The sequence below is a fragment of the Salvia miltiorrhiza genome, chromosome 7 (genome assembly GCF_028751815.1).
Source record: "Salvia miltiorrhiza cultivar Shanhuang (shh) chromosome 7, IMPLAD_Smil_shh, whole genome shotgun sequence".
In the NCBI taxonomy this organism is placed as follows: Eukaryota; Viridiplantae; Streptophyta; class Magnoliopsida; order Lamiales; family Lamiaceae; genus Salvia; species Salvia miltiorrhiza.
The window spans coordinates 54,781,826-54,853,914 of NC_080393.1; the positions used below are offsets into that span (position 1 = coordinate 54,781,826).

The 72,089-nt window shown below is 39.0% G+C and overlaps 2 protein-coding genes, 3 long non-coding RNA genes and 1 pseudogene across 6 annotated transcripts; 4 read left to right on the forward strand and 2 right to left on the reverse strand.

The window, feature by feature from the left end:
• Window positions 1-16,989: 16,989 nt before the first annotated feature.
• On the reverse strand, window positions 16,990-17,418 carry LOC130994426 (CRS2-associated factor 2, chloroplastic-like). Its single transcript, XM_057919470.1, has one exon. It carries the CDS (start codon window positions 17,416-17,418, stop codon window positions 16,990-16,992), a length of 429 nt encoding a protein of 142 aa, XP_057775453.1.
• Window positions 17,419-20,209: 2,791 nt separating this feature from the next.
• Window positions 20,210-23,888, reverse strand: LOC130994947 (molybdenum cofactor sulfurase-like). Of its 2 annotated transcripts, XM_057920147.1 has the most exons (11): window positions 23,557-23,888; window positions 23,230-23,302; window positions 22,959-23,130; window positions 22,504-22,566; window positions 22,233-22,342; window positions 21,736-22,005; window positions 21,428-21,554; window positions 21,001-21,103; window positions 20,835-20,880; window positions 20,693-20,731; window positions 20,210-20,617 (listed from the first exon to the last, which is right to left on the reverse strand). In XM_057920147.1, exons 6-11 carry the CDS (start codon window positions 21,854-21,856, stop codon window positions 20,424-20,426), a joined length of 630 nt encoding a protein of 209 aa, XP_057776130.1. In that variant the 5' UTR covers window positions 21,857-22,005; window positions 22,233-22,342; window positions 22,504-22,566; window positions 22,959-23,130; window positions 23,230-23,302; window positions 23,557-23,888; the 3' UTR covers window positions 20,210-20,423. The 2 variants fall into 2 exon arrangements, with proteins under 2 accessions (XP_057776130.1, XP_057776131.1); XM_057920148.1 differs by lacking the exons at window positions 22,959-23,130; window positions 23,230-23,302; window positions 23,557-23,888 and having other exon boundaries at window positions 22,504-22,950.
• A 4,186-nt stretch (window positions 23,889-28,074) lies between these two features.
• Window positions 28,075-33,945, forward strand: LOC130995029 (uncharacterized). Its single transcript, XR_009092013.1, has 3 exons — window positions 28,075-28,549; window positions 29,919-30,483; window positions 30,572-33,945. It is a non-coding gene; the product is annotated as an uncharacterized LOC130995029 (long non-coding RNA).
• Window positions 33,946-47,999: 14,054 nt separating this feature from the next.
• LOC130995025 (uncharacterized) lies at window positions 48,000-50,989 on the forward strand. Its single transcript, XR_009092010.1, has 3 exons — window positions 48,000-48,126; window positions 49,978-50,044; window positions 50,647-50,989. It is a non-coding gene; the product is annotated as an uncharacterized LOC130995025 (long non-coding RNA).
• Window positions 50,990-57,743: 6,754 nt separating this feature from the next.
• Window positions 57,744-60,590, forward strand: LOC130995024 (uncharacterized). The gene is made up of 3 exons (XR_009092009.1): window positions 57,744-57,870; window positions 59,722-59,788; window positions 60,391-60,590. It is a non-coding gene; the product is annotated as an uncharacterized LOC130995024 (long non-coding RNA).
• Window positions 60,591-68,718: 8,128 nt separating this feature from the next.
• LOC130994427 (NADP-dependent malic enzyme-like) lies at window positions 68,719-70,781 on the forward strand (annotated as a pseudogene).
• Window positions 70,782-72,089: the final 1,308 nt, after the last annotated feature.

Below are 72,089 nucleotides of genomic sequence, written 5' to 3' on the forward strand. Positions count from 1 at the left end.
TTGGAATCGGTATAAAATGAGCGCTCTTCGTGAGACGGTCTACTATTACCCAAATAGCTGTGTTGCCCCTATTTGTCTTGGGTAAACCCGTCACGAAATCCATCGCTATGTGCTCCCACTTCCATTCTGGGATTTCCAATGGCTGTAATTTCCCATATGGTCGTTGATGTAAAGCTTTCACTTGTTGGCATGCAAGGCAACGCTCTACAAACGAGGCTATATCTCGTTTCATCCCGTCCCCCCAAAACTTCTGTTTTAGATCTTGGTACATTTTGGTACTTCCGGGATGAGCGGTATAGGGCGTGTCATGAGCTTCACTCATGATCTCGTTTCTGAGTTCCTCGTTATGGGGAACACACAATCTTCCTTCAAAAAGAACTGCGTTATCCGTTGCCTCTTGGTAGCCTCCTGGCGTGCCTGTTCGGATCTTGAGACGAACTTTTTCCAAGCTTTCATCCGCTCTCTGGGCACTGACGATCCTTTCTCTGAGGTCTGGGACGGCTACTAGAGTTGCAATAATTGCTCTTGTCGTTGCCGGTGGCTGAACCACTTCTATCTTCAATTTGTCAAAATCCCTTACAAGCGTGTCCTCTTGAGTGAGAAGAAGTCCTAACTCGGATTGAGTTTTACGACTTAGAGCATCAGCTACTACATTGGTAGTTGATACCGCAATCGTAATCCTTCACGAGCTCGAGCCATCTTCTCTGTCTCATGTTCAAGTCTTTCTGCTCGAAAAAATACTTAAGACTTTTGTGATCAGTGAAGATTTCACATCTAACTCCGTATAGATGGTGTCTCCAAATTTTCAAAGCGTGCACAATTGCTGCCAGTTCCAGATCATGAGTGGGGTAGTTCAATTCATGTGGCCTTAGTTGTCGCGAGGCGTAGGCGATGACCTTCCCTTCTTGCATCAACACACAACCTAGCCCATTTTTGGACGCGTCTGTGAAGATCACATATTCTTTATCGGCTGCTGGAACTGCTAACACTGGTGCAGTTGTCAATTTCTTCTTCAGCTCTTGGAAGCTGGCTTCACACTCTTCGTTCCACTTATACTTGATTCCTTTGCGAAGTAATTGCGTCATTGGTCTTGCTATTTTAGAGAATCCTTCGATGAATCTCCGGTAGTATCCTGCCAAACCTAAGAAACTTCGGATTTCATTAGGTGTAGTTGGTGATTTCCACTCGCGCACTGCTTGCACCTTGGCGGGGTCCACCTTGATTCCATCTGCTGATACGATGTGCCCTAGAAACATTACTTCTTTCAACCAAAATTCGCACTTGCTGAATTTGGCGAACAACTTCTCCGTCTTTAATGTCTCCAGGATGATTCTTAAATGATTTTCATGTTCTTGGTCATTCTTAGAATAGATGAGGATATCATCTATAAATACTAAGACAAATTTGTCTAAGTATGGATGGAAAACTCGATTCATGAGGTCCATGAATACTGCCGGTGCATTGGTTAGACCAAATGGCATGACAACGAATTCATAGTGACCATATCTTGTGCGGAAAGCGGTCTTAGATATATCCTCTGGTCTGATCTTCAGTTGATGATACCCAGACCTTAAATCTATTTTTGAGAATACACTGGCTCCTTTGAGTTGATCGAACAAATCATCTATCCTTGGAAGAGGATATTTGTTTTTAAGCGTCAGTTTGTTCAACTCTCGATAATCAATGCACATTCTCATGGTTCCATCTTTCTTTTTGACAAAGAGTACAGGCGCTCCCCAAGGCGAGACACTGGGTCTGATGAAACCCAAGTCCAAGAGTTCCTGTAGTTGCACCTTCAATTCTTGTAGTTCCTTTGGGGCCATCCTGTACGGTGCCTTTGATACTGGGGCAGATCCAGGTTCTAGATCAATGGTGAAATCTAGTTGCCTGTTTGGAGGTAGTCCTGGCAATATTTCAGGAAAAACTTCTGGAAAGTCTCGTACTATTGCCACATCTTCCACCTTCTTGTCTTCACTAGCTTCCCCGTTTAGGTAGACGAGATAAGCTGTGCTTCCTTCCTTCATCATCTCTTTTCTGGCTTGTAATGCGGATATCACTGGTACTCTTTTCTTCATACCTATGCCGTGAAATTCCGTCGGTTCCTTTCCAGGTGATCGAATAGAAATTTTTCGTTCACTACAAAGGATGGTGGCGTGATTCTCAGCTAGCCAGTCCATTCCTAAGATCATATCTACGTCCCACATGAGCAGAATATTAAGATTGTTCGCTACCATCTTAAGTTCTCCTATTTCAAATTCTACGTTCGAGCAAACATGTGTGGTGGTAGATCTTCCTCCTGAGGGTGTAGTGATTCTTAAGGCACACTTAGCTCGTTCTGATTCGATTTCTAAGGTATCTACGCAAGGGGCAGATATAAAAGAATGAGAGGCACCAGTATCGAACAGAATCATTATGGAAAAACCTTTAAGCTTGCCCATACCTGCCAGGTTTCCCTGGTTTTTCTCGGGCTGGTTTTGGGTGAGAGCAAAGGCTCTTGCCTGCTGCGGCAATGGTTGCTGCCGCCTCTGTTGCTGTTGGCGCTGTTGGTGCTTGTGTTGGTATTGCTGCTGGTATGGCTGTTGTTGGCGGGGCTGGTATTGGTATTGCTGCTGGTATGGCTGTTGTTGGCGGGGCTGGTGTTGTCCTTGAACTGCTTGCAGGGGCTGGGCATAAGTGGCCCTGATTGCCGCGCCCTGCTGTTTGTTGGGGCATTGTGAGGAGTAGTGGCCCTTCTGGCCACACGTGTAGCAACTGTCAGTTCCAGCCTTACAGACACCACGATGTGGTTTATGGCATTTTGGACAAAGGGGAACTTCATTTTGTCTTTGGCTGCCTCCAGCCGGGGCAGGACCCTGTTGCTTCCCTTGTCCTTGTTGCTGATATTGTCCAAACGGCGCATTTCCTTGCCATGGCCTCTTGTTAGTCTGGTTTTCATTTCCTCTATGGTCGTTCCAGTTGCGCTTCCCTTTAAAGTTCTGAGGGCGTGCAGGTGGGTTGGCTGGCGCTGAGGTCTGTGGCGGAGCCAACCTTTCTACTGGCATCGCAGCTTCGATGTCCAGTGCCCTGTTCAAAGACTCAGTGTATGAGAGTCCACCATGACTAGCTAGAGTCATCCGAATCTCGTGCCTCAGACCGGCACAAAATTTCTCCGCCATTTTCTCATCAGTATCCACCTGTTGTGGAGCATAACGCGATAGATCGCAGAACTCTCTGTCATACTCTGTCACCGTCTTCTTCCCTTGTTTCAGGCTATAGAACTCAGCCTCCTTCTTCTTTCTGTAGCTTTTGGGAATATACTTATCATATAATCCCGTCTTAAAGTCTTCCCAAGTGTATGCTGCCCATTGTTCGGGAGTCAGAGTCTTTCGGCGGGCTTCCCACCAAAAGTCAGCCGATCCGGCTAGTTGGAAAGACATACACGAGAGTCGCTCTTCTTCTGTGCAGTGTAGGAAGGTGAAGATACGCTCCAAGGCGCGTACCCAAGCTTCGGCCTCGGCTGGGTCGCCTGTCCCAGTGAATGTGGGCGGATTCTGTCGAAGAAACAGTTCTTCAGTCCTTCTAGCAGGGGGTGGAGGGGGTGGGGTAGGTTCCCTATCGTTTCGCCGCCCTTCAGGTATTTCATCGCGATTTCCATCATTGTTAACGTTTCTCCTAGGGGGGCGACCTCGTTTAGGCGGCATTCTGCAAATTACAAACACCCTTTTTAATACATTCCATACAGGAATCTCTAAGGCAATTAATAAAGAACTGTTTGTTAAATTTAACTTATCATTACTCCAAAACTAATATATTAACAGGAACCGTTGCATACACAAGTCACATTATTCAAAGTTACTACATTCTTAACTGACTTGTGAAGAATAAAACCCGTAGAGAAACATAAAACATACACGAGATCGTCGTAGAAAGCCCATGCTAGGGTCATATATATATATGGAATATTGCCTCATCGAGGGCTTTTACATCGTCAACCCAAAATGTAAGTAAAGTCTATCTAGTACTCCCTATGATGTATTGGCTTACTAGTTAAGCAATCACAAAAGGGTTTTTATTCACGGAACGTCCTAGAGACCAACATTTCCGTACTAATGCTAGCTAGAAACAACATAAATAAAATCATAGTCATTGGAACGAATTATTGTTTCCGGAGTACATTCACAAGCTAAAACTATCAAATCTATGAACTCTGAGTCGCGGTACGACTGTTCCTCGGTGACGCCAGGGGGTCCTTTTCTGGATCCTCCTCGGGGTCCTCCTCCTCATCCTCCTCGGGGTCCTCCTCCTCATCCTCGCCCGGCTCCCAGCTGGGCAACGGAGTCTCTCCCTGGCCCTCGCCTGTCTCCTGCATGATCTGGGCTGAGCGGAAGATATCGTCCACAATCTCACGGATCGGATCGTCTCTGGTGCTGATCCTGGCCGTGGCACGAGGCTTGATCGGAGCTGGAGGTGGCACGGGTTCAGGACGAGTAATCCTTATCGTACCATACTGCGCTGTATCGTCATCCTCCTGCATAGGGTATTTACCCCTATCTAGAAACTCCCTCATGTTGGCCATGACCCTGTCGACATCTGCCATGGCAGCCTCAAACCTTGCGTCTATCGTAGGTATCAGTGGTGGTGGAGTAGCAGTAGCTCGGATCACTGAGTCAGGGGGCGATGGGAAATCCCTGCGAGCCCGTGGACGAGAAGGGCCTGTCTCGTCATCGTGCCTACCACGGCGCCCTAGAACTGAGGCTCGTGGTGGAGAATCTCGTGGCAAGGCCATCGGAGACTCAGGGGCAGTAGCGGGTGTCTCCGCTGGCAAAGGCGTCCCCACCTGTACGTAGTCTCCCGGAAGGATGTAGGGCCCTAGAGGAGCACGGCCCCACAAAGTGAAACAGATCTGAAGCTCCGCAATAAAGCTAGGGAAGTCTCCCATGAGGTCGTGGTAATCTTCTCGGCGAAATATGTAGTGGGCAGAAATCTGTCTAGCCCATCCCTGCCACTCGGAAGGTAACAGTAAGATCAACCTCTGGATACCGTCATATCCTGATACTCCATGTGCACTCGCCTCGACCCAGTGTCTGTGAAAACCTGCGAGGAACTGTCCGAGGTTATCCCCGTGACATGGAGCATAGGTGCGGTAGGACCGCTCGACCTCCTCTGGACTAGCCCATGGGGGCAGTGGTCGTCGTCGGGTGAAAACAGTTCTCGCCATCTAACAAAGGAAATTCTATCGTCAAAAGTAGCACACGACAAGTAACTTAAGGCGATAAGGTTCTAAATATTTAAAATCGGAAAACAAGTTTGGTTCAATAACCATAACGTGCAAAAATACCTCATCATCTAAATCTAGCATTTACACAAGTCATACAGGTTCTTAATACTTAATCACAGATTACCTAATTCGACTATCATATAGTTCTAGTGTCGTTGTTTACCGAACTTTGTTATGTGATGATGATATTTTCTTAAACCTAGCAACGAGCACTAAAAATTTCAACAAAATAAGTTCAAAAGGCCAAGCTAATTCGAGATCTCATCGTAGAAAAACACTCGAATATTTGAGCTATGCCCATGCCATCAACATACTATTGGCGTTCGTTACGCTGCTCAATCTTCATGCTCGTGGTTTCATCATGTGACCCTTCGTGTGATTCTTCTTTCTCTATTTCGACCGTCATTGTCGATGTCATCGTAACATGAAGAAAAAGTTAAGGCATCTCCCTAAGTTCTCTTCTATGTTCCGTCGTGAGAGTGAGCATATATAACTTAACAGTTCTAAGTTCTTGTGATTCATACCGTAGTCATACTTATTCATGCTTCATACATTTCAAGAAATTAACTTAATTAAAACTTGAAAGTACTTACCATAACCTCCGTTGAGCGTGACGAGATGTAGTGCCAAGCTTTTGTCAACTAGTTCAAAGTGTATTTACTTACTTAATCTAGACTCAACTTAGAAGGAATGAGTAGTACTCAGAGCAAAAGAAATGCTCTGATACCATTCTGTCACGACCGCACTTGCTAAGGATAGCAAATTCGGGGAAACCGCGACTAAGGGAGGGAATTTAGGAGCGGGAGTAAGAAAGGGGGCATATTCGGTTTCTTGATGACTCGACTTGTATAAGGAAATCAATCGAAATATCTAGATATCAATGAAGGCCACAAGGGGACCGTACATAATATTATTCAAAGGGGTACTCAACGAGGTTGAGTACATTATTAAATAGTACATATTGTTTTGACAGATAACATAATGTCTTAGTATAATCAGTGTTTGCAGCGGAATAATAATTTGAATATATGTATGAAGACATATACTCTACTCTGAGGTACTCGTCCTAGATTGACAGAAGCTCCGCTTGCACACTACATCCTCGATCACCGCTCAACCTGCACATTTAAAAATACATGCAGGGCTAAGTACAAAAGTACTTAGTGGACACTTGCCGAAATTTACATACATGCATAATATTTTATTGTCAAGCCTTTCAACAGTAGTAAGATACGAGGGTTTTCCTTTAAAGACTCGTATTTACCAAACATAATATCATTTCTTTCATCAATAACCCGCGCAGGTATTTTATATCATTAATTACCATATCAGTAACTCGTGCCGAGAGGGAGGCCTCCCTCTACGGACACTATGATCGGCCAACCCGCTAGATGACTCACGATCACAAGGTGTACACTAATTCCGAAGGGATTTGCGGTCCCATCCAGAATCCGAATTCGATTAACATCAGATAGGCAATTAATAATAAAACATAAAGCATTTAGGCATTGACAATATCATTTAAATTCATAAGCATAAAGTCTTAACAATTCTAATATATAATTTTAGTTTATACGTAGAAAGCCTACCTGAATAGCAGACTCACGGTTTAGCTCTAACTCTGGTGCTTGACCTTTAATTCGAGAAAATAAAATAAGATTCTAATTCTCGAAAAATCTCAATAAATGAGGATGCGTGAAATGATTATGCATGACTCATATTCCTTTAATTAAATTATGAGATGCTAATCCTTTTTAAGGAATTAAAGCTCGTCTTATGAGGTCGGATTATTAATCTTTAATAATCTACTCATCTTAAAATAATCTGATTCACTTACTAATTAATAATTAGTAAGTCTTAAAATTTATCACTAATTAAAAAAATAATTAGGATTAAATAATGGGCCTAAATTAATAAATCTCATTGGTCTTAACTAATAAACTTCATTGAACTTAATCAATTAAAATAGTAGGAGTTCAATTAATAAAAATAATAAATTTATTATTAATAATTAATAGAAGCCCAATCAAAATAAATAATAAGAGCCCATTTATAAAAATAATAGAGTCCAAACAATATATATATTAGCCCAATGGAAATAAAATAAGCAAAGCCCAATTGAATTAATCTCCGGCCCAATAAAATAAACTAGGCCCAAAAGGAATTTAATTCGAGCCCAAATGAACAAATTCGAAGCCCAGTGCATTAATAATATTAGGCCCAACATCAATTAAATTCTAGAGCCCAACAAATGAGGCCCAAGATAATAAAATCATGAAGCCCAATAAGTGAGCCCATCATCATCCTTAAAATAATTAGTAAATTTTAATATTAATCTTATCTCGTCAAAACCTTAGACTCAAAACATTATCACATACTATCATTTAGGTTCGAAACTATTTATTCGAACATCAACATGCGCATTAATCATAACTCGTTCTATTTATGTCATCAAGTCAAATATTCCGTTATTTAAAAATAAATCCTATAATATTACATAGATAAATCATATCATCATAGATCATGCTTTCTTATTTTTAAAATCATTTAATCATTTTCAAATAATCCATATTAATAAGTCATTTGAAAAGAATTAATTTAAATGAGAGTTTAACTCAAAATATTTTATTTATAAACCATTTATAAATACTTGAAATAAAGAACTCCATTTAAATAATTAATTTAAAGGTCAATATATAATTAAATTAATCAAGCTCAATTTAAATTAATAATTAAGAGCTCAAATAATTTAAATAGATATAAGCCCAAATTAATTAGATAAATTAAGTCTATCATGTTTTTCTTTGAATAAGCCCCAAACAATTAAATTAAAATAGGTCCAAATCCTTTAATTAAAAGAAGCCCATCAGATTTTATTTGTAAAGGGCCGAGCCCAAACATTTAAATCGAAGCCCATCTGTTAATTAAATAAGGGCCCAAACAATTTAATTAAAATCGACCCAAGTCTCGGCCCAAACAATTAATAAAATCGGCCCAAGAGGGAGCCCAATATTTTCGGCCCAAACCCGGCTCAAACCCGGCCCAAACCTGGCTGAAACCCGGCCCAAACCCGGCTCCCTTTTCTAACCTAAATATACACACACAAACACCTCCCAACACACACACAAGTTTCTCTCTCTCTCTATCTCTCGGACCTCTCTCTCTATCTCTCGGACCTCTCTCTCTCCCGACCCTCTCTCTGCTCGGCTGAGGGCGGCGCCGCCTCCGGCGCGCCGCCTCGCCGTCGCCTTCGCCTTCGCCGTCGCCTTCTCCTCTATCTCTCTCGCTCAATCTCGGCCGCTGGAAAGGCGCAGCAAGCGCAGCCACGCCGCCACTCCGTCGCCTCCGCTCCTCCTCCATGGCAGATCCGCCGCCGCCGTTCAACGCCACGGCCACCGCTTGGGTCGACGGGAGCCGCTGGAGCTGCTGCTGCTTCGCCGGGAGTCGACGGATCTGGCCTTCAGCCGTTCGTCTCGCTCGGAGCTCCCGCCGCCGTTGGCTTGCACGGAGTTGCCGCCGACTGCAGCTGCTTCGCCGAGAGTCGACGGATCTGGAGTTGCTGCAGGCTCGTCCGGTGGTCAGTGGCTCGCTGGAGGAGCGCCGCCGCCGGCCGCTGCTGTTGGCAGCAAGAGCCCGGCAGCCGCCTCTCCCGGAGCCGCCGTCGCCGTGAGTCGCAGGGCTCCGACAATCCACCATCCTTTCTCTCTCGTTTTATCACTCACGATAGGTTCGTAAATTTGAATTAAAAACTGAAACTCCTCTTTCCCTTTCTTGGCAGATCGGAGACAACCGCGGCTCCGTCGCCGTCCGTCAACCGCCGGCGACGACGAGCCACCGAGGCTGCCCTCCCCCTGACCTCGACTCACACACGCAAACAGCCAACACAAAGGGTTTTTGTGCGAGAATCATATACTGTAATTGCTCAAATAAAAGTTTTAACTCTTTCCTTGTAACTTCAGTTCACAAGTACATATTTAGTAACTGTAAATCTATGAATTTGCTACTCATTTTCTTCATTTATCAAAGCATATGTAAATCTGAGTTAATGAGCATGTGTTGGTATTCTGGAATTGATGTATACAATTGAAGGATAATATATAAATTAGAAATATAAACCTTGAATGATGAAAGATGTGGTGTCGTTTCTTGGCTGCGAGAGAGATGGTAGATGAATGTGAGAGGTGGGAATTGGCTGAAAAATGGTGTAGGTTATAAAGAAAAAAAATGGGTTGGCTTGGATGGAAATTCTTCAACTCACAGGTATGAATACCTTCAGCCTGCATGTATGACTGAAGAATTTCTTCAGCATGCGTAGCAAGAATTTCTTCAGCATGCTTTAGGATTCAGCATGCTTGCCATTATTCTAATAAAAAAAATCTAAGAGATTATTATATAATTATAAGGTTCCAAACTCATTTAAATACATTAAGACATATAAGCCTAATTCTTATTGAAGCATAAAATCCATTTGAGCTTGCTTCTAACATAAAATAAATTACTCATGGGCTTAAGTAAACAATCGATAAAAGATTCATATTTAACACTTCAGTGTTAAATTCTCCACAATAAATTAATGGACTCAAAATATATTTTGAGTGCATCATCTATTGAAAATAAAAAAAATAAATCATCACATATATAAATTATCAATTTCATATAAGTTCGTATTTTATAAATGGATGCTGAACTCTAATTACCATAATCAATCCTTAAATCAGTAATTAAAAGTATATAATCCTTAATAAAAAAGTCGGGTCATTACACAATGGATCCACTAGATTATCTATTGACTTCACGTACTCAATAGAAATAATCCCACTTGTGATCAAAAGTCTCACGGTATTGTGTCTACGGCGGATATGCCTAGACTCACCATTATATAGACCACTTTTGGCTCTCCCAATAGCAGCTTGGCTATCACAGTGTATCACCACCGGTGGCACCGGCTTATTCCAACATGGAATATCTTCTAAGAAATTCTTTAGCCACTCGGCTTCTTCACCAGCTTTATCCAAAGCTATAAACTCTGATTCCATGGTGGAACGAGCAATACACGTCTGCTTCGTGGACCGCCATGATACAGCTCCACCCCCAATAGTAAACACATACCCACTAGTCGAAAGTGAGTCCTTGGTGTCGGATATCCAATTCGCATCACAGTACCCTTCAAGTACTGGGAGTATCTCGAGAAGTGTATCCCAAAGTTCAAAGTGTATTTTAAATACCTCAGAACCCTTATTAGAGCCTTCCAATGTTCCTTGCTTGGATTGCTTGTATAACGGCTTAACCTGTTCACCGGACAAGCTAAGTCAGGGCGAGTGCAGTTTGTGATATACATCAAACATCTAATCGCTTTAGCATATTCTTCTTGTGCAACAGGCTCGCCTGTGTTCTTCTTCAAGTGAACATCAAGTTCTATAGGGGTCTTAGCTGGACGACTATCATGAGCATTGAACCTCTTGAGCACTTTCTCAACATAGTGAGCTTGTGACAAGACAATTCCCTCAGAAGTTCTTACAATTTTCATTCCAAGAATCACATCAGCTATCCCCATGTCCTTCATGTCAAAATTCTTTTTCAACATGCTCTTGGTATCATTGATTACTTGGGTGTTGTTCCCCATAATTAACATGTCGTCTACATAAAGACACACAATGACATAGCCATTATTAGTGCCCTTGACATAGACACACTTATCACACTCGTTGATCTTGAATCCATTTGATAACATCACATTATCAAATTTCAAATGCCATTGTAATGGTGCTTGTTTCAATCCATACAGGGACTTCACAAGTTTACACACCTTCTTCTCTTGACCAGGTACAACAAACCCTTCGGGTTGCTCCATATAGATTTCATCTTCTAAATCTCCGTTTAGAAATGCAGTCTTAACGTCCATTTGGTGAATCTCTAGATTGTGCAAGGCAGCAATTGCGAGAAGCACGCGAATAGACGTGATTCGTGTAACTGGTGAAAAGGTATCGAAATAATCGTACCCTTCCCTTTGATTGAACCCTTTGACTACCAACCGGGCTTTGTACTTGTCAATCGACCCATCCACTTTATACTTCCTTTTAAGGATCCATTTGCATCCTAAGGGCTTGCAACCTTCAGGCAAATCCACCAACACCCAAGTGTGATTTGCTAGAATGGAGTCAATCTCACTTTGAACAGCCTCTCTCCAAAAAGGAGCATCTGGACGAGAGAATGCTACCTTTATTGACTCTGGTTCTTCGTCTAACATGTAGACTATGTAATCAGGGCCAAATGTTTTTGCCGTCCTGGCTCTCTTACCACGTCTTGGTTCAAAGTCCTCGGGTTCAGAACTAGGACGCTTGCGCGACTTTGGTTCTTCCTCCGGCGGACTAGAACTAGTGGTCTCTTTACTAGCACTAGTACTGGGACTAGCTTCACTCTTGTCCTTGTTCTTACAAGGATATATGTTTTCAAAGTAAACCGCATTCCTTGACTCAATCGTCGTGCCCACATGCATGTCAGGAACATCAGACTTAATGATCAAGAATCGGTGAGCGTTGCTATTCAAAGCATACCCAATAAAGACACAATCAACTGTTTTGGGTCCAATTGTGACTTGCTTGGGAGTAGGAACTTCCACCTTCGCCAAACACCCCCACACTTTAAGATATTTGTACGAAGGCTTCCTTTCCTTCCATAGCTCATAGGGAGTTGCGTCCCTACCCCTTGGAGGAATCTTGTTCAAAATGTAATTGGCTGTCAAGACAGCTTCCCCCCACATGTTCTGGGGCAACCCAGAACTTATCAATAATGCATTCATCATTTCCTTAAGCGTTCGATTCTTTCGTTCAGCAACGCCGTTAGACTGAGGCGAATATGGAGCCGTAGTTTGATGAATTATAACGCTTGCGCTGCATAACTCCTCAAACGGGGCTACATATTCTCCCCCTCTATCACTTCGAACTTGCTTAATTTGACAGCCTAGCTGATTCTCTGCTTCAGTTTTGAATTTCTTGAAAGCTTCAATGGCCTTCTTTACTTCTTAAAAGATAAACATAGCAGTATCTTGTGCAATCGTCGATAAAAGTAATGAAATACTTCTTACCACCTCTTGTTTGCACAAATTTCAAATCACATACATCAGTATGAATCAACTCTAAAGGTTTTGTGCTCCTCTCAACAGTGTGGAATGGTTGCTTGGCCATTTTTGCTTTAACACAAACTTCACATTTGTTTGAAGTGTTAAAGTCTTTTACTTTTAGCAAATCCATATTTACTAATCTTTTTATAGCATTTAGATTCACATGTCCTAATCTAGAATGCCATAAATCAGAGCACTCAACCAAGTAAGAGGAAGTAGTAGGGTTTTCATTCATAGCATTTTTAGGTGCACGGCGCACATTGATTACATTGAGTTTGAAAAGTCCATCGGTAAGAAAACCTTTCCCAAGGAACTTCCCAAACTTAGACAATATCATCTTATCAGACTCAAAAACTAGTCTAAACCCTTTGCTAACTAGCAGGGAGCCTGAAACCAAATTCTTGCGGATGTCTGGGACATGCAGCACATCCTTCAAAGTTAGCTTATGACCAGATGTCAGCTTGAGCACCACAACACCAACACCAGCAACTTCTGACGAGGCTTTGTTCCCCATGTTGAGCTTCCTCCCCTCAACCGGTGTATAGCTTGAGAACCTTTTCTTGTCGGAGCACACATGCACTGTCGCTCTGGTATTTATGAACCAACCACCATGGTTCTCAACCACGTTGACCTCGTCTGTGACCACAGCTGCTAGATCATCCTCGTCCCACTTGTCAAAGTCTTTCTCAACAACGTGGGCCTCCTTTGCCTTCTTCTTCTTTGGCTTGCGGCAGTCCTTCGCCATGTGGCCCGCCTTGCCACAATTGTAGCAATCCCCATTGAATTTTGGGGCATTTACCTTCGCTTTGCCCTTGTCTTTGGCATTTGGGCGAGCACGCTTGTTGTTAGAGGGACCGCCTTTCTCCAACAAATTGGCTTTGGCGTCAAATGGGCTGTTGGACTTGTTATCACGTTCCCTCACGTCAGATTTAATGCGCAGCTTGACAATGAGATCTTCAAGAGTCATTTTCTTTCGCTTGTGCTTGAGATAGCTCTTGAAGTCAGCCCAACTTGGCGGGAGCTTCTCGATGACTGACCCAGCGGTGAAAGCTTCGGGCAAGTTCATTCCTTCGGACGCCAGCTCGTGCAAGATGAGTTGGAACTCTTGCACTTGGTCCATGATCGATCGACAATCGACCATCTTGAAGTCTAAGTACTTCGCTATTACAAATTTCTTTGTTCCCGCATCATCACTACGGTACTTCTTTTCTAGTGCCTCCCAAATTTGCTTGGAGGTCTTTACATTGGCATATACATTATATAAGCTATTCTCTAAGCCCCCCAAAAGGAAATTCTTACAAATGTAGTCGCCATTGCACCAATTGTCATACCCGGCACGCACCACGAAGCTGGTCTTGTTCTCCACCGGCACAGGAGACTCGTCTTCCCTCAAGAAATTGACAAAGCCCAACGTCGTGATGTAGAACAGCATCTTTTGTTGCCACATCTTGAAGTGTGACCCACCAAATTTAGGTGGCTTTTCGGCTGGCGGCAACATCCTTGAAGACTATAGCGGCGCCGAAACAGTTCCACTCCCGGAACCACCAGTTTGGAATGAACCAAACGTGAACCCCGACATAGTCGGTCCAACAGAACTAGTTCCATTCCCGGAACTACCATCTCCTCCAAGGCTTGTTTGGAATGAACCAAAATTGAATGGCAATGGAGTAGGTCCTTCATAACTCATACCAGCAGACCCGCCAGAAATAGCGGAAGCAGTTGCATTGGTGGAAGCAGCAACAGTCGAGTTGACAGCGGCGGCATCAGTGCCAGAGGTAGCAGCAGCAGCAGCAGATGCAGCGGCAGATGCAGCGGCGGCGGCGGCGGAAGCAGCGGAGTCGGAGGTGTTGGCAGGAGTAGTCGACATTTCCAGTTAGAACAGCAGCAGGTACTATCTCGTCTTGCGATTGTTGGATAGTACACCCGTGAAGCACAATACAACTTAAAACAAAAGAAAGATTACAACGGAAAAACTGGAAATGCACTTAAAAACAAACTAGAATAAACTCAAAGCCGAGTCGAGGAGTCCTCTCTCCGCAAGACGAGATACGCCCCGGTAGTGCTCACGGTAAGGCGTGTCGTCCCCAAAGATGAAACAGCTTCGTCCTTCAAAGTAGCAGCACCGCAAACTAAGAAGGCTCCGGCGAACTAGATGAGACGAGAACTGAGCTTTATGCTCCTACGAATGCAGCTAGGATGATGATATGAGATGGAGAGAAGAGAGAACTTGTGTGTTGGTGTGTTCTACTCCATCAACAAATGAGGCAATATATAGCCACACCATGGGAGGTGAAAGGTCTTAGCTTTCATGATGCCATCATGGCTCATCATGGCTAGCCATTAACCATTGGTGGTTACAGCAGCTGAAAGGCCAAAGGTCTTGGCAGTTACGACAGCTCAAAGGTCTCACGTGTAGTACACAATTTTAGTATATCATTTCCCACTCACCAGAAATTGGTTTTCAGACAATGAAAATACTGCGATTTATCTATATAAAAAATATAGAATAACCATATTATATTTAATCCTTTAAGAATTAAATAAACAACCACCACACATTAGTTAAGTATAAAAATATACAAAACTAATTTCCAACAGTGAATTTGCGGGCAATTTTTAAATTTTTATATGCAATGATAAAATGGTAAGTGTGGTATTTTTTTAATTTTTTTTATCATAGTGGGTATTTTTTAAATTTACTATTCCAAAGTAGTTATTTTCAAAATCCACTCCCTATACATCCACCCTCGATCTTAACTCATTTTTTAAACGTCCTGAAATAGAATTGTAATTAGTGTACTCAATTGATTATGTTTTATTGTAATTGAGGGTTGAATGTTTGTTATTATATTTTTATTCTTAATTAGAATTAATTTTTTAGTTCTTAAGTATTAGTCACAACAGTTATTGAAAATCAGGGCGGCAGCTACCGCCTCCGCCTTTCCCACACCGGCGGCCCAACCTCCAAAATACCAAATTGCCTCTCTCCCACCGATTACACAAGAATGCTAATATTAGAATTAAATCATGCTCAACACAAATAATCATTGCTTATACAAATTTAATCAAATATGCTATTCGCCTCTCCTTCACCAGCGACCCAATTAACATAAAATGATAATTTAAAATACAATAATTTTAAACATAATCGAAGCTCAATTAATCTAATTTAAATTATATAACCTAACACACCTAATTCAATTAATATAGTCTAATCAATCTAAATAATCTAATCTAATCTAAAATGCCATAACTTGTGTGAGTCAACGTTCAATCTAATCAAAATTATGTAACTTAACACACATAATTCAACTAATATATAGAGCCTAATCAATATATCTAATCTAATATTCAATAATCATGTTCTTCAAAAATAATAATCCTAAAATCTAACTCATAAATTAAGTAAATAAATTACAAATGACTAATTAAAATATAAATTAAGCACGTATTCATATAATCATCCTAGAATCTGTCCAATAAATTAAATAATTTTGTAAATAAGTTGCAAAAGTAATTAATTTAGATATCTTCAAATGTGTTTGACATGGAAAAATAAATAGCTACCAGGTAGCATCAAATTTGTCCTTTTCATGCGATGTGGAAAGTTTAACAATCCAAAGTTTTATAATAATAATCTTTTCACGTGAAACAGTACTCATTTCTAAATTAATATCTCATTAAGAGTCAAGTTTTTTGCATTATTAAGATTTTTTTTCCAAACTCGAGACATGCACGCAAGTACAACTTTCACGACAATATTTATACGAATGGCCAACAAATTTTTAATTAGGTTGGTCAACTTAAGATTTAAAAAGTTAATAAAAAAATAATAATAAATAATGAGTGAATTTTGAAAATAGTCTATTTCTTTTAGTAAACTTAAAAATTATCCATTAAAATAAAAACTTAAAAAAATACTCACATTTACCATTTTGTCCTCAACTTTAAAATTTAAAAAATACCCACATAAATATTCACAACCAAAAAACACGCACCAATTCACAATTTTCTCTCAACAAATCAATTTTTCTTCTCTCTAGAATTCATAACCAAACTCTCGCACACAATCTCTGGCACATTCTCACTTCAAGTTATCCGAAAATCACTTTTTATTCTATATTCAAATAAGGGAGAAAGACATATGTAACCAAAAGCATATAGTTTGAGACTTATATAGCCACTACTTTTAAACAATGACTTTGGGGGTCAAAATGAAATGAAAAGACAAGCATGCCCTTACTAATTAGTGAATAAAAATAAAACAAAATTTAAATCAAATTTTGACTTGAAAAATTTGTAATAAAACAAAATAAAAAATTGAAAGTTGACCTTAATAATTAAAAAAACATAATGAAAAATTGGAACTGCTTATTTTTCTCCCCACCGCGACCTCACTTTCTCCCGAACGAACGGCGAACAACGACCTCTCACCCGAACCGAGACATCTTCTCCTTCCCCGTTGAACGTGCGGCGGCACTCGGATGCCCGAACAGAGACTTCTTCTCCTTCCCCGTTGAGAGTACCGGAGAAGCAGCAGCAGCGTCGATCCTGAGAAACGGAGGCTTTGGTTTAGTCGGGAGATCCGATGCCGATGGCGACTCTCGCCGATTCACGGAACAGCGGCAGACGGAGCCAAGTGGCGCGGAAATTCCGCCTGAGTCGGCAGGAACGCGGGCTCCCGCATCGCCAGGGGCTGAGCTTTAGGCGTCTCGGAATAGCTGTACATGAATTCGAAGGGGGCGCCGGGCAAGTGGTAGGAGATTCCGGAATGCCCGACGATGACGGCGCGATCGTCGTTGGCGGGTTGGATTTTCTGGCCGGGCTCGACGGGCTTGTAGTATTTGGAGCTGCGGTGGTGGGCGGTGAAGGCGGGGTTGGTGGAAGGGTCTGGATTTTGGCGGCGCTGGGATTTTAAAGGCGGAGGGTATTTGGGGGGTGGAATTGGGGGTTTGGGGGGCGGGGAGGGGGCGGAGGGTGGTGGGGTGGTGGGGAGGGATGAGAAGAGGTTTGGATTTGGGAGTGATGCGAGAATCGCCATGGAAATGTATGATTTTGTGTTTTCTGCTGAGAAAATGTGAAGAAGATAAGTTGCAGAGATAATTTTGAGGATTTTTTGAGGAAGAAAGCATAGAAGAAACTATGGTGTTTCCCACTGAAATTATTTTTTTTAAGGTTTATTTGATTTACTCCCATTTTTCGTTTCTCACTTATGGAGTAATATAATTCATTTAGCTTTACATTTCTATTGCAATTTCACACATGTTGCTTTGGAATATAGTTATTATTTTTGTTGATAAAAAACAACTCCTGATGATTGCAAACTTTGATGAATGTGTATTCCTGCCATATAAATGATTATTTAGGATTCCAATCATATGATATGGTTGTAGATTGACTGGATTTTTATCAAGAGTGATAATCTAGCAATTGTGATTTATTTTTATTAGTAATAAAAGTATAAAATTATATCTACACAGAATTTTATTTGTTTAGCAATTATGATTTATTTATTTAATACTTTAAGACTCGTGAACATAATCGAGCTTATACGAACTTTCTAAATTTATATTTATATTAAAAATAGTGTTCAATTCCATTACCCCCTCAAACACATTGGACATATATCGCATGAGAGTTAACTACACTAAGAGTACGTGTTAGAGTACATATGATAGCATCGTAGTAATTGAGACGTGTTTGATAAAAAACAAGTATTCCATTTGATGTGTTATTACTTGAATTTGACGTAGGAGATACAAAATCCAAATTTCTGATGCCCCATGTCCTTCAAATCGGGAAAATAGCAAGAGTTCTACGGTGCACATCGACAGTGCACAACTACGTACACAGTTAATCGGGGAATACACAGTCAACCACAAACGGGGCATGTTTTAGTAATTCATATGCAATTAAGTGAAATTAAGTATGCAATTTCAATTAATAGACATTATATTCAATAAAAATGAGTCAATAATGTTCAATTCCATTACCCTCTCAAACATATTGGGCATATATCGCATGAGAGTTAAGTATACTAAGAGTACGTGTTAGAGTACATATGATACCATCGTAGTAATTGAGACGTGTTTGATAAAAAACAAGTATTCCATTTGATGTGTTATTACTTGAATTTGACGTAGGAGATACAAAATCCAAATTTCCGATGCCCCATGTCCTTCAAATCGGGAAAATAGCAAGAGTTCTACGGTGCACGGTGACAGTGCACAACTACGTGCACAGTTTAACAACTACGTACACATTTTGCCCCAAACGGGGCATGTTTTAATAATTCCGATGCAATTAAGTGAAATTAAGTATGCAATTTCAATCAATAGGCATTATATTCAATAAAAACGAGACAATAGTGTTCAATTCCATTACCCCCTCAAACATATTGGGCATATATCGCATGAGAGTTAAGTATACTAAGAGTACGTGTTAGAGTACATATGATAGCATCGTAGTAATTGAGACGTGTTTGATAAAAAATAAGTATTCCATTTGATGTGTTATTACTTGAATTTGACGTAGGAGATACAAAATCCAAATTTCCGATGCCCCATGTCCTTCAAATCGGGAAAATAGCAAGAGTTCTACGGTGCACGGTGACAGTGCACAACTACGTGCACAGTTTAACAACTACGTACACATTTTGCCCCAAACGGGGCATGTTTTAGTAATTCCGATGCAATTAAGTGAAATTAAGTATGCAATTTCAATCAATAGGCATTATATTCAATAAAAACGAGACAATAGTGTTCAATTCCATTACCCCCTCAAACATATTGGGCATATATCGCATGAGAGTTAAGTATACTAAGAGTACGTGTTAGAGTACATATGATAGCAACGTAGTAATTGAGACGTGTTTGATAAAAAACAAGTATTCCATTTGATGTGTTATTACTTGAATTTGACGTACACTACTAGAAAAACGCTCATAGATAACGGATTTTATCCGTTATCTATGAGCAAAAAAACCGTTGTGTATAGTGGTGTTATCTATGATACGTATCATAGACAACGGTTAAAAAACCGTTATGTATGTGAGAATAGATAACGGTACGAGACGCTCATACATAACGGTATGAAACCGTTATGTATAATGATTATACATAACGGTTATCTATGAGCGTCTCGTACCGTTATCTATTCTCACATACATAACGGTTTTTTAACCGTTGTCTATGATACGTATCATAGATAACACCACTATACACAACGGTTTTTTTGCTCATAGATAACGGATAAAATCCGTTATGTATTAGAATTTTTTTTATTTTTTTTAATCATAGTTAACAGTTTTTTGCACTTTTTATAACGGTTTTAACCGTTATCTTTAATAGAATAGATAACGGTTTTTCACCGTTATGTATTAAGATTTTTTCGTTATGTATTAATTTTTTTTTTTTTTTTTGTCATAGTTAACAGTTTTTTGCACTTTTTATAACGGTTTTAACCGTTATCTTTGATAGAATACATAACGGTTTTTTGCACTTTTTATAACGGTTTTAACCGTTATCTTTGATAGAATACATAACGGTTTTTTGCACTTTTTATAACGATTTTTTGTACTTTTTATAACGATTTTTGCAGTTTTTATAACGATTTTAACCGTTATCTTTAATTAGACTACATAACGATTTTTTGCACCTTTTATAACAGTTTTTTGCACTTTATATAACGATTTTTGCAGTTTTTATAACGATTTTAACCGTTATCTTTAATTAGAATACATAACGATTTTTTGCACCTTTTATAACAGTTTTTTGCACTTTATATAATTGTAGTATATTTTTAAATTTTGCAATTTTTATAAAACGACAAAATGATAAAATCAACGATAACAATATTATATATCATCCAAAAAATTCATACATTATTATACAAATGAACCAAATATCAAGTATACATCATCATTGCATATTCCGATTCAAAATTGAAAATACCAACTACCTTATAGCTAATGATTGGCCTGGGAGCTTGAACTTTAATATCAAGTATGCAAATGATTCACAAATTCTTGCCTCCTTTCAAGACCCTCTACTGGTGTTGGTGATAAGAAGAAGTTCCATGGCACCAGGCAATAGCAGGCATGGTTAATGTGTTAAGAACTTTGAATCCATGATGAAGAGATGCGATGCTCAGAAAAGATACGGTGCCATCCTCAAAGTATTCTTCAACACCATCTCTTCTTTGGTAGAAGTCTATATCTGCGACAGATGCAGCCACTGTGCCTGAAGCAATGAAAAGTTAAGACTGGCATCTACCAGATGTGGTAATAACTTGGAGAAAAATGAAAAAATATGTACCTCCGCTGAAATAGGTCTTCTTCAATAACTTCATTGACTCTGAAACATTTTTTTTTGGGGGGGGGGGGGAGGTTTTCTGTTAGATTGGTGCACTTCAATAAGAATTTCATGTACTAATATCAGAGAAGAAACACAAGTCTACCGTTTCGAGCAATAAGAGCTCCAATTCCAGTTGGGTAGCCAAATAGCTGGGGGAACAAAATAATAATGAGATAAGCAACAGCCCTCATGAAAACATGCAAAGCTATCAACAGCCCTCATGAAAACATGCAAAGCTATCAATCAATGAATCCGCCTTGTATAAATACCTTATAAAATGAGACCACAACAAAGTCTGCCTTGTATTTTGACAAATCAGGGGGGCATGTTGAACTTCCTTTTGCTGCATCAATCAGGACCATCCAGTGACCACTGTTCACAGATATCAAGCAATGAATCTCCAGCTATGAAATCGTTACATTCCAAACAGCATGCATAAATAACACATAGAATTGATACTAGGTGATGATTAATAGAATGTATCCAAATAAAATAAAACAGATGACATGTTTCTCCATTTCATAGATCTCGATCACTCAAGTGTTCAGCAGCAGAAATACAAAGATCTCAATAATAGTAAAGTTGGTAGTCAATATTGCTAGCATACACCATCTCCAGGTTTTTGCTTCATAAATATCAAAACAAGAGCCTGCCTCAAGTAAAAAGTCAATGTCTATTCTTAAAATGTTTAAATACCTCTGAGTTGGAGAAGTTCCGGGCATTTGATAAGAACCTTCCTTTATGGAATTAACCAGGTCAAGGTTGAATCTAAGACCTGAGAAGTTACACTCCGATGGAAATGCAAATAAATTGTACGTCTCACCTGTAAAACGCAAATTTTGCAGTTGCAAGATAAAACAAAATAACAAATTAGAAGCCTCAAAATCGACTGAAGATGGAAAAACACCAATCTGTTGTCCAGCTACAACTACTATAATTCTACAATCTGTCCATTTTCACATACACGGAGAGAGAGAGAGAGAGAGAGAGAGAGAGAGACGCACCTAGCAAGTTTGCATCACATAATACAAAATTCCCACAACCCTTTCTCCAGCAACAAGTTGTTGACTTTCGACATCTCTTTACTCTTAAATTATACATACCATATCTGTAGAGCAAGATCATGGGGCAGGTCGACGCACTCCGATAGCATGGGTATTAAACAAACAGGCACCTGCACATATTCAAGAAATACAACCTGCATTCACACACCAATATAGCTCCAATGGTCGGGCACGCCTTCGCCGGAGAGGCGCCGCGGCAGCAGCAATAGTCTGCAGTGAAGAAGAAACTTAGGGCTCGGTTTCTTATTTCATTTTGAAGCAAAATTTAAATCTACAACAAAACAACCAGCTCACAGATCCAAATTACGTGAAGTGTTTTCCAGCTCCCTCATTAAACCTTCAAATTCTCAACAAATAATATATCCCACTCCCCACCACAAAATTCACTTTGGGAGAAAAGAGATAAATATGACTGATATTTTCTACTTATTACTTACAAGGAGTCGAGCATATATAAGAAGTTCTCAGAGTATGAAAGATTGTTGGATGGAAGAACTGGTGGCCGGCCTGCCATCCTCAAATAAGCAGCTGCAACAATTGTTGGAGCCTGCAGTCAAAAGTAGTAGGCCTTTATTTCTGTTATAACAGAACTCGTGATAAGATAAACTACTACAAAGGTGAATTTGCAATAACATATGGTAAGAATTGGAAAACATTAATCTGGAGTAGGCGAAAGACACATCAGCAGAATGGAGAAAGGGATATCACCTTTCCAAGAATGCGAACAATTTGTTTGTCTCTCACTTGTTTAGACTTGTATAGATCTTGCCCCTATATGCAAAGTGATAAATGAACAGAAATACAATGTGTCAACTAATGTAACAAAGAAATAAGATATTGCAGCAACATGAAGATGATCTGCTATAGTGGGGACCAAGTATCAGTTCTTCTGAGTTTACACCACAACCAGCATGAAAGATGCCATAAAGACTATCAACACAAATTGCAAAAATATGCATACAACAGATATAGAACAAGCAGTTTATTTCAAAGATCTGTATGCACCAAAGGTTGCATCTTCCTAGTATTTGAATCAAAAGGTCAATAAATGGGAAGTATGATTAACCCCTCATGATCGACCCACAAGCAAAAGCAGGTATGAAAAAAAGACTTAATCAAAAGCAAAAGCACATAAGTTCCGAGAACTATCATGATAGACTTACTCTTAAAGCTGGATTAGCATCTGGAAGGAAGACAGAAAGAGCACTCATTATGCTAACAAGAACACCCATCGGGTGAGCATCATGTGGCATTGCCGTGTGAATCACGGAGAATCACGCCGATCTGCGACGGAGTGAGACCCTTCTTTGCAAACTTACAGATATTCTCCTCAACCTTGAAAACAACAACAAATAATTGTACAAACATCAGAAAAATTGAAAAAGGTTCGTGAATATGAAATATTTGGTGTTAGAGTGGGTGGAAAAAAATCACATCTTCAGAGGAGATTTTGAGCCAGCTGGGCGGGGTTCTCTTGTATGGGAGGGCTGAAGCGGAAATACCCTTTCTGAAACACAACGCGAAGAATTCAAATTGATGCTCAGATAATAATAATAGGGAAAAGCGAAACTAAAAATAGAATGATGCTAGAGGAAGAGAAGAGAAAAATGAGCACCCGCGGCGAGAGAGATCGAGAGGGAAATTAGCTTCCGCCGCCACCCTCACACAGCACACACACACAAACCGAGAACAGGAGAGAGAGAGAGAGAGAGAGAGATCGAGAGGGAGAGCAGAGAGAGAGAGAGAGAATAAAGGTGTTACCTGAGGCAGGGGGCGGCGGTGCGACGGCGGCGAAAGTGGCGGGACTCGCCGGAGGGGCGAAATTGAGAGAGGAGAGGGAGGCTGAAAACCCTAGGCGTCGATTCTGGGCAGCTGGTCGACGGGAGTGGCAATCCGCAGGCAGGAGACGACCGCGTCGTCCGACGCCTTCTTCAAAATCCTGCTCGGCGGAACCCTAGCCCTGAGGTCGGAAACCAATTTAGGGGAAATGATGGTGGAATCCGGCCGAGCAGACGGCCGGCGTGGCAGCGACGCTGGTCGTGGCGGCGAGTCGCGACGGCGGTGGCAGGGCGCGACGATGGTGAAGAGAGAAAGAGGCAGGTCTGATTTGGGGAAATTTGGTGGGGGAGGCTAGGGTTTTAATTTTTTATAATATTATTAAATTTTAAAATAAATATAAAAAATAATACATAACAGTTTTGAGGCGCTCATATATAACGGTTAAAATAACCGTTATAAAAAGATGTTCATAGATAACGGTCGACATAACGGTTTTGTAGTACCGTTATGTATGTAACTAATAGATAACGCAAAAACATAACGCATTTGTTCAAACCGTTATCTATGCATTTAGACAACACTACATAGATAACGGATTTTCGCAAAACCGTTATCTATTCCTAAAAGTGCGCTCATACATAACGGTTTTTGAAAAAAACCGTTATCTATGCACTGTTATGTATGTAAACTTTTGTAGTAGTGGTAGGAGATACAAAATCCAAATTTTCGATGCCCCATGTCCTTCAAATCGGGAAAATAGCAAGAGTTCTACGGTGCACGGTGACAGTGCACAACTACGTGCACAGTTTAACAACTACGTACACATTTTGCCCCAAACGGGTCATGTTTTAGTAATTCCGATGCAATTAAGTGAAATTAAGTGTGCAATTTCAATCAATAGGCATTATATTCAATAAAAACGAGACAATAGTGTTCAATTCCATTACCCCCTCAAACACATTGGACATATATCGCATGAGAGTTAAGTACACTAAGAGTACGTGTTAGAGTGCATATGATAGCATCGTAGTAATTGAGACGTGTTTGATAAAAAAACAAGTATTCCATTTGATGTGTTATTACTTGAATTTGACGTAGGAGATACAAAATCCAAATTTCCGATGCCCCATGTCCTTCAAATCGGGAAAATAGCAAGAGTTCTACGGTGCACGGTGACAGTGCACAACTACGTGCACAGTTTAACAACTACGTACACATTTTTCCCCAAACGGGGCATGTTTTAATAATTCCGATGCAATTAAGTGAAATTAAATATGCAATTTCAATCAATAGGCATTATATTCAATAAAAACGAGACAATAGTGTTCAATTCCATTACCCCCTCAAACATATTGGGCATATATCGCATGAGAGTTAAGTATACTAAGAGTACGTGTTAGAGTACATATGATAGCATCGTAGTAATTGAGACGTGTTTGATAAAAAACAAGTATTCCATTTGATGTGTTATTACTTGAATTTGACGTAGGAGATACAAAATCCAAATTTCCGATGCCCCATGTCCTTCAAATCGGGAAAATAGCAAGAGTTCTACGGTGCACGGTGACAGTGCACAACTACATGCAATGTTTAACAACTACGTACACATTTTGCCCCAAACGGGTCATGTTTTAGTAATTCCGATGCAATTAAGTGAAATTAAGTGTGCAATTTCAATCAATAGGCATTATATTCAATAAAAACGAGACAATAGTGTTCAATTCTATTACCCCCTCAAACACATTGGACATATATCGCATGAGAGTTAAGTACACTAAGAGTACGTGTTAGAGTGCATATAATAGCATCGTAGTAATTGAGACGTGTTTGATTAAAAACAAGTATTCGATTTGATGTATTAACCCTTGAATTTAACATAGGAGATTAAAAATCCAAATTTCCGATTCCCGAAGTCCTTCAAAACGGGAAAATAGTAAGAGTTCTACGGTGCACAATGACAGTGCACAACTACGTACACAGTGAATCGAGGAATACACAGTCAACCACAAACGGGGCATGTTTTAGTAATTCATATGCAATTAAGTGAAATTAAGGGTTCAATTCAAAATGAGTCAATAGTGTTCAATTCCATTACCCCCTCAAACATATTGGACATATATCGCATGAGAGTTAAGTATACTAAGAGTACGTGTTAGAGTACATATGATAGCATCGTAGTAATTGAGACGTGTTTGATAAAAAACAAGTATTCCATTTGATGTGTTAACCCTTGAATTTGACATAGGAGATTAAAAATCCAAATTTCAGATGCCCCATGCCCTTCAAATTGGGAAAATAGCAAGAGTTCTACGGTGCACGATGACAGTGCACAACTACGTACACAGTTTAACAACTACGTACACAGTGGACCACAAACGGGACATGTTTTAGTAATTCCTATGCAATTAAGTGAAATTAAGTATGCAATTTCAATTAATAGGCATTATATTCAATCAAAATGAGTCAATAGTGTTCAATTCCATTACCCCCTCAAACATATTGGACATATATCGCATGAGAGTAAAGTATACTAAGAGTACGTGTTAGAGTACATATGATAGCATCGTAGTAATTGAGACGTGTTTGATAAAAAAACAAGTATTCCATTTGATGTGTTAACCCTTGAATTTGACATAGGAGATTAAAAATCCAAATTTCAGATGCCCCATGCCCTTCAAATCGGGAAAATAGCAAGAGTTCTACGGTGCACGATGACAGTGCACAATTACGTACACAGTTTAACAACTACGTACACAGTGGACCACAAACGGGGCATGTTTTAGTAATTCCTATGCAATTAAGTGAAATTAAGTATGCAATTTCAATTAATAGACATTATATTCAATCAAAATGAGTCAACTCATACATTAAAAGAGAGTTCATTAAAAAAATAATTAATATACCTAATTAGTCACTTAATTAACTAGCTAATTTAACAAAATTAAATATTTATTAATTTTTAATAATAAATTATTAAGATTTTTACGAGTATCCAATCATTGGACATATATCGCATGAGACATTAAGATTTTTAAAAACAAGTATCCAATTTGATGTGGTAAACATTGAAATGAACTTAGGAAGTTTAATTTCTTAATTTCTATTGCCCAAATATCTTAAAATCGTGCTAAAGTAATAGTTCTACGGTGCACAATGATAGTACACAACTAGAGTACACAGTTGAGCATACACAATTAATTGTGAACAAACTACCATTTATTCGGCATAACTAATTAAGATCTTTATGAGCTTGAGCTTCAACTCATTAGTTAATAAATATATTAATAAATTCAATAATAATTAATTAAATTAGTATATAAATGATAATTAAGCTAATTCATAAATATTTAAAAATAATAAATAATATGTAACTTAATTAATTAAAAATAACTAATATACTTAATTAGAAATTTAATTAACTAGCTAATTTATAAAACATAAATATTTATTAAATTTTAGTAATAACTAATTAAGATTTTTTGAGCGAGCTCCAACTCATTAGTTAATAAATATATTAATACATTCAATAATAATAATTTGTTTATTTATTTAATTAAATTAGTATTAAATGATAATTAAACTAATTTATTTATTTATACAAAACAAAATACTAAATTCCCCACATTCAAGAGAACCACAAAAGCTCCAAACTTTACGAACCAAACAAATATAAAAGTCAAAATCTAGACTGCAGCATCCAAGGATTAAAACAAAAAAATCAAAATATAATGCTAGGATGTTAAAGTTAAAGATTTAAATCAAAATTCAGTGCTCTTCTTCACCCGAACTCCTGCATCAACGCCTTCTTCTTCGACCCAAGGACAAATAGACACAAGAAAGAGGTTTGCATTTCTTTGCGATTTCAACTCAGCGTGGCCCGGAAACCCGACCCAGAATCGGTAGTTGGTGCAGAGCACGCAGCAGATCTGCTTGATGCAGAATTTGGAGACGGCCTCGGAGACTCCGAAGCGGGCGGAGATCTCGCAGTGATCGGAGCCGGTGGTAAGGCGGAACAGGCCGATTCCGAGGCGGGTCTCGGCGGGCAGATCTAGCGGGGGGGGCGACGGGGTCGCGGCAATCAAGGAGCAGCTCGAGGAGGCCGCAGAGCCACTCGAAGGTGGCGGTTTTCATGTTGAAGAACCACTTGAAGGAATCGGATTTCTGGGGGACGGCGACGCCGTTGTCTGCGTCGGAGAGTGAGTGCTTGCGTTTTATGGAGAGAGAGAGAAACCGATTTTAGAGAAAAATTTTGATTCAAATCTGATCTATTTTTCTTTTAATTAACCTTTCTTATTTTTCTTTTATTTTTTATTCTTTAAGTCAAATAATTTTCTTTTCAATTTTGCTTTATTTTTATTTAGTAATTAGTAAGGGCATATTTGTCTTTTCAATGCATTTTGACCCCCAAAGTCATTCTTTAAAAGTGGTGGCTATCAAAGTCATAAACTATATGCTTTTGGCTAAAGATGTCTATTGTCACTTCAAATAATTACAGCTATCACTTTATCTCTCCACATTTCGCACCAAAATTTAAGGTGAAAAGACTGCTCTCTACCACATCTCCATCAATACTCCTCACCGCCTCACCTCTGCAACAACGCCGAACAATCGCCGGTATTCGCAGTGCCACAACGAACAACCGCAGCGCCACACCGAATAAAAGATGGATTCTAGTGCAACCGGTCAAGAAATAGAAAATCAAAACGAAGAGAACATGCAAATCATAAAGTATAATGCAACAGAACCAGAAATCGGAAATCCAACTCCGATCGACGAAAATCAAACAACGGTAGAAGATTCTACCACCGGAGGACAAAACTTTGAAAAAATCGCTCAAACAACCGATCCAGAAAAAGCACCAGAAATTGAAGAGGAACAAAGACAAATCGCGCCCGAAGAAGAAGCGACGGAGATAGGTAGATCAAATCGAGTGGAGGAACACCGCGAAGAAGAACAACAACATATTGAAAACACGGTAATTTTTCTAGATCTGGTTTAAATTCTGAAAAATTGAGTTTGTTGATGTTATGCATGTCGAAGTATGATGATATTTCCACAAATATTTGAATTATTGTGTGCTGAATAAGTTTTGGTTGTTGTAGATATAGTTATTTGTAGATTAGTTGAATATACTATGATATTATAATTGTCACCGCGAATTTCTGTGATTATTGTTGAAGATATGTTGTGATGAACTGTTCTAAAATTCACAAACAGCAGGTAGGGCTTTTGGTTGTGTATTGAAGATTTGGTTGTGAATTGGTCGTGAGATCAAGCTTAATAATTGTTTCAGCAAATTTATGTGATTATTGTTGAAGATATGTTGTGATGAACTGTTCTAAAATTCACAAGCAATATATAGGGTCTTTCGGTTGTAAATTGGAGCAATATCTAGGGCACCAAAAGCCCCAGATATTGCTTGAGAAAGCATAAACAAAACCATTCTTAGTTGAAATCTGTATTACTGTCTCTAAATTCCAGATTGAAAAATATAATTCAAAAGCAGTAACTACATATTGGTTTGTGAATTGAAACTTGAAAAAAATAATTCACAACCAATACTTGGGCTTGGTTGTGAATTCGACCCTTAAATCTCCAATTCACAACCAAGCCCAAGTATTGGTTGTGAAATCACAAAAACACCATTCTTAGTTGAAAATTATAAAACATATTTCAAGCATGAATGTGTATAACACTACTATTGTTTGTCAAATTCATATTGAAAAATTGAATTCACAACCAATAACTAGAGATTGGTTGTGAATTGGAGCTTTAAATCTCCAATTCACAACCAACGGACCTAGATATTGGTCGTGAAATCAACCTTAATACCTTTAATATTATTTTCTTGGTTGTGAAATCCAGCTTCAGAAATAGAATTCACAACCAATACATGGGCTTGGTTGTGAATTCAGAACTGGATATTGGCAGTGAATTAAAGTTTCTAAGCATAAATTCACAATAAATAGTATATTTTGGTTGTGAATTTGAATTCACAAATAAAAATACGGTACTGTTGATTGTGAATTAACGTATTAAAACTTAAATTCAAAACCACTAAAACATAATTGATTACTTCAGTTTATAAGTCATAAACTTAGTGTATTTTACTACTAGTGAGTTATTACAATCTACATTGATAAAAAATTGTACTGATTTTTTATTAAATATGATATTCAAAGATTGAATGGGTTTACAAAAGGCCAAACATGAGGGATGTGAAACTTAAGATCAACTACTACTGCAAAGAAGCAATATTAAAGACAATCGATTCAGTGTTAAAGCTAAGATGATTTGCAGCACATAAGAAGATGACAAATTCATGCTTTGGTCATTTACTGAAGCTGCCAGATGTGATTAACAAGTGTGGGAGCGTTGTCATTACGTCCTGACAAGGGAGATAAAACTTCGGCATGGATGAGGATGAACTAAGCTTCATGATAAATGACAAGAGGCTAAGATTCAGGAGGTTTGAGTATGCACTGATAACATGGCTCATATTTGGACCATCGACATTCAACAATGATGACGAAGCGATCATTCCAGCACAGTCGCAGTTCACGAGGCGATTCCACAACAAGCCTATGAGCGTTGAAACACTGAAGGATCTATTCATTAATGGGAAGATTACAAATAACAAAATGGATGATGTGAATGTTGCCAAGCTACTGCTAGTCTACAACGTACTTTCTTCTTGGAATGGAACCCAAGAAAATGATGACGGAGCCTTGGTTATGGGCAATAGTTGAAGATGACGACCAATGGAAAAAATTTCCATGGGAAAGCTACAACTACCAGCACCTGCTGCAATACATGATGAGCATAAAGTCGGAACCGACAGTGAGGATAGAAGAAAACAAGGATAAGCTAGAGGGAATTCATTTCTTTAGATTCTCGATTGCTTTCTTGGTAAACTTCTATTCATTAACATTGGTTGAATTACAAAATTTTATTTGTTTATTTATCAAATTCTGATAAGTTATTTTTCATTGAACAGACATGGATATATATTGCAATTCCACAGTTGGGGAAAACTTGTGGCCATCCAAGAGAGGACTAGGAAATGCCGAGAATATTGAGGTTCAAATATCCGAGGACTAATTCTGTTGTAATGGAGGTCACGGAAAATGTAAGTCACATTTAAATAGTTAAATAACATTGCATCAATATATATTCGTTTTAGCATGTTTAGAATTAATAAATTACTTCAAATACTAGTATAAAATCAAGGGTTAAGGTGCAGATAGGCCTCTGAAGTGTGAGCCCTTAGAGCGATTTGCTCCCTTTACTAACTGTGTGTGCAACTTACCCCCTAAACTACCAAAAATCGCACATTTAACCCCTTCTTGACTAACACCGTTAGTCAACGTTAGTAATTTTTTCTTTTATTCAAATTATGGGGCCCACTTGTAGTTTTCTTCAATTTTTTTATTACAATTCGTATCCCCCTCTACTGCTACTGCCCGGCCATGGTCAAAGAGAGAAATGGACTGGCCTAGGCTGATCTGGGCTTTGCTAAGGGCGTGACGGGAGAGAACGACGGTGGCCTGGCGGTCATTGTCCATCGGAGTCCGAGAAAGGCGGGGATCTGTGATGTGAGAGGCGAGAGAGAGACCGAGGGAGGCGGCGGCGCTTCGTCGTCACCAAGGGGGAGATCTAGGGAAGCGACAGAGGCCACGGCGACTGTCGTTGCCAAGGAGGAGGGTTGCTGGGGTATCCAGTCTAAGAAGCGAGCCGAGATGGAGATGAGAGATGAGGCGGCGGTGACCGACTTTTGATGCTGCTGCCGTCAATTGCTAAATCAAGACGAGAGGGAGAGCCGCTGTTCGCCGGAGGTAGAAGGAGATTGGGCCACTTTTGGGCCAATGTTATTTAACAAATCTATCCCTCACTCATGGCCACCGTCCGCAAATCATATCCTTTGTTATTGTTTCTTTTATTGGAGTTTGATTTCATTTTCATTGGAGTTTGGTTTCATTAGCTTTCTTGTCAGCATGAACTAATGTTGGTGTGTAAGATCCTATTTTTAGCTACTGTAGATCTAAGCTTTTTGAATCTGAGTTTCCCATCGTTATTTATTTTGTGGTGATTTTGCCTTCTGCCGAGCGTTACTTGTCCGAGTTTCAGGAATTGAGATTTTCTATTTTTCTTGCCCTGGAGATTTACTTGTTATGGGTATTTGATTTACTTGTCGCCGGGAGGGAGGCACCGCCGCTGACGGTTTGGTGAGAGTGAGAAAGAGAGATGCAAAGTGAGGAGGAAGAAGAAGCGTAGAAGAAGAAGAAAGGAAGGTGGGCCCCACAATTAGAATTTAAAAAATAAAAGAAAAAATCACTAACTAACGTTGACTAACGGTGTTAGTCAAGAAGGGGTTAAATGTGCGATTTTTGGTAGTTTAGGGGGTAAGTTGCACACACAGTTAGTAAAGGGAGCAAATCGCTCTAAGGGCTCACACTTCAGGGGCTTATCTGCACCTTAACCCTAAAATCAAACTGATCTATAATTCACAACCATCACAACCATTAGAAATATTGGTTGTGAATTACCAATTAGAAATTAGATTTCACAACCAATATTTATGTGACAATTGCGACGGAAGACTTATTTGAATTACAAAAGTGGGTAAAGTACAAAAGTGAAGAAGAGACGCCGGAGTCAAGTTCACAAAATGAACTTCAGATTGCGACGGAAGACTTATTTGAATTGTCGCAGTTTGTCATTGGAGATCAACCATCGTGGGGCCATATTAAACTATGGCAAGATTATGATAAGGTAAAAATCACTAACTCTGTATTAAAATATTAAACTATTATGTTTCAAAAAAAATATTAAACTATTAGAAATTTTACAACCAAAGAAAATGTTAGTTGGGAATTCAAGCTTGAAAGCTTGAATTCACAACCCACGACTACTTTTGGTTGTGAATTAGTGTTTTTGAGCAAAAATTGGAAACTGCAAGTATTTTTGTTGTGATTAAAGATTTAAATTTTCAATTCACAACCAAAAAATAGGTAGTCAGTGTAATGTGTTTAAATTAATATGAATATAAATACTCCTCCGTCTCACAAAAACATGAACACTTTTCAATTTTGGGGTGTCTCACAAAAACATGAACATTTTCTTTTTTGTACATTGCCTCCTTACTTTTTATCCCTCCTTTTTATACTTATTCACAAAAAAATCATCATGGTCCACCACTATTTTTCCTTAATTAATTCATTAGTCTCACAACACTTTATAAAGTGGGACCCATTTTCCACTCACAATAATTTTCAACTAACATTTCTTAAGACCCGCGCCACTTCCAATTGTTCATATTTTTGTGAGACAGAGGGAGTATGAAATATGTTAATGATTTCTGTTTCCAATTGTGATTCAACATTTGAAAATTAAAGGATAAATCCACACTAGTAATTTGGATTAGAACTGTTATTTAAGTTGTGATTCAAGCTCTGAATTAACAAATTGAATTCACAACTGTGACAAACATGGTTTTCGTACCTCAATATTGCATGAATTGTTGTCTTTTTCCCCCTAGAATTGAATATTAATATGTGTTTGTTTCCCCATTTTGAGTTTTGTTGAATTTTGATGCTTGGTGTAGCTTTTGGAGTGATTTCAGGGAAAATCAACGATAAATTAGAGAGTTTTGAAAACATGAGGTTGAAGTTCATCTCGAGAGAAATCTGTGAGCGCAAATGGCGACCAAATCGGAGTTCGGACGAGGGAGAACGAAGCCGAAAAAGCGGACTGTGCATAAAGCCCAGGACCCCGCGGTCCGGGCCGCGGCCACCGGCCCGACCGCGGGCCTCTGCTCCAAAATTGCCCAGTAAGCCGCGGTTCGGGCCGCAGCCGTGGGCCCGACCGCGGGCCTCTACTCCAAGGCAGTCCAGAACATTTTTGGCAAGCACCCGCGGTCCGAGCCGCGGCCGCGGCCTCCCCTCCTTCCATGCAGCCGCGTTCTCAACCACGGTTCATGCCGTGGTCGCGGGGAAAAGGCGGGATTGCTCCCTTTGGTGGGCCCAAACGCGATTTTTGCCCCAAAAACCCCTTTCCCCCCTCTTTTCTCACATCATTCACCATACACACCCAATTCCATCTTCCCCAATCCTCCACACAAAAACCCTAACCTCCATTAATGCTCACACCTACCTTTTGAAGAAGCGTTGAAGGGGAGAGAAGATTCAAGAAAGCCCATTAATAGGATTTGTCACTCATTACTCTCTCTTTCATATATGTTCTTCTTTGATTTAAGTATGTTGTTTGTGAACATGGTAGGCTAAAACCCCCATTGGTTTGGGGGTTAGGCTAGTAGATTATGTAATGGATTGATTATTATGCTTAATATATGTCTTGTTTACTTCCTTGTCATTATCTTTTCAAGCCCTAGTATTCTTTCTTGTATGGATTGTTGGCCACTTTCTATACATTTCTCATTTGTGATTTGAATCGGGAGAGGATAATCATAATAGATTAGGAGCTTGAAACATATTGACTCAATAGACCGGGAGGTTGAGAGTTGGGTGAGAGTTTATCGATCTTATTGTGCTTTTGGAAGTTATAGGTTAGAAGTTGATCGGGGACGGCAACTATGACCCGTAATCTATCGTTTTAGTCGTCCGGGAGGGGCTAGAACTAGTTGAGAGATCACTCTAGATAAATAGGAATATTAAGACTAATATTGAGCTAAATTGAAGTCCATTGCTAATACATCGATGCCTAATCCCTAAACCATCTTCATCACTTGCTTAATTCTCTTTGTTTGTTTGATCTTATTTGTCTTTGAATTTGCTAGATAATTGGTTAGATAACCAAACCACTCACCTCATTGTTTAGTCTAAATAGCTCTAGCATAATGACTTAAGGTAATCACTAGAATTTGACTACTAATCCTTGTGGAATACGACCTTGCTTCCCTATGTTGCAACTACACCGTATACTTGCGGCGTAGTGAAAATAATAGCGAACATGTTTTTGGCGCCGTTACCGGGGATTAGTTTAGTTTTATTACTTGTGATATTTTGAATCATTGTGCTTAACTACTTTGGACATTTTACTTGCTTTATTTTTGTTTTCAATTTTAAGATTGTGTCTTGACTCTTTGTTTCTTTTTGGTTGGTAGGTAGTGTATGAACACAAGGTCTAAGGGTGCACCTCTTATACCCATTGACCTTGAGGTTGAAGTATTTTGCCGACACAACAAAGCAAGAGCAAGAAGAGAGAAAGAAATGGAGGGAAACATGACGGAAAATCAAGAATTGATCCTCCAACTCCAAAGACAATTGGAGGCTATGCAAGGGCGAATCAATGAGCAAGAGGCTCAAAGGAATGCACCACCACCCATTAGCAAGATGTTCCAACCCGTGGCCCAACAAGGAGGAGTGCATGCTTCAAGGATCAATGCCAATAATTTTGAGCTCAAGCCGGCCCTCATAAATATGGTGCAACAAAACCAATTCGCCGGTCTTTCTCAAGATGACCCGAATGGACATCTTGGAAACTTCTTGGAGATATGCGGCACCATCAAGATAAATGGAGTCCCGGAGGATGCCGTTCGACTTCGACTCTTCCCCTTCTCACTAAGGGGCATGGCCAAGACATGGTATCAATCTTTAGAGGGTGGTTCTATCACTACATGGGAGAAAATGGCTCAAAAAATCCTCAACAAGTTCTACCCTCCGGGTAAAACCATGAAGATGAAGAAGGACATAGTCCAATTTCACCAATTTGATGGGGAATCATTCCATGAAGCTTGGGAAAGATTCAAAGAGATGCTAAGGAAGTGCCCTAACTATGGCTTAGATCAAAACACAATCATTTGTGTATTCTACACTGGGTGTAGTGGTGAGATGCAAAGAGACATGAATGCATCGGCCAATGGAGCATTGTTGGAGAAAAGCCACGAGGAGACCGCCCACATCATAGAGAACTTGGCCGCCAATTGCTATCAATTTCCGACGGAGAGGATCATCTTGACGAAAGTGGCGGCTACTACAAGCTCGGATCCTATAGCCCTTTTGACGGCTCAAATGACCGCCATGAATAGCAAGATTGATGCTATGTCAATATCAAGGGTAGAGCCCGTGGTTAAAGAACAAACTAGCTTCGAAGATGTGAACTACATCAACAACAACAACAACCGAGGCTATGGGAACTTCCGGCCCCAACAACAAGGTGGCTACCACGGGCAAGTGCAATACAATCAAGGATTTCAAACAAATCGCCATCCAAATCTTGCTTATGGAAATCCAAACAACTTTTTGCAACCACCACCCGGATTTGCGGTGAATAATGGAGAGATCAAGGAATAGAAGAAGCTCAACCTTGATGAAATCTTAATGAAATTCATGATGGCCACACAAGCTCACATGACGAAAACCGATTAGAGGTTGGAGGCTCTAGCAACTCAATTGAAAATGCTTGAGATGAAAGTTGGGCAAATTGTCGAATCATTAAGCAACCAACATCAATAAGAGCAATTTCCAAGCAATACAATTGTGAACCCAAAAGAGCATTGCAAAGCTATTAGTATACTAGGTGAGACAACCTTTGAAGAGTTCAAGATGTGCTTGGGAGAGGAGGACATGGTTGAAATAGAGAAGAGCAATGATGGAGGCAATTCTTCAAAAATGCAAAATGATAAGGAAAAGAAGAAGAAAGTGTACAAAGCTCCACCTCCTTATTGCCCACCAATTCCATTTCCTCAAAGGCTTCCCAAGAAGCATATGGAGAGTGAGTTCTCCAAATTCCTTGAAATATTTCGGAAGGTGAATATCAACATTCCCCTTGTTGAAGCTTTGCAACAAATACCCAAATATGTAAGATTTCTCAAGGAGGTTCTATCCAAGAAGAAGAAATTGGAAGAATTTGAAATGGTCAACCTCACCGAAGAATGTTGTGCCGTTCTTCAAAAGAAGCTACCTATCAAGATCAAGGATCCTGGGAGCTTTACTATCCCATGTGATGTTAGAAATGGTCATTTTGGAAATGCCTTGTGTGATTTGGGAGCAAGCATAAATTTGATGCCTCTCTCCATCTTCAACAAGCTTGAAATAGGAACCATTAAGCCAACCACGATTGCTTTGCAAATGGCAGACCGTTCCGTTTCATATCCAAAAGGGATAGTGGAGGATGTCTTGGTGAGGGTTGACAAATTCATTTTTCCGGTGGATTTTGTGGTGTTGGATATGGTTGAGGACAAGGATGTACCTTTGATCCTTGGACGTCCATTCTTGGCGACGGGGAGGGCCCTAATTGATGTTGCAAAGGGCAAGATCACATTGAGAGTGAATGATGAGAGTGTTACCTTCTCAATCCACAAAGCTCCCAAGCACAAAGATGGGGATGAAAGAATGAAAATAGAGGAATGCAAAATGATGCAAGTGATCGAACCTTACATCAACTTGAAGGAAAAATTGAAGAAAGAAAAGGGAGAGGAGGAAGCTCCAAGCTTGGAGTTGAAGCTTCTCCCCACACACTTGAAGTATACATTCTTTGATGAGAATGAGATACATCCAACGGGGCAAGACCGTGTACTCCAACTCAATGAGTTAGATGTGTATCACGCATTTGAGAAGTCAAGCCTCTACAATGAGAGGACAACAAGTGCTAATGATGAGATGATGCACAAACGGGAGTTTGCACCCTATGATGAGGTCCTTCTCCTCACTTTCCGTCACTCACTACCTCCGGATAATCCAAGATCAAAATGGTCAGGTCCTTTCAAAATCAACAAGGTTTTCAATAATGGAGCAATTGAATTGAGAAAGAATGATGGGAGAATCTTTGTGGTTGAGAAGGAAAGAATCAAGGCGTATTTGCCCTTGAAATTAAAAGTTGAAGTGTTCGTTGGCACCATCCCCGAGCCATGACACCATCATGAAGACATCGAGCTCACGACGTTAAACTAAGCGCTAGTTGGGAGGCACCCCAACAAGGTACCCTTTAAAATTTGCAAGTTCAATAAACACACACATGCATAGATATTTATATATTAATCTATGTATATATTTATATATGTGTGTGGTTTATCTTTTTTTTTTTGTCCGAGACAACTTCTCCTTCTCTTTTCCTCCAAACTCATTTCCACTTTGTGTGAAATAAGTTTGGGGGGGAGGACAAAGATGGATTAGTTGTCTCATCTATCTTTTGCTTTACTTATTTTTGTTTGGATTAGTTGTTACTTGGGATAATTGTAACAAATTTTGTGATGATGAATTGTTTGTTGTTGGGCTTATGATATGATTGTTGTTTTTGAAAAGAAATTATTGTGTGTCACTTGTGACAATGAGCTAAATGTTGTACCTCCAAGAACTTGAAAAAGAAAATGAGCTTGTGAGAATTGAGCCTTTGATTGTCATACATTTACAATCTCATTTTGTTCTTAAGTGTAAATCATTTGAGCATGTGTGTTGATCTCTAGAACTTGCCATGAGTCATCTCTTGAAAATAAAAGTAGATGTGTTGTTAGTATTGAAGTGATTTAAGGCCATCTTTGTTAGCCACTTAACTCAAATTGTGTCCAAATTCTCATATGATCCTAGTTTACCTCATTTGTACCTTGTAGCCTTTCTTTGAATGAACTAATGATAAAGGGGTAGAACTTAGAGTGTTAGTGGTTGCTTTGATGAAAAGGTTTGGGAAATGATTGAAATTGCCTATCAAGCTTTGATTGAGTGAAAATCACTAGTCTCCTATAAACTCAAAAAGAAAAAGAAAGAAAAATGAAGAGAAATGTTGAATAAAAGAGTAGCTGCTGAAATAAGATTTTATTAAAAAGAAAAGAAACAACAACGGAAAACAAAAACCCTTGAAAGCACAAAGCTGCAGACTAAGGGTCGAGCCTCGTTAAAACCTCATAACAGCTGAGGAAAAAGAGTACTCGTCAAGGACCAAGGTTGACAGAGCTGAGTTAGGAGGTCTCAAGGATTCCGGCCGAACCATTACCCTTAGGCCTCCCGGCTCACAACCGATCCAGAACGAAGAGAAAAAAAACCAAAAAATCAAGCGAAACGAGTAAAATAGAGAATAGAAACATCCTCCTTGACAAAATCATTTAAACCAGTAATGGCATGAGGCCAAAAACCCTCCTCCCTAGCTTGAGAAGCCAAAAAATCCGCCGATCTGTTGCCCTCACGAAAAATGTGAGAAATGCGCCATGTGAAAGTATGGAGTTTGGAGAGAGCAAGCTGCCACCGAGGTTTGAATCTCCAAGGAACCGTTTCAGAGAGCGACTAAAGAAGCTGAACCACGTAAGAAGAATCCGACTCAAACCAAACTCTCTCCCATTTGGCACGATGCACAGATTCAATCGCAATAATAATAGCTAAAAGCTCAGCTTCGAACGCAACCCCCTGGCCGCCTGAGAAATGATAACAACCAAGAACGTCATTGAAGGCATTCCTAAAGACGCCCCCCGCATGAATCCTCCCTTCACGAACCGAACCATCAGTATTAACTTTAATCCAAGACGGCGGTGGAAGGTGCCAAGCAACGTAAATATAGGAGAAAGGCTTCCTGGGTTGTCCAGCGATGGAAATATTGTTAAGAATGAGAAGATCAGAAACCGAGTTGGCCATAGTACCAAGGACAAAATTGTTGGCAGCTTCACAAAGAAAAACCCGGACCTGCTTAAGAATCAAGTGGCGCGAAGGTGCTAAATTTTTGTGTATGACGTTGTTGCGATGAGACCAAAGACTCCAGAGGAGAGAGACCACCCCAGTTTTCCACAAATTGCCAACTTGTTTGCTGTTTTTCTGGTGGATAGAGAAGCGAATCATGCTACCCACGTCCAACGGCAAAGGTTGGTCAATCAAAAACCAATGAAAGACATCCGCCCAAATCGAAGACGAGAATGGACAGTTCAATAGAACGTGATCCATTGTCTCTTCTGCTGCCGAGCATAAAGGGCAGCGGTTAGGCCCCTGAATACCAAGGAGGCGATTCATATCAAAGGTAGGGAGCTTGCCAACAATAGTGCGCCAGACAAAGAGAGATCGCCGAGCGGGGATAAAAGGGGCCCAAATCCAGGAGCCCCAGTCGACCTTAGGGAACTGAGGTCGTATGTGAGCAAAGGCCGAAGCAGCAGTAATGTTCCCGAAACCCGAGCGAATCCAGGATCTGTCGTCCGCCAATCCAGGAATGGGGGTAGATATGATGTCGAGAGAAATGCGCGGGAAAGACTGCATAAAACTAGAAGTGAGGTGCCACTTATTATCAAAGTAGTAGTCTGAAATCTTCTGAGAGAAATAGGGTGTCATGAACTCCGGAATTTGAAGTTTGTCGATCAGCCGATACCCGAGCCAATTATCTCTCCAAAAATAAATCGTATCTCCAGTGCCAATCGTGCAGAAGGTATCCGAAACAATCTCTCGAATTGTCCTTCTAACACCAGTCCAAATCGACGAACTCGCCCATTGGGAAGCCCAATCCATGGTCTGAGTGAGATATTTCTGACGAAGCAGCCGATAGCCGAAGCTGTTCATGTTCATAATATACCAACCCAGCCGAAACATGAAACTATTATTGATGTCAGAGAAAGATTTGACTCCAATGCTGCCATGTTCCTTCAGAGCACGAGCTCTGTTCCAACTCACAGAAAAAGAAGGTTTCTTCAGAGTACTCCCAGTCCAGATGAACGATCTACAAGCTCTGTCAAGAGCATGCAGAAGTTTCGCCGGCCATTTATAAACAAGCATGCTATGAACCGCAGCACTGTTGATAACGGAAGAAACTAAGCAGAGCCTGCCCGCCATAGAGAGTTGACCACCTTGCCACCTAGGGAAATGGGCAAGAATCCGATCATAGATAGGTCGAAGCTTAGCAGAAGAAGGTCGACCCGAGAAAATAGGCACTCCCAAGTATGTGAAAGGCATGGAGCCAATGTTGAAGTCCAAAACCATTTGAAGCCGAGAACGTCGCCCAGGAGACACCCCTTTCCCGAAGTAAAGAGTAGACTTATGCTTGTTGCAATATTGCCCAGAGACCGTGGCATAGAGCTGAAGAATCGAGTCTATGATAATGCAATTACGCTTGGAGGCCTGACAGAACAGGTTGACATCGTCAGCGTAAAGCAGATGAGAAGGGAAACTCAAAGATCTCGAGAAACGCATGCCGGCGATTAAACCCCGATTAGCAGCATCCAGAAAAATACGGCTAAGAACATCTTCCGCCAAGGCAAAAAGAATTAGAGACAAAGGATCTCCTTGTCTTACCCCCCGACCGCATTCGAAATAGCCATAGAGAGCACCATTGAACCGAATAGAGATGCGAGCTGAGCTGAGAATAGTTTTGATCTAAGAGCAGAAAATATTGGGGAAGCCAAACTCTTGAAGCACGAACAGAAGAAAATCCCATCTAAGCGTATCAAAGGCCTTATGAATGTCGACATTAAGAGCCATGTTTTTGCCGTGTAAAGACCTCTCCATGCAGTTTGCTCCTTCCGAGGCAAGAGTGATACACTCATGAATAGAACGTCCCAAAATAAAGCCAAATTGATTGTTGGAGACGATGGTGGCAGCAGCAGCATTTAGCCGGATCGCCAGAATCTTGGCAATAACTTTGAAAAAGAAATTGCCAAGAACGATTGGCCGATAATCAGAGATAACCTTGGCATCAACTTTTTTGGGAAGAAGGGTCAGAGTATTGGAATTGAGACCCGAAGGGAGATAATGATGAGTGAAGAATCTTCTGATGGCGGAAGTGAAATCATGCTCAATAATGTCCCAAGCTGAACGATAGAAAGTACCTCCAAAGCCATCCGGGCCGGGAGCGCTATCTTTGTCCATAGCAAAGACCACCGCTTTGATCTCTGTCGCAGTCGGACAAGTAACCAAAGCCGACTTCTGGTTCAAAGTAAGGCTACTGGTGATATAATTAGTAATCCACGAAAGATCGCCCCCAGGATTGGAATCCGCTGCAAAAAGAGATTTATAAAAGTTTTCCACATGAGACGCCAAAGTGTTATGATCTTCAACCAGGACGTCGTTAATCTCAAGATGCTTGATGGTATGGCTAGCGCGCTTCATTCTCACCATGTTATGATAAAACTGAGTATTTCGATCTCCATCCTGGAGCCATCGAATTCTACTTTTCTGGCGAAGCAGGTTCTCTTGCCGAGAGAGCATGACCGAGATAGAGGCTTCAAGCTCAACTTCTTGATCAAAGAGCACCTCAGAATAGCCAACATTATCAATATGTGCCTGAAGAGAAGAGAGCTTATTATAGAGCTCCTCAAGCGAAGTGTTGAAGTTTCCAAAAGTGGATTTATTCCAAATTTTGAGCTCCTTCCTCAAACGTTTCAACTTGTGCATCATACGCACCATGGGGCAGTTCGAATCAACAACAGGAGTCCAAGAACGCTGAACCATTGGAATAAAATCAGAGTGAGAACTCCACATGTTTAGGAAACGAAAAGGACGAGCACTAGAGGTATTATGAGGAGTGGAACATTTAAGCAAAATCGGAGCATGGTCAGAGCCAAGACGAGGCAAAACCAAGCTCTCAGTAGAGTGCCATTGCGCAGCAAAATCCTCGGAGAAAAGAGTGCGGTCCAGCACAGACTCAGTAGTCATAGGAAATTTTCGCCTGTCCGTCCAAGTAAAAAAAGGCCCAGAGGTGGGAGCTTGAATGAGAGTATGACGATCAATGAAAGCTTGAAAATCTCTACTGGAAACACGACTGGGAAACCGGCGTCCCCGCCGCTCATGAGCTCCAAGCACAGCGTTAAAGTCTCCAAGAATCACCATTTGAGGGACCATACAAGAAGAGATATCATCCCAAAGAATCCTGCGAGTGATATAATTACAACTCCCGTGAACAATAGCCACTCTGAAAGAATAGCTAGAAAACAAGATGTCAAAAATAACCATCTGCTCCGTGGACATAATCAACGAGCAGGTAACCCCGGTGGCGATGAGAATCCAGATGTTGGAAGCATGAGGGGTGCGATCATTTTGATGGAAAGGAGTCAAATTGATAGAGTTCCAGAAGGATGCCGGAATATGAAGAAAGTTAGTCTTAGGCTCAATAATGCCCAGAATAATAGGATGATGAACATGACAGTAACTGTGAAGCAAATTACGAGCCGTTTCCGTCATACCACGAATATTCCAAGAGAGGATCTTCATTGAGAAAGGTGGATATTTTCGTCCTCCTCCTGAGGATCATAATCATCATCCACCAAATCACCCCATTTCCGTGAAGAAGCGGTGTCCATACTTTTACCGGCAGCAGAAGAAGTTTGAGAGATAAGGAATTCTGAAATTTGGATGCCTTTATCTACGGCTTCCTTAACCAAAGAGTTAAATTCCGTCGTGGTCCCCTGAAGTTGTCCTACCTGATCCCCAATAGGAGCGGCCTGATTATGTCGTAGACGATCTTTGATAGTCGGAGTAGCCGTGCGCACCAACTGTTCGACAGTTTGCTTAGGCGGCCTACCCCGCCCCCGTTTGATTGGCACGTCTTCAATCATCTCATTTGTAGTACGAGTAATGGCACCATCTGTTCGACAGTTTGTCTTTTGTTCTGGGCTTTCACTAGCACTATCTTCCTTTTGATTTTGAGTTAATGTTGTTTCTAAAATCTGCACTTTCATCATGTTTCCCAAGGCCACGTCCTTATCAGCAAAAGTACCCGTCTCAGTTCTCTTGTTATTAATTTCATCTTCGGGTATTATATGTGGTATGGTGTTCGAATCAGGAACGGGTCTGCACGCAGCTGCAAGCAAATCAAGTTCGGACAAACCTTCTTTACGCTGGGGCAAATTCTGTGCCCCATCTGTCTGAAGAAACTCCTCAGCGGTAGTGTGATTAATATGTTCCGAAGCGCTGATAATGGAAGTCCTCTCCTTCTGAATAAGAGGCTCCTGGTTGACGTCCTCATCTCCGGAAGGCTCTTGAGATAAAGCATCGAAAGAATTACCGATAGGAATCTCTTTATTTTTCTGCCATTTTTTCCCCATAGTTTTGTTGTGAATGGTTTTGAGTGAAGGTTGATCCGAGCTTGGAGGATTCGTGATGTCAGTGTTGTTGTCCTGCTGTTTCTTGCGGCGGCATTGAGCAATGTTGTGACCTGCAAGTTTGCAAAAGCCACAAAAATGCGGCAAATTTTCATATACGAATTCAACCTCGAACGAGCGCGTCCCCTTATCCACCGTGAGAGTTTCGGGAATAGGCTTAGAGACATCCATGTCGACAAGAACACGAGCAAAGTGACCCACTTGTCCAGAAAACGCAAAACCATCAAGTTTAATAGGAAGACCGACATATCTGGCGATGCCAATTATCACTTCCGGATGCCAGTATTCGTGAGGAAGATAATAGATTCTCAACCAGACTTGGGAGAGAGCAGATGATTCTTTGTATGGGTCAAAATCCGGAACCCATTCCCTGATTCGAATAATACCTTTGCTCAATTTCTAAGTAGCCCTAGATTTTGCAGTAGCAAGCTCAGATTCATTCGCGAAAATTATCGAAAAGAAACCTTTCCCTAGTGGCACCACACGGATCGCATCCGAAGTTTTCCATAAAGCCATGAGTTCTTGTTTAATGTCAGAAGCAAATCTGGGGGCATCTCCCTTATTCAGCAAAAACCTGGCGTGAACAGCGAACTCAAACTCCTTGAGTTTACTTTGATACAGGGCTTCTGGAATCCGAAGAATAGATTTGTTGCCAATGTTTACCGGGTGAAGAGCATTGAAGTCCTGGGCGAAAACATCTGCTGGTTTGGGAACTGATCGCTGGACCGTTCGCGTAAAAGAGAGTTTGTTCCTTTTCGCCTCAGCGCTAGGGCTAGATATTCCATGCAGCGTCGAGTTGACAAGAGCCTCGGAATGACTATTGTTGTTCTCAGAAGCGGGTTTGAGAGTGGAACTCGAGGGAACATCCGAGGGCCGAGTTTGGTTCTTACCGGAAGAAGCAGGCATAGGCCTGACAAAGTTGTTGGAGATCGGAGGAAAATCGGAAGCCATGGAAGCCGACGGGTAGATCACACGGTTATCTACACAGTGGAACCATTCGCTCCTAAACCGGCCCCAATCCGGATTATATGCTGTTTTTTCTTTGGTAAATGATTTTGGTGTTGACGATATTAGCAATTCACGGAAATTCAAAGATAACAAATTCGAATGAAAAGATGATATACAATCACCGGGCAAAAATCTGCATCTCTAAAGTTTTCGTACGCATTTCGAATAAATGGTGATCTAATTTCACTCTTTCGTGAACGGAGAATCAGATTCACTAACCTCTCAGCAAGAGCTAAATGGCCGAGATAGTCGGTGAAGGCGGCAGTGCTGCGGTTCTGATGAAAGGAGGGGTTGGCCATCGTTCTCCGTGGCAGATGGATCTCAGCGCGGACGTCGTCTCCGGGTACCGGAATGACGCGAAGATTTCTTCACCGACACGTCGGCGGTCAGCTGAACGTGATGGTGGAAGTTCACGGATCGGTTGGTGGCGCAGCCAGATCTCAGGTCGGATATTCCTGACGCTAGGCTGCCGGCAATAGAGGACGGCCGAAGGTGGAGACGCCGAGCAAGCGGCGTGTTTTTTCAACGGAGAAAGCAGCGTGCTTTTTCAACGTCCGCGCTGAGATCCATCTTTGAATAAAAGAGTAGAAAGGGGAGTGATTTGCCTTTTGAATCATGGTCTTGATAAGAACTCATATGGTGAAAAAGAAGAAATGTGGGGATATTGGTTTTTGATTGATTAGAAAAGAGAAATGGTGAATTTGACTTATTCAATTTGAGAATTGTATGGTATATGAGTCACTTTACTTAAAAACACATCACCTCACCATAGAGCTCTCATTACAACCTAATAGAAGCCCTTTTTGATCTTTATTTATAACACATTGAAGTATAGAGAGTTAGGATAAATGGCAAGCCTATGGTAGATTGCATACATGATTCAATTTGAGTGCAAACACGTCCAATCTAAACACTTGAGAGTTGAGTGCATCATTGAAACATCCACCATTGTGAGGATTCAAGCTTGGAAGGCACTAATGTTGAACTCATTGACACTTGTGATTTCTTGAAATGCACATCTACTTGTGATACTCATTTGAAAAAATTTGAAGCCCTTGAAATGACACCAATTCATTCTCACATGTTTGTTATCTTTTATTTCTCTTCTCTTTGTTGTTTGGGGACAAACAACGCTTTAAGTTTTGGGGATTGACAAACATGGTTTTCGTACCTCAATATTACATGAATTGTTGTCTTTTTTTCCCTAGAATTGAATATTAATGTGTTTGTTTCCCCATTTTGAGTTTTATTGAGTTTTGATGCTTGGTGTAGCGTTTGGAGTGATTTCAGGGAAAATCAAAGATAAAATAGAGAGTTTTGAAAACATAAGGTTGAAGATCATCTCGAGAGGAATCCGTGAGGGCAAACGGCGACCAAATCGGAGTTAAAACGAGGGAGAACGGAGCTGAACAAGCAGACTGCGCATAAAGCCCAAGACCCCGCGGTCCGGCGGCGGCCACGGGCTCGACCGCGGGCCTCTGCTCCAAAATTGCCCAGTAAGCCGTGGTCAGGGCCGCGTCCGCGGGCCCGACCGCGGGCCTCTACTCCAAGGAAGTCCAGAACGTTTTTGGCAAGCACCCGCGGTCCGAGCCGCGGCCGCGGCCTCCCCTCCTTCCATCCGCGTTCTCAACCACGGTTCATGCCATGGTCGCGGGGAAAAGGCGGGATTGCTCCCTTTGGTGGGCTCAGACGCGATTTTTGCCCCAAAACCCCATTTTCCCCCTCTTTTCTCACAGCATTCACCATACACACCCAATTCCATCTTCCCCAATCCTCCACACAAAAACCCTAACCTCCATTAATGCTCACACCTACCTTTTGAAGAAGCATTGAAGGGGAGAGAAGATTCAAGAAAGCCCATTAATAGGATTTGTCACTCATTACTCTCTCTTTCATATCTGTTCTTCTTTGATTTAAGTATGTTGTTTGTGAACATGGTAGGCTAAAACCCCAGTGGTTTGGGGGTTAGGCTAGTAGATTATGTAATGGATTGATTATTATGCTTAATATATGTCTTGTTTACTTCCTTGTCATTATCTTTTCAAGCCCTAGTATTCTTTCTTGTATGGTTGTTGGCCACTTTCTATACATTTCTCATTTGTGATTTGAATCGGGAGAGGATAATCATAATAGATTAGGAGCTTGAAACATATTGACTCAATAGATCGGGAGGTTGAGAGTTGGGTGAGAGTTTATCGATCTTATTGTGCTTTTGGGAGTTATAGGTTAGAAGTTGACCGGGGACGGCAACTATGACCCGTAATCTACCGTTTTAGTCGTCCGGGAGGGGGCTAGAACTAGTTGGGAGATCACTCTAGATAAATAGGAATATCAAGACTAATATTGAGCTAAATTGAAGTCCATTGCTAATCCATCGATGCCTAATCCCTAAACCATTTTCATCACTTGCTTAATTCTCTTTGTTTGTTTGATCTTATTTGTCTTTGAATTTGCTAGATAATTGGTTAGATAACCAAACCACTCCCTCATTGTTTAGTCTAAATAGCTCTAGCATAATGACTTAAGGTAATCACTAGAATTTGACTACTAATCATTGTGAAATACGACCTTGCTTCCCTATGTTGCAACTACACCGTATACTTGCGGCGTGGTGAAAATAATAGCGAACAAGTTTTTGGCGCCGTTGTCGGGGATTAGTTTAGTTTTATTTGTAATACCCGGGCTTTTGATGACGTGTTTAATTGCTTAAGTTTGAGTAATTAGGGTATAGATCCCTTGTTTGATTACTTTGTATAGAGATGAGGAGTTATATGAAGTTTTGTTGTTATATTTTAAAGATGTTGAGATGTTCTTTTGATGATGTGAGGATGATGTGTGATTTTATATCCGTAATTGAGTTTGAGTATTTGAATAATTCGAGATAATTATTTGAATGAGAACGGTGAACTCGGAAGTGAGATCTGAGTCCGTTAAGACGTTTTTGAAATTTTTGACTTTTTGACGATGAATAGTAAAATACTGCTATTTCGTCTTTTTGTCGACTTTCAAAATCTTACGTGCACGTCGTCGAGAAATATTCTTAGTTTTTCGATACGAGTCCAATAATGAAAGTTTTTATTTGTGGACGACGAGTGAATAGTAAATCGGGATTTCTCGATAAACGAACCGAGCTCGTTTATCAGAATTTCGAGAACGAGCTTGCGTTTTCTATATTTATATAGAATTACGAGTGTAATGAAAGTGAGTAGGAGTTAAGAGTGTGAGTAACGAAGAATGTGGGTAATTAGTCGTTAAAACGAGACGAAACGGGATATTTAACGACTAACGGGTTAATATCTTAAATATCTAAGGCTACCCCACCAAAACCACCCCCCCAAACCGCCCAACACCCCTTTATCTACCTCACTACGGCTGAATTCAGCCAACACACTCCAATCATCTTTTCTCTCTCACACACAAACACCAAGAACACACACTCCCTCCATTAAAGCTTCTTCAAGCTTTTGAGCTCCGATTTGAGCATCGAGACGAGCGCCGATCATCTTTTTGATCACGTTTTTACGTAGGTAACATCTCTACCTACGATTTCATGGTTTTCTTTTCGATTTTCGTCGACGTCGAAAAATGTCGATTCTCGACTTTATTTTGAAACGACGTCGGATCGTCGTGAAATTTTAGTATGTTGTTCTTGGGTAGATGTCGAGCATGTTTAATGAAGAGAGTAAGAACGGAATGAACCGTAGCTATGAAACTCATGAGGGCAGCCCCGTTTTTCACACATTAGCTTGTCTTTCGATTTTTGTTTGATCGTTTTGACTTGATATTTGTGCTTAGGGGTATGCTAGAATCGATATATATTAAATTCGTATTTTTTCAAGCACGAAAATTGTATAAGTTTTTAGAGTATGATTATTTAAATTCGTGAAGTTTGGGATGTTGCATAATGAATATTATTGCGTATATGTGTTCTACGATATCACATGAGCATGCTAATTGATTTACAATTTATGGATGATAATTGTTGAACGAAATTAAAACTGGAATTCTGTCAAAATTTTACAGCAGTTTCAAGCTTATGTTTCGATGAGTTTTCATTGCTTGATGGCTCTGAAACTTTAGTATGTTTATCTATGATATGTGTATTTCGTTGCTGCAAAATTTCATGTCTTTTGGATGATGTTTGCTATTTTAAAGATATTTTGAAAAATCCTTGACAGAATCTGTCAACTATTGGTAGACTTCACAAAAACGTTTATATCTATTAATCCATGAAGGATTTTGCATCACCGTTTTTTTTAAACGAAACTAGACTTCAATACTTTTCTAAAAACATAAGATTTCGATTTTTATGACCTCTGAAACAGAGCAGTTTATTATTTCAAAAATGCCCTGTTCTGCTGTCATATTTGTCCAACAGTAAAAGTGTATGAGTTTCATTGTTTATTTGGCAGATCATATGAACGTTTTCTCTTGTGAAATTTTAACCAAATCTTCAAGGATACCTTTAGTTTTGGATGATTAAATTTGATGGAATTTTATTAAGGTTTGCCTTGGTTTCTAATGGCCTAAACAAAATTGGCAGAAACTGTCAATCTTTGACAGCCTGCACTAAAAGAGCAATATCTCCAAAAACCTTTAACCTTTTTGGTTAACTACCATTTTTAGAGTGAACTACGCTTCATGGAGTTTTTGAGATCAATTGGTATGAGAGTTTATGATGATTGAGTTGGTTGTTATGAATTTTTAAAGATGACACAAAAACAGCAAAACTTTCTAGAAAACAACTTGATTATATTTGTTTTGATGGATGATACGATATGACTAAATGGTGTGAGTTGTGAGAGTTATGATTAACGCACATAAATGTTGGTATCTGACACTCGAACAATTGGTGTCGAGTATAAATGATAGTTTACTGATAAAGAGTTTTGATGATTTTGAATTGTTTGGTTTGCGTTGAAAAGATGTCAAGATGTTAAGTTTTGAGTCGAGAGACGAGTTCACGTAGTGAGATTCACGCGTTGAAATCTCGTGGCTGACATTATATATGAATAGGTCATGCCGAAATTTTTAGTGAAATTAGAATTTGAGCATAGTCAATTCTTGTTGACCCGTGACTCAAATACATGCCTAATGGAAAGTTTAACTTTCTAATCGGTTAATTAGACGAGATGAGAGCGAATAGATCTGCTAAGAAAGTGGACTTTTCGATGTGTTAAATATTTCTTTTAATTGAAGCGCTGCTAATTATAACATAAGGATGTTATAATTAATGAGTAATGACGAGAGATAATAATTGTTATTGATTAACAATCAAGAGAGATGAACATTAGAGATACTAATGTTTCATAAAAGAGATTAGATTATTAATCGAGATTTCTTTTATAACTTCTCACCAATTCTTCATAACGATGAAGGTCCTTTTGGGAAGTAACGACTTGAGGGAGAGAGTGACGTTACTCATTGATACAGAGACACAACGAGGTGGGCATTACTTTTACTATACGTATATAGAGATCCCCTGCGTGTCGTAGGCCTCTTATACGAATGAATGCATGAAATGATCTAACTGTTAATTTCAGTTTCATATATATCAAATGAGTTTAAATGTTACGTTCAAGCAAGTTATTTCATGACAAAATCTTTGAGTTAAAGTTATTTCAAGTATTGTCTTGCCATAAAATGTTTCAATTTTAGTATGATATCTATCTGCTTTGGCTTTGCCAATGATGCAATCGAATTCGGGTCTTGAGCAGTTGATAGCTATCCTGCCAGGGCTAGTGTACACCAGTGACCGTGAGTCATCTAGCGGGTTGGCCGGTCAAGTGACTGTGAGAGGTGGCCACCTCTCCGGCACACAGTTTCAGATATGATAGATTACAAAAGAACTTAGTCTGATCAGACGAACTTTAAGAATCACAAATGAACTTAGTAAGCTTGGGCCTTTTTAGCGAAAAACTCCCTTGCTGTACTGTTTATGATGGCATGACAATTTACAGTTTTGAAGCATGTATTTTTATACCTAGGCATACGTGCCCACTGAGTGCTTTTGTACTCAGCCCTGCATATGTTTTCTAAATGTGCAGGTTGAGCTGATGTGATGATGGTGCTGCAATGAGCGGAGTCTCCAGGGTTGTTAATAAATAGTTAACCTGTCTAGAATATGTCTTCATACATATGTCTAGCTACTTTCCGCTGCAAGATGTTGTTGATGTTATAGTATGTTATGTCATACTTTGAGTCTTAAGAGAATGGTTTCATATGATGTATAACTTGATTAATGATATTAATTAAGTTTTATGTTGTCTTTCATAGACTGTTCAAAAGAGTATTAATGAGTAAATACGACGATTTTTCTTAGGTTGAGTAAGATTTACGGTTTCAAATGACGCCCCTTTCTTTCCCTTATTCTTTAACCCCATCCCTAGTCGTAGATCACTCGGCTTAACTATCCTTAGTTAAGGTGGGCTGTGACAGAGTGGTATCAGAGCGAAGGAAAGCTCTGAATTAGAAGTCTTGAGTTTAGTCTAGAATGAGTCACTAGACTAATAGTTATTAACAACCGTGAGCTCAGCGCACCATCACACCAGGCTCAAAGAGGTATGTAAAATTTCAAAGTTTATTTGACGTTAAATTTTGAAGAGCATGATGTTGAGGTTATATGATGAGTTATGATGTTACACTTTAAAGGTGCATAGTTTGAGTTTGAGGATGACAACATGATTAATAATGAGTTATTATGTTGTAAGAGCATATGTTGATGTTACATGATGAATCATGAGAGCGTTTATATCATATGATGTTATATGATTGAGGATGCATAATTATGAGTTATGATGTGATGTATTTGAGATGTTTTGTGATGTTTTGTGATGAGAATTGTTTGAGCAGTTGTGATAAGTCACGATGATTTAGATGAAGGAATCTAATGTCATTGTTAAGAGAGATTTTTTTTACTAAGTAGAAGGATGAAATGAGAACTTAGAGCTAAAGCTTGAGAGAATTAGCAATTGCTTTAAGTACTTGTTGGTTTGAGTTATGAGTTTGAGTTATGAGCTTGAGTATAATAGCATGATTAATGATGAGTTATTAGCATGCTGCAATGAGATATTGTACGATATGTTGAGTTGTTTTGTGACGCGAGTTTTGCTAACGCAACCTTAATGGTACTTGAGGAGGTATCATGAGCCATAGTCTTTGGAGATGGCTTTGAGAGAGAATTGTTGAGTTGTCTTACTGAGTCACGATGATTTAGATTAAGGGATCTAATATCATTGTTTAGAGAGATTCTCTACTGAGTAAAGATGGGACGAGATGAGAATTTAGATGTTTTGAGCTTGAGTTTTAAGATAACAGTACTACTTAATAGGAGTTTTGCTAAGTTATGTTTTGTTTATTTCTGTTGCTGGAGCCAAGTAGAGTTAGTTTCTAGAGTCACCTTTAAGTTCTCCTTATAGGTTGGCCAGGACTGTTGGCACTGCACGAAAGTGGACTGTTGTGAGATCGAACTCAGGAAAGATCGGATACGAGGACGAGGCGTACAGTATGTGGTACAGAGATACCCTAGCAGATTTTCAAACACATGTTCATAGACTATGAAAGGATAAAAGCCTTATGGTTGTTACTAGACTGGATGGCATCGTGCACCTAGTCCCCGTGCTACCAATCGAGTGGTAGGATTGAGCAAGGAAGAAAGCCACTCAATATGATGGGACATGTCGTCTTGAGCATTGGACCCACAGGAGATGGGATTTGTTACAGATACCCAGATTTTCTATGCGGATCTACTGACCGGATGCCTGTTTTCTATCAGGGACTCTAGAAGAGTGTAGTAGATATCGAGTCGATCCTTGAGTATCAGTTACCAAAGATGATAAAATGATAAACGATAATGAGGACGAGAAGTAGCCGAGGAGGGCTAGAGTTGATGAGGATGAGAAGAGAAGTCGATGTAGGCTAGAGCTAAGGATGATCTTGAGAGTATGCGCGGTACACCCTCGTTTTTGATTAGTTGCAATTACATTGCGATGTATATAACTTACTTAGGAGATACTGGTACTTGAGATTTTGACATGATGATAGATAAGCATGCGAATATAGTACCCTACTGATGTTAAATAGATGGATGTTCCTAGTGTGCTAAAGTAGCAACTAGATGAGTTAACTGGTAGCAATTACCGTAGGAGGTTCAGACCGAGACATAGTACTATTAATGGTGTTGGTTTAGAAGGGACATTACGATAGATACTATGGTTTTTGTAGGGTTTAAATAACCCCTTTATGTAAGCCCTCTAAAAAGAGGCATTCTACTGATGGATATATTAGGTTGACCAGAGTGGTCTTTTTGTTAGCATTTCGTGAGTGCTTATTGCCTTACAGATGAATGTTAAGGTGACCGTGAGGGTTTCCTTAAAGTTGAGTTAGTAAATTGAACTTGAGTTTCGAGGATGCTTAGAGCGTTGGTCGAGTTGAGTTTTCCTTTTGTGATTTCAAAAATGCCTCAAAGATGTCATCAAGAGTGTGATGTCAAGGATAGGCGGGATAATACTCCGCCACCACCACCGCAACATGAGAGGAGAGTCGAAAAATATTGAACTTTCGAAACAAGAGTCTAGAACATAGGACCCTGAGTTTAAGCTTTTAGCTTGCTGGTGTGAACTTAAGTTTTGTTATGTATAGTATGTTGAGGGTTTAGAAGACACAGAATTTCCAAGTTCGGGATAATATATCCCGTGTGACTGGGGAGTGATTATGTTGGACCTGGCCAGTCCACATGATCCAAATCTCAGTAGACGTGTTTTGGGTTTATAAACCCATATGTTTCAACTTTCGGTTGAAAAGCCAGATGGGTTCTTACTCTAGGTCATTTTGTTCGACCTGGTAGTTACTTCATTCTACCCTCTGGTCATTCATTTGAGTCTCTTGAACAATTTGTTTTGATGTCGTTCTATGGTTGAACCCATACAACTTTTGAGTTATCCTAGTAGATTTTTTTTTATGTTTAAGACTAGTGAGAGGCACGTCAGAGGACTTTAACACCTGAGCAACTGGCAAACTACACTTGAGAACAATTGAAGACTACTCTTGAGAAGTATGTACAGAGGAGTACAGTAAGCAGCGAGAGGCTGATTATCGAAGTTTGATGCAAGGAAAGAAATCGGTTGTAGAGTATAATCGAGAATTCTGTGAGCTAACACGTTCGCTCATCAGAAGATGGATACTGATGAAGAGATGTCTGAGTTTTAAGTGCCGGTTTAAGGCAGGACTTTAAGGTAGTATGGGCAAGTTATTGGATGCACCAGTTAGAATCATGTTTAATACAAGAGCCTCGCATTCTTTAATTGGTTGAAGCATGTTACCTTCAAACTCGAACCAAAACAAGCTAGTCCCGAGTTGAGAGTAATCACTCCTGTAGGAAGAGCTACTACAGTTTCTCACATGATTTCTAACTTAGAGCTTGAGTTAGGATCACTAAAGATGAAAGCAAGAACCTTGCACTTAATGCATATGTGGAACGTAGACATTATTCTAAGGATGGAATGGTTAGCAGAGAACTTTGGCCCGATTGATTGTAAGAAGAGACAGATAGCTTTCCAACCACCTGGGAAGGAACATACATGTTTTCACGGCATTGATAGAAAGAAGAGAGTTCCAATCATTTCGGCACTTCAGGCGTCGAAATTGGTAAAGAAGAAAGGAGCACAAGCTTACCTAGTTTACTTGAATGATGAAGGAGAATCAAGTAAAAACTTTGAGGATGTAGCAGTGGTAAGGGAATATAGAGATGTATTTCCCAATGTCTTACCAGGATTGCCACCAACAAGACAGTTGGAGTTCACTATCCACCTAGAACCTGGATCAGCACCAGTGTCGAAGGCACCCTATAGAATGGCGCCTAAGGAGCTACGAGAGCTGAAGATTCAGCTACAAGAATTGCTCGAGTTAGGTTTTATTAGACCTAGTGTATCCCCGTGGGGAGCACCAGTCCTTTTTGTCAAGAAGAAGGATGACACGTTGAGAAGGTACAAAAATTATCGAGAACTGAATAAATTGACACTCAAGAACAAATATCCTTTACCGAGGATAGATGACTTGTTTGATCAATTAAGAGGAGCGAGCTTTTTCTCGAAAGTTGACATGAGATCAGATTACCACCAGTTGAAATTTTGACAGAAGAATATACGTAAGACAGCTTTTCAAATGAGGTATGAGCACTATGAGTTCATAGTTATGCCATTCGGTTTGGCGAAGGCACCAATAGTTTTCATGGATCACATGATCGAGTGTTCCATCAATAACCGGATAAATTTGTCCTAGTTTTCATAGATGATATTCTCATCTATTCGAAGAATGAGCAGGAGCGCCAAAATATTTGAGAACGATGTTGGAAACGCTAAGAGTTGAGAAGTTTTTGCCAAATTCACCAAGTGCGAGTTTTGGTTGAACGAAGTAACTTTTCTAGGACATATTATTTCATCCGAATGAATTAAAGTTGACCCTGCCAAGGTACAAGCTGTACATGAGTGGAGATCACCAACTACGCCTAATGAGATTTGCAGCTTTTTAGGCTTAGCAGGATACTATCAGAGGTTTATTGAAGGATTTTCCACGATAACAAGACCGATGACACAATTACTTAGAAAAGAAGCTAAGTACAATTGGAAAAAGGAGTGTGAAGAGAGTTTTTAAGAGCTTAAAGGAAATTGACTACAGCACCAGTGCCGCTAGTCCCGGAAATGGATAAAGAGTATACCATCTACACAGATGCGTTAGAGAATGGGCTAGGATGTGTTTTGATGCAAGAAGGAAGAGTTACAGTCTATGCATAACGATAACTTAGACCCCACGAGATAAATTATCCAACGCATGATTTAGAGCTTGCAGCCGTTGTGCATGCCCTGAAAATTTGGAGACATCATCTCTACGGAGTTAGATGTGAGATTTTCACGGACCACAAAAGTTTGAAATACTTTTTCGAGCAGAAGGATATTAACATGAGGCAAAGGAGATGGCTCGAATTAGTAAATGATGTTGACTGCAACATTAATTATCACCCTGGCAAGGCCAATGTAGTAGCCGATACATTGAGCCGGAAGGTCTCGTCAAAGTTAGGATGTCTTCTCACGAGAGAGAATGAGCTTATAAAGGACTTTGACAAGATGAGGATAGAAATGATAAAACCACCAGGGACGATAGCGAGTATTGTTGCGACGATGCCTAGTTTGAGGAAAATGATGATTGAAGCACAAGGAAAGATGAGACAATGAACAAGTTACGAGAAAGGATAACAGCAGGAGATCTCAAGAGTTACCAAAAAGCATCAGACAATGCTATCTTTTTTGAGGGGAGAATATGCATTCCCCGCGATGATGAACTTAAGAATACGATCATGAGTGAGACTCATGATACGCCTTACACCGCCCACCCAGGAGGCACAAAGATTTATTAGGTTGTGAAAAAGAGATTTTTGTGGGACGGAATGAAACGAGACATAGCTTCGTTTGTAGAGCGATGCTTAGTTTGTCAGCAAGTGAAAGCATTACACCAACGACCCTATGGGAAGTTAAAACTGTTGGAGATTCCCGAGTGGAAATGAGATCACATAGCGATGGAATTTGTGATAGCTTTACTGAAAAGTCAAATAGGAAATACAGCAATTTGGGTGATTGTAGATCGACTAACAAAATCTGCACATTTCATACTGATCCTAATCGCGTATGGACCAGATAAGTTAGCACAATTGTACGTTCGTGAGATTATAAGATTGCTTTGAGTACCGATGTAAGATCACCTCAGAAAGAGATCAATAAAAAAAAATTTACATCACGTTTTTGGATGAGTTACAGAAAGAGTTGGGTACAAGGATGAATTTTAGCATAGCAGACGATAGAAGATATGATAAGAACTACTATCCTTGATAGAGGAGTACATCGGGAGAATGTATTGCCACTAATTGAGTTTGCCTATAAGATGTGAGACAAAGTTTCGAGGTAGGAGACAAAGTTTTCTTGAAGGTTTCACCCTCAAAGGGGATGAATAGGTTTGGAGTTAAAGGACAGCTTAGACCCAGAGTTATAAGTCCTTACGAGACATTGCAAAAGATAGGTCCAATAGCGTATAGGTTGGCTTTGCCACCTAGCTTTGGAAATGTGCATAACGCGTTTCACGTGTCACAATTGAGAGGATATATATTTTCGACCCAAACCATGTGGTTTACTAAGAAGAAATGATCTTAGAACCAGACTTGAGTTATGAAGAGAGACCTCAGATGATGCTAGATCATAAAATTCGGCAATTGAGTAATAAGTCGATTGCATTGGATAAGGTCCAATGGAGATATGATAGTTAGAAAGAAGTGGAAAGAGAGCTTGAGGATAAGATGTGAGAGAAGTACCCGAAACATTTACAAGAGGTACAAATTTCGGGACGAAATTTATTTTAAGGGGGAGGGTATGTAATACCCGGGCTTTTGATGACGTGTTTAATTGCTTAAGTTTGAGTAATTAGGGTATAGATCCCTTGTTTGATTACTTTGTATAGAGATGAGGAGTTATATGAAGTTTTGTTGTTATATTTTAAAGATGTTGAGATGTTCTTTTGATGATGTGAGGATGATGTGTGATTTTATATCCGTAATTGAGTTTGAGTATTTGAATAATTCGAGATAATTATTTGAATGAGAACGGTGAACTCGGAAGTGAGATCTGAGTCCGTTAAGACGTTTTTGAAATTTTTGACTTTTTGACGATGAATAGTAAAATACTGCTATTTCGTCTTTTTGTCGACTTTCAAAATCTTACGTGCACGTCGTCGAGAAATATTCTTAGTTTTTCGATACGAGTCCAATAATGAAAGTTTTTATTTGTGGACGACGAGTGAATAGTAAATCGGGATTTCTCGATAAACGAACCGAGCTCGTTTATCAGAATTTCGAGAACGAGCTTGCGTTTTCTATATTTATATAGAATTACGAGTGTAATGAAAGTGAGTAGGAGTTAAGAGTGTGAGTAACGAAGAATGTGGGTAATTAGTCGTTAAAACGAGACGAAACGGGATATTTAACGACTAACGGGTTAATATCTTAAATATCTAAGGCTACCCCACCAAAACCACCCCCCCAAACCGCCCAACACCCCTTTATCTACCTCACTACGGCTGAATTCAGCCAACACACTCCAATCATCTTTTCTCTCTCACACACAAACACCAAGAACACACACTCCCTCCATTAAAGCTTCTTCAAGCTTTTGAGCTCCGATTTGAGCATCGAGACGAGCGCCGATCATCTTTTTGATCACGTTTTTACGTAGGTAACATCTCTACCTACGATTTCATGGTTTTCTTTTCGATTTTCGTCGACGTCGAAAAATGTCGATTCTCGACTTTATTTTGAAACGACGTCGGATCGTCGTGAAATTTTAGTATGTTGTTCTTGGGTAGATGTCGAGCATGTTTAATGAAGAGAGTAAGAACGGAATGAACCGTAGCTATGAAACTCATGAGGGCAGCCCCGTTTTTCACACATTAGCTTGTCTTTCGATTTTTGTTTGATCGTTTTGACTTGATATTTGTGCTTAGGGGTATGCTAGAATCGATATATATTAAATTCGTATTTTTTCAAGCACGAAAATTGTATAAGTTTTTAGAGTATGATTATTTAAATTCGTGAAGTTTGGGATGTTGCATAATGAATATTATTGCGTATATGTGTTCTACGATATCACATGAGCATGCTAATTGATTTACAATTTATGGATGATAATTGTTGAACGAAATTAAAACTGGAATTCTGTCAAAATTTTACAGCAGTTTCAAGCTTATGTTTCGATGAGTTTTCATTGCTTGATGGCTCTGAAACTTTAGTATGTTTATCTATGATATGTGTATTTCGTTGCTGCAAAATTTCATGTCTTTTGGATGATGTTTGCTATTTTAAAGATATTTTGAAAAATCCTTGACAGAATCTGTCAACTATTGGTAGACTTCACAAAAACGTTTATATCTATTAATCCATGAAGGATTTTGCATCACCGTTTTTTTTAAACGAAACTAGACTTCAATACTTTTCTAAAAACATAAGATTTCGATTTTTATGACCTCTGAAACAGAGCAGTTTATTATTTCAAAAATGCCCTGTTCTGCTGTCATATTTGTCCAACAGTAAAAGTGTATGAGTTTCATTGTTTATTTGGCAGATCATATGAACGTTTTCTCTTGTGAAATTTTAACCAAATCTTCAAGGATACCTTTAGTTTTGGATGATTAAATTTGATGGAATTTTATTAAGGTTTGCCTTGGTTTCTAATGGCCTAAACAAAATTGGCAGAAACTGTCAATCTTTGACAGCCTGCACTAAAAGAGCAATATCTCCAAAAACCTTTAACCTTTTTGGTTAACTACCATTTTTAGAGTGAACTACGCTTCATGGAGTTTTTGAGATCAATTGGTATGAGAGTTTATGATGATTGAGTTGGTTGTTATGAATTTTTAAAGATGACACAAAAACAGCAAAACTTTCTAGAAAACAACTTGATTATATTTGTTTTGATGGATGATACGATATGACTAAATGGTGTGAGTTGTGAGAGTTATGATTAACGCACATAAATGTTGGTATCTGACACTCGAACAATTGGTGTCGAGTATAAATGATAGTTTACTGATAAAGAGTTTTGATGATTTTGAATTGTTTGGTTTGCGTTGAAAAGATGTCAAGATGTTAAGTTTTGAGTCGAGAGACGAGTTCACGTAGTGAGATTCACGCGTTGAAATCTCGTGGCTGACATTATATATGAATAGGTCATGCCGAAATTTTTAGTGAAATTAGAATTTGAGCATAGTCAATTCTTGTTGACCCGTGACTCAAATACATGCCTAATGGAAAGTTTAACTTTCTAATCGGTTAATTAGACGAGATGAGAGCGAATAGATCTGCTAAGAAAGTGGACTTTTCGATGTGTTAAATATTTCTTTTAATTGAAGCGCTGCTAATTATAACATAAGGATGTTATAATTAATGAGTAATGACGAGAGATAATAATTGTTATTGATTAACAATCAAGAGAGATGAACATTAGAGATACTAATGTTTCATAAAAGAGATTAGATTATTAATCGAGATTTCTTTTATAACTTCTCACCAATTCTTCATAACGATGAAGGTCCTTTTGGGAAGTAACGACTTGAGGGAGAGAGTGACGTTACTCATTGATACAGAGACACAACGAGGTGGGCATTACTTTTACTATACGTATATAGAGATCCCCTGCGTGTCGTAGGCCTCTTATACGAATGAATGCATGAAATGATCTAACTGTTAATTTCAGTTTCATATATATCAAATGAGTTTAAATGTTACGTTCAAGCAAGTTATTTCATGACAAAATCTTTGAGTTAAAGTTATTTCAAGTATTGTCTTGCCATAAAATGTTTCAATTTTAGTATGATATCTATCTGCTTTGGCTTTGCCAATGATGCAATCGAATTCGGGTCTTGAGCAGTTGATAGCTATCCTGCCAGGGCTAGTGTACACCAGTGACCGTGAGTCATCTAGCGGGTTGGCCGGTCAAGTGACTGTGAGAGGTGGCCACCTCTCCGGCACACAGTTTCAGATATGATAGATTACAAAAGAACTTAGTCTGATCAGACGAACTTTAAGAATCACAAATGAACTTAGTAAGCTTGGGCCTTTTTAGCGAAAAACTCCCTTGCTGTACTGTTTATGATGGCATGACAATTTACAGTTTTGAAGCATGTATTTTTATACCTAGGCATACGTGCCCACTGAGTGCTTTTGTACTCAGCCCTGCATATGTTTTCTAAATGTGCAGGTTGAGCTGATGTGATGATGGTGCTGCAATGAGCGGAGTCTCCAGGGTTGTTAATAAATAGTTAACCTGTCTAGAATATGTCTTCATACATATGTCTAGCTACTTTCCGCTGCAAGATGTTGTTGATGTTATAGTATGTTATGTCATACTTTGAGTCTTAAGAGAATGGTTTCATATGATGTATAACTTGATTAATGATATTAATTAAGTTTTATGTTGTCTTTCATAGACTGTTCGAAAGAGTATTAATGAGTAAATACGACGATTTTTCTTAGGTTGAGTAAGATTTACGGTTTCAAATGACGCCCCTTTCTTTCCCTTATTCTTTAACCCCATCCCTAGTCGTAGATCACTCGGCTTAACTATCCTTAGTTAAGGTGGGCTGTGACATTATTACTTGTGATATTTTGAATCATTGTGCTTAACTACTTTGGACATTTTACTTGCTTTATTTTTGTTTTCAATTTTAAGATTGTGTCTTGACTCTTTGTTTCTTTTTGGTTGGTAGGTAGTGTGTGAACACAAGGTCTAAGGGTGCACCTCTTATACCCATTGACCTTGAGGTTGAAGCATTTTGCCGACACAACAAAGCAAGAGCAAGAAGAGAGAAAGAAATGGAGGGAAACATGACGGAAAATCAAGAATTGATCCTCCAACTTGCGGCGTGGTGAAAATAATAGCGAACAAACTGAGAATATTGATGGTTTAGAATTCAAACTGTGAATTCACAACTTAAATTCACAATTGACAATATTGTTGGTTGTGAATTCACAGCTTGAATTCACAACCAGTAATGCCCAGACAATATTCTTTAGTGCTAAATGAATAAATATTTATTTGCAGATTATTACAGTGTTGCACATTGCACAACATTGGATCACCTTATGCATTAATCTGGTAGAGGCATCGATCACTGTTTATGACTCCCAGTAACACGTATTCACAGCAGATGACTATGCAATAAGCACACAAAACATCGCGCCCATTGTCTCGATTACTTCCATACGTACTAAAATATGCAGGTTTCTATGATGCAAGACCAGAGCTCGAAGAATCCATGAAGCAATGGAAGATAGAGCATCCTCAAGAAATCAACCTGTACAAGCAAACTAATGATATCAACTGTGGACCATTTGCAGTAAAGTACGTGGTGGCAATACTGACAGGACGTTGGGAAGATGGCTTCAATGCCAAAAGTTTGAAGAAGTACAGAAATCACATGGCGACGACAATTTATGTATTCAGTACCAGTTATGACGAGTGAGAAAACAAGAATTTGGAAATTTTAATGTTGATTGGTTTAGATACTTAAAACTGATTCTGTTTTATGCTTGGGATAAATACTTTGGTTTTTGGTGGTTTTAATATCTGGCTGACTGTGGTTAGATTTGGAACTATGAACTTTGAATAGTTAGGTATCTGAAATAGGTTGTATTTTGTGTATTTTGAATAAGTTGGTTTTGGGTATACGCTATTTTGCTTCTGTTACTGTTTTATTTAATTTTTTATAGATTCACAATTGACAACTATTGTTGGTTGTGAATTCATGCCTTAAAGCTAGAATTCACAACCAACAATTGCCGTTGGTTGTGAATTCCACTTAATAGCTTAATTCACAACTAGCAAATTAATGGTTGTGAATTCGAACTTGAAAGCTCAAATTCACAACCAAATGCTAGTGTTAGTTGTGAATACAAGCTTTAAGGCATGAATTCATAGCTAAAAAAATAATTAGTTGTGAATTGAAGCTTCGTAAGTGAAATTCACAACCAACGGCTATTGTTGGTTGTGAATACAAGTCTTAAAGCTAGAATTCATAACAAACAATATTTCTTGTTGTAAATTCATGCTTTAAAATTTGAATTGACAACCAAAACTAGCCGTTGGTTGTCAATTGGATATTTAATTATTAAATTCACAACTACAAGAATTATGGGTTGTGAATACATACTCTTCGGCATGAATTCACAACCAACGAATACTGTTGGTTGTGAATTGAAGTATTATATCTTAAATTCACAACCAACAATAACAAGTCAGTTGTGAATTCAAGCTTCAACATTCAATTCAGAGCTAAAATAGTCCAGAATAAAATACAAGTAAATATAAGCTTCAACATTACGGTTGTGAATTAAAGATTTAAAACTATAATTCACAACCAAAACACGCAATTCACTACTGAATAAAAATCTGCTTGTGAAATTCAATTTTTAAGATTGAATTCACAACCAAAATTATTATGGTTGTGAATTTAAGATATAAACCTATAATTCACAACCAACCCTAGTTTCCAATTCATATAAACGAATCTAAGGCAGAAAGCATTTGTGAATTTATATAACTAATCGTGAATTCAACGAATTAGTAGAGAATTGAAGAACATTCATAACAACTACAAAAACCAAAGCTTTAACCTTTAACCTAGGAACTCCACTGTGATAAAATCGACGACAAGGAACCTCACAACCACACCTTTAATCGCCGGCGATTTGCAACAAGCTATCAAAAACAACAAAACAACAACAAAAATAAAGATTGAAGATTATTGAGCAAAAAAATTTAGACGCTATAAAATCACGCACAATGATGACAAATTCAAGTGGCGCAGCACCGGAGATGACGACTGGAGCGCCGCACGACGCCAGACGACGATGAAGATTTGCAGTTGAAGGCTTGAAGACTTGAAGATTTGAAGATATGAAGAAACAAAATCTGCGAAACTTTTAGCTTAGGACCAAAAATTTCCAAAATTTCACAGAGGGGCAATTCAGTCATTTCACAAAAAAAGTGGGTAAAATTTGAAGTTTTTTATCCTATAGGCTAAATTTTAAGTTTGCTATATGAAATAGGGTATTTTCATATATTGATACATAAACAATTCTAATAAATACAAACCAGCATTTTTATGGGTAGCCTCAAATGGTCCATACAATAAACAATAATTCCTAATATTTTTCAACAAGAATTTTACAAGATGAAATATTTTGGACACTATGTTTCCTAAACAAAATGAGTGATTAAACTCCTCCAGTTGCAGATATTGAATGAACCAGGGGGCTTAGCCCACTGGCCACCGGGTCCTCACTTAAGTGAAGTGACCCGGGTTCGATTCCTCTTGGGAGCGAATTGGAGATTGAAGATTGGAGATATAAGGTGGATTTTGGTGAATGGAGAGATAAGGTGGTTCTTGGAGTGAATGGAGAACTAACTACTAACATCTAACATGACTTTGCCCGATCAAAAAAAAAAAAAGTTGCAGATATTGAATGGTCGGGATCTGGTACAGCACAAGAGGAATCCATCATCAAGATTAAACCCCAAAAAAATGAATTTATTTATACCAGAATTAGAGCTTCACGAATTCTAAAAAAGTTTGAACTCTTCAAAATTACTCATTATTTATATAGATGATACCTTTAAAAACAAACAACTCCAAAAAAAAATGAATTTCATTCTTTCAAAATTATTTTTATTTTTTAAAGTACACGCGTTAAAAATTCAAATCTAATTCACCCCCATTTTTTATAGATAATTTTCAAAGCTCTCTTTCTTCTCAAACCGAAGTGGGACAAATTACTATTTACCTCTCAAAGAGATTGTCCAATGTCGATTTTGTATATATGAGAATTGAGGTGGTTCTTTTTTACAGCAAATATCTCTTTGTCTCACATTGATTTAATGAAAAAATAATAATAATAATTTGAGTGTAAGTGAATGGTAGATAAGCACCCAGAGGCTTTGCAACAATACAAAAAAATCCTTTTAACTTTTGGCCCTACTTTTCACAATTTTTGGTGGGGCAAACTTAGATATATACAGCATTTACGTAACATTGAATATAATTAAGGGTTAAATATCAAATAAGCCCCTAACATAGAGGCCCTTATCACGTATAGATCCCTATAGTCGAGGTTGGTCCAACTAAACCCCCAAAGTCCTTATTTCGTGCAATTACCCCCTCTGCCCTAACGGCCGTTTAACACCGTTAAGTATTTATTTATTTTTTAATTTCACCAAGGTCTCCGGAAACTCGTCGGAAACACGCTGGAATTTTTAGGGATCGCTGATTTCAAAATCAGATTTGAGATGTAGAAAGCAAGAGAAGCTTGCGGCGTCCAAACCCCAACGCCGCCACAGAAAACCCAGCAGCAACGGCGGCGATGGCCGCATTGTCATCTTCCATTCGCTTGAAAACAGACTGGCCCATCTTTCGGCGGCAGTGCATTGCTCCTATATTTCCTGGCCATTATTACATGCCAATGATTCTTGACGGCATTGTCTGTTCTCCCCTGAAAGAGGCATGCTATCATGGCCCATTTGTTGTCGTACAAGCGGTGCGCCGCCATTAACCTCTCCTCCTCCTCGGTGAAAGCCCTCCTGTTTATCCTCGGATCCAGTGAAAGTGAAGTTGGTACCAGATAGAGGGCTGAAGAGAGCAGCGACGAGATCTTTAAGCTTGGTTGAGAGGTGAACAAAAACTATGGTTGTTGTCGGGGTTGAAGAGAGCCCTAGGCTCAATTCGAAGGCAGAGAACACGGAAATGGAGAAATTTTCACTGATTTGGTGGTTGTGTGTTTTGGTGGGATTTTGTTCATTCTTGTCGGAGAACTTAGGAAGAAGAGAAAATGACTAATATATTAAAAAAGAAATCATTTTATGGTTTTCAATGCAGAATAATTCCTACTCCCTCCGTTCCACGAAACTTGATCAATTTCTTGTCGGCATGAGTTTTAAGAAATTACTCCCTCTGTCCCTTAAAAGTTTGCCCCAAAGAGAGTGACACGAGTTTTAATAGACAATTCTAATAAACATATTAGTCCCTTTTTATTTTTGGACAATACCCCACAATTTATTATCCATAATACAATTACTTATTTACCTTTTCTACCATATGGTGGGTCCATTTGTCTACTCACAATATTAATTATAATTATTAGCACTACCTTTTAAGTGAGATCATTTCTCCACTTACAATGCATTCAATCATTTTTACTAAAACTCGTATTATATATCCCCCTCTATTCGATTCCGTCCAACCAAATTCTCTCACTTTCTTTCTAATATCCACAAATATTCAATGCACGCCAGAAGAACAGCTAAACTTCGACGCGCTCTTGGTCGGAGGATTCACGCAGAGGAGAATATATGAAGACGTCGTTATGTATCTTTTAATTCAACTAAGCCAAACTAAATGATATATATGAAAATTTCGTTGGCTGGAGATATCAATCCGTATATATATATGATTGGACGACTGCACCACATAAGCGTAACAACTGTTCGATGAAAAGCCTGACTAAATAGTGAAGCCTGTTCAATACTATTGTAATTCTTGTTGTAATTTAGGTAAGAAATGGAATTGGAAACCCTAACAAGCTAGACGTTAGAAATTAATATTGTCATTCTTCTAAAGGAATTAATGTTGTAAAATTGCAAAAATATGTTGATGAATATTTCGAAAGGCACCAGTGCATATATATGCTCTGCTAGCTCCGTGTCAATATTATTATTTATTTAGGTTAAACCTTTTGATTTATTCAATGAAATTTGTTTATGGCATGATACAAACTTCTTCTTGTTTTATTTGTTCTTTTGTGTGTAGGAGATAATGGTGGTCACGCATACAGTCATTAGATGGCTATGATAATAAAAATAGTAATGCATATAAATTAAATTTCTTATTATGCACGAATATAATCTAGTATAGAATACAATTAATGATGAGTCAAGAAATGCATCGTTACATTTCCTTGCAAACATATAGAAGAATCATAATCTTCTACATGAATCAACAAGACAGACATATATGAACAAGAGGAAGAAGTTTGAGAGGAGCCTATGTACATTAAATGTGTAGAGAATTGGATGTTATATATCATTCAGTCACTAATTATTTTTTGCAAGTAACTATGTTACTTAAGATATATTAATTGTTGGTAAATTTAATTTGATTTAAGTTTAAATTTCGATAACTTGAATTTGTCCCAAAACAAGGCTCACCAAAAGAGCACTCATAATAACACTTTTACCTTCCATGGATATCATCTTCTCTCTCTTGATTGCAAAATATAGAGAATTAGTTTGTATTGATGAAGAAATGCTGATGAAACTCCAACTTAAATACTAGGTGTTGTGTCCTTCACCTACCACCTTATCTAATAAAATGCGTGCAAAAATGGATTCAAACTTCAGCTACCACCTTATCTAAACCTTACATGCTTTGCACGTTTCCAAAAACAAATCATATCACATGTTTATGTCATTGGAAGTAGATACAAAAGTATCATGACAGCTACACTATAGAATATATGGTGGGCCCTCAATTGACTTCTATTAATTATATATATATATATATATATATATATATATATATATATATTCAATATTGTTACATAATTAAATGGAGTATCAAAGTTTGCCCCACCAACAATTGTGAAAAGTAGGGCCAAAAGTTAAAAAGGCTTTTTTTGTATTGTTGCAGAGCCTTTGGGTGGTTATCTATCATTCACTTACACTCAAGTTTTTTTTTTTCATTAAATCAATGTGAGACAAAGATATATTTGATGTAAAAAAGAACCACCTCAATTCTCATACAAAATCAACATAGGACAATCTCTTTGAGAGGTAAAAATGTGGGTGAATTAGATTTGAATTTTTAACGGGTTTACTTTAAAAAATAAAATTAATTTTGAAAGAAGGAAATTCAATTTTTTTTTTATCTGTTTGTTTTTAAAGGTATCATTAGTATAAATAAGGAGTAATTTGGAAGAGTTCAAACTTTTTTAGAATTATGACTGGAGTGAGATTCTTGTATAATATATTATTATTATTATTATTATTATTATTGATAACTAAACTGAAGAAAAGAATAAAATGTTTGAATTCGTGAAGCTCTAATTCTAGAAGAAATAAATTCATTTTTTTGGGGTTTGTTTGTTTGTTTTTAAAGTTATTATTTACTCACTCTGTCCAAATAAAATAGTCATAGAAGGGGATAACACGAGTTTTAATAAAAATGATTAAGTGTATTGTGAGTGGATAAAAGGTCACTTAAAAGGTCGTTTTAATAATGATAACTAATTATAGGGTTAAGGTGCAGATGCATCCTAAAGTAGAGGCCCTAGAGTGTATACTCCCATTCTCGACTTTGGATCAAATACCCCCATAGTCTAAAAAATGAAGCAATTAAACCCAAGCCTTTAACAACCGTTTACCGTCCGTTATCTTTTAAATCTAGTTGTAGCGAGGAAGATGTTCGACAAAATGCCTGAAAGAAAAGTGGATTGAACATGATGGATCTCTGGCACCGCCATCTCCGGCGACGAATCGGTACCTCACTCTTAGCTTGAAGTTGTTCTTTACTCTGTATAAACTGTATTTTGTGACCAATTTCTCGGAGCTGTTCCTTTAGTCGTTCCATCTCTGCATCATTTCCCAATGCTTCCGATTCAAGGAAATTCGTGCTTTGTTTTTTATTCGCTGAACGATGCCTCAACTTCTCAAATTTTCCTCTAATAGATTTTGCTTGGTTCTGTAAATAGTTAATACATTACGATAATAGAACTTCCTGTATTGGTTAAAATCACCTAGAGAAAACCCAGAAATGAATTCAGTCAATATGCTAGGACAGTGAACTGATTTCGTCGAACACCTTCCTCGCTTCAACCAGATTTAATTGCTTCATTTTTTTGGACTATGGGAAGTATTTGATCCAAAGTCGAGAATGGGGGGTATACGCTCTAGGGGCCTCTACTTCTAAGGTGCATCTGCACCTTAACCCTTAAAATTATATTGTGAGTAGAGAAATGGATCCACTATATGGTAGAAAGGGTAAATAAGTAAATGTATTGATGATAATAAATTGTGGTGTATTGTCCGAAAATAAAAATGGACTAATTTTTGTGGACGTCCCAAAATGACAAAAATTAACTATGTTTTGTAGACGAAGGGAGATATAAATAATTAGAGGCGTAAATTCAGATAGAGGTTATCGGGTATACCCTCACCATACCTGATACTCGTGCGGGTATCGGGCCCTCTTAATTCATAACGCGGGCAGGTATTTAGTAGCATAAAAAAAGTAGGTATTGGGTATCCGCATTGAGTTTGCGGGTACCCGCATACCCGATTATTTATTTATTTATTTATTTTATTATCAATTTTATATAATTATTTTATTTTTAAAAATTAAACTAATTTAATTTCTATGAATATATAGTGTTTTCATAATTAAAAATGTGGGTACCCTTATTTTGTGGGTCGAGTACCCACAATTTATGAGTAGAAATACCCTCAAACTGCTTGGATTCAAATAATTAAGTGCGGGTAATGCGAATACTCGAACACCTGCGGCGGATACCCACTGCGGGTATTCTGGTATCCGCATAGGTGATGCGGGACAAGTGAGGGTAGCATATTTGAGAGATTTTGCGGGTCGGGTACCCGCAAATTGTGGGTGGGGTACCCGCCCCGCCCCGAATCTACACCCCTATAAATAATGAGTGATTTTGAAGAGTTCAAACTTATTTACAATTATGATTGGAATGTAATAATAATAATAATAATAATAATAATAATAATAATAATATGAAATTACATTATTGCCCTTAATTTATTTAAAAAATGGGAACATAATTAATAGGCTAACCAAAATTTATAAAACATGACTATTTTATAATAAGTTACATAAAACAAGACTCTTTTATAATAGGTATAGATTATTCCCAATCTTTCAAATCTTCGATCATATGTATTGTCAATCTTGCTGAAAATCTTGTGTACTTTCTGCAGGGGCGCGCCACATTTGCTCGTGGAAGCCCGTTCGACTCTGTAGAGTACAACGGGAAGCTTTTCGTGCCCGGTCAGGCTAACAACGCTTACACCTTCCCCGGGTTTGGTTTAGGTTTGATCATGTCCGGAACAATACGTATACACGACGACCTTGCAGGCTTTAATCAGAGAAATTCTCGCCAGTCCTTTGGGAGACGATCTTGCTTACTGTTGTCTGCGCAGTGTGGGCATACCGGCTGACTGCCGGATATTTTTGGTGTAAAACAACGCATCAAATTTTGGCGCCGTTGCCGGGGATTGGTTTTAAGCAAGATTTTACTGATTTTACTCTGTATTTTATTTTTAATTTATGCCCCGTTCTTCTTGTACAGGCGTATTAGTTTTTGATTCAGAAATCGAGAAAACCGCACAACACTTATTAGATGGATGCATACCCCCTTCACCATACCTGATACTCGCGCGGGTATCGGGCCCTCTTAATTCATAACGCGGGCAGGTATTTAGTAGCATAAAAAAGTAGGTATTGGGTATCCGCATTGAGTTTGCGGGTACCAGCATACCCGAATATTTATTTATTTATTTATTTTATTATCAATTTTATATATTTATTTTATTTTTAAAAATTAAACTAATTTAATTTCTATGAATATATAGTGTTTTCATAATTAAAAATGTGGGTACCCTTATTTTGTGGGTCGGGTACCCACAATTTATGAGTAGAAATACCCTCAAACTGCTGGGATTCAAATAAGTGCAGGTAATGCGGATACCCACTGCGGGTATTCGGGTATCCGCATAGGTGATGCGGGACAAGTGAGGGTAGCATATTTGAGCGATTTTGCGGGTCGGGTACCCGCAATTTGTGGGTGGGGTACCCGCCCCGCCCCGAATTTACACCCCTATAAATAATGAGTAATTTTGAAGAGTTCAAACTTTTCGACTCTGTAGAGTACAACGGGAAGCTTTTCATGCCCGGTCAGGCTAACAACGCTTACATATTCCCCGGGTTTGGTTTAGGTTTGATCATGTCCGGAACAATACGTATACACGACGACCTGCTATTAGCAGCCTGTGGGTGGTAGTAAAACCGAAACCATTTTTTTTTTGCATACATTAATGTTTCAATCAAATGATCTTGCCTCTTGTCTTCACCTGCAGCTGAAGCTTTGGCAGCTCAAGTGACGAAGGAGAGCTACGTGAAAGGACTGATATACCCCCCGTTTACGAATATATATTAGGAAGATCTCAGCACATATTGCAGCTACCGTAGCTGCAAAGGCATACGAACTCGGTAAAATGATGTTTCATAGTTGCCTCTCATGTCGTGTTTCGTTTCACCAATACATTATAACTATATGCATTGGTTTAAACTCTTAGTTATCGAGAACTTGGTAATGACTAAAATGCCCTTGTAGGTTTGGCGTCGCGTCTTCCCCGTCCGAAAGATCTCGTCAAGTTTGCAGAGAGCTGTATGTACACACCAGTCTACGGCAGCTATCGCTAATCGAATCCCTAAATTTAGTCTCTAATTTTTTGTGATTCTTTGACATATTGGATTGTTCTGTTTCTGTAGCTCTGTCAAATTGTTTCACAAATAGGCTTGTTTTAATTTGTAATCTTGGTTCTGACTATATGTAATTAAAGGCAAAGTGATTTTGAGTTTTTTGTGTATTTCCATTCTCGTCTTTGTATGATTTTATTGAGCTTTATTCTCATCCTTTTTTTGTAGTACCACGAGGGGAAAAGGGAGTTGCATATGGTTTTTAACTAATACTCCGTCTGTACATAAAAAATAATCATAGAAATGGACAACACGAGTTTGAATAAAAATAGTTAGGCAACGTTTACTTTGAAAGATTAACCATCATAGAGTCGTGCGATGCAAGCATTAAATTTTATAAAATATTAGATACATTATAAAATATAATTATAAATACAAAAAGAAATATCATATTAAATAAAGAGTAAAATTTTGAAGTAGCCAAAATAAAGCATAAAACACAATTTAGGGGCATTGAAAAAACATAAAATTTGGCCATTTTTATTGATTTGGACGTTTTTACCCTTAATGAGGCGGACCAGGTAGGATCAGGCACGCGGGTTGCGTGCCGGGTCGGGTTAGGCACTTATGGCACTAATAGTGTCATAAGTGCCAAGATTTTACTTGATTTTATTTTGCCAAAAGTGCCAACGGAAATCCATGCCAAAAGTGCCAACGAAAATCCAAAATAAAACCAAGTAAAATGGTCCGTATGGCACTTATGGCACTATTAGTGCCATAAGTGCCATACGTGCAACACAAATACAGAAACAACAGCAATATAATCAAGAAATCATAAATGGATCATCTAAACCCTAAATGGATAATCTAAACCCTAAATGGATAATCTAAATCCTAAATGGAACATCTAAACCCTACGGGCCATAAGTGCCAACGAAAATCCAAAATAAAATCAAGTAGTAAAATGATCCTCTTGGCACTTGTGGCACTATTTAGTGCCATAAGCTTCCAACGGTCGCACAATCATCCAGCGGTCGCGCAATCACCCCAACGGCCGAGTAAAAAGGGCAAATTAAGCATACCACCTAATTAGTGGCCATATTTTGATGTTTTAAGATTAGGGGACAAAAATTGATTTTCAATCTTCATTATGGCCATTTGACTACATTGTTTCTTAAATAAAGCAGAATGTTTATAACAAAACAACAAAATATTTTATATAAATTAATTGCATAAAGTTCCAGTTACACAATATTATTGACAATCGGAAATTTAAAGTTTCGAATATCAATGATTAGCTAGTAACCATTGATATATGTACATAAAATTAACCATAAATAAAAAGTATGTTTGTTAAGTCAAAGTTAAATGTGAAAGATATCGAATTATTGATGATCATCACATACGA

What these genes read in the sequence shown, in the direction of transcription:
- LOC130994426 (XM_057919470.1), bottom strand. Translation starts at nt 17,418, where the DNA reads ATGGCGATTCTCGCATCACTCCCAAATCCAAACCTCTTCTCATCCCTC.
- LOC130994947 (XM_057920147.1), bottom strand. Translation starts at nt 21,856, where the DNA reads ATGATCTTGCTCTACAGATATGGTATGTATAATTTAAGAGTAAAGAGA. An exon ending in TTGTGGTCTCATTTTATAAG is followed by an intron (nt 20,881 to 21,000) that starts GTATTTATACAA and finishes TTGTTCCCCCAG; the next exon opens with CTATTTGGCTACCCAACTGG. An exon ending in AGCTCTTATTGCTCGAAACG is followed by an intron (nt 20,732 to 20,834) that starts GTAGACTTGTGT and finishes AAAATGTTTCAG; the next exon opens with AGTCAATGAAGTTATTGAAG.